This window comes from Ixodes scapularis, unplaced genomic scaffold (assembly GCF_016920785.2).
Source record: "Ixodes scapularis isolate PalLabHiFi unplaced genomic scaffold, ASM1692078v2 PGA_scaffold2__306_contigs__length_199485367, whole genome shotgun sequence".
Taxonomy (NCBI): domain Eukaryota; kingdom Metazoa; phylum Arthropoda; class Arachnida; order Ixodida; family Ixodidae; genus Ixodes; species Ixodes scapularis.
The window spans coordinates 71,451,734-71,523,822 of record NW_024609857.1 but is presented as its reverse complement, the minus strand read 5'-3'; the positions used below and the strand labels follow the sequence as shown (position 1 = coordinate 71,523,822).

The 72,089-nt window shown below is 45.4% G+C and overlaps 2 protein-coding genes and 1 pseudogene across 2 annotated transcripts in view; 1 reads left to right on the top strand and 2 right to left on the bottom strand.

The window, feature by feature from the left end:
• Nucleotides 1-22,131, bottom strand: part of LOC121836519 (2-succinylbenzoate--CoA ligase-like) — a 154,685-nt gene extending 132,554 nt beyond the window's left edge. Inside the window, exons 1-4 of the mRNA XM_042291437.1 lie at nt 21,979-22,131; nt 20,416-20,617; nt 9,255-9,358; nt 8,878-9,080 (exon numbers count right to left, since the gene is read on the bottom strand). Coding sequence (XP_042147371.1) covers nt 8,878-9,080; nt 9,255-9,358; nt 20,416-20,617; nt 21,979-22,131 — 662 coding nt within the window. The remainder of the gene's footprint in view (nt 1-8,877; nt 9,081-9,254; nt 9,359-20,415; nt 20,618-21,978) is intronic.
• Nucleotides 22,132-29,728: 7,597 nt separating this feature from the next.
• LOC8026374 (luciferin 4-monooxygenase) lies at nt 29,729-46,163 on the bottom strand. The gene is made up of 6 exons (XM_042291436.1): nt 46,153-46,163; nt 45,531-45,696; nt 44,633-44,932; nt 33,346-33,490; nt 30,999-31,259; nt 29,729-29,862 (listed from the first exon to the last, which is right to left on the bottom strand). The coding sequence occupies exons 1-6, from the start codon at nt 46,161-46,163 to the stop codon at nt 29,729-29,731; spliced, it is 1,017 nt and encodes a 338-aa protein (XP_042147370.1).
• Nucleotides 46,164-54,606: 8,443 nt separating this feature from the next.
• Nucleotides 54,607-56,394, top strand: LOC115310692 (annotated as a pseudogene).
• The last annotated feature ends 15,695 nt before the right edge of the window (nt 56,395-72,089 follow it).

Here is a 72,089-nt window from a genome sequence, read left to right as displayed (position 1 = left end):
GACCGACTAATACAATGCACTCTTGATGGAAAAGAGTATAGCTGCAATAAATCCTACAAAACAGAAAAAATGCGCAGTTAATCAATGCATGCACCAAAACAGTTGTTCTTATAGCAAGTCGAATAGCTTTGAAGCAGGTGCCTGCAACGATTTATTCTTCCCCATACTCAATAAAACGCCATCCTCGTAGCTGGAAATAAGGGTGCACTTCGCACTCACACACACACAAAAAAAAAAGGAAGAAAAGCGATCGAATGTAGAATTGTTGATTAGCACAAAAGGTTAAAATCGCAGGAGCTTCGTCGCTAAAAGTTGCTATGGTTGTTCGGTGACGGAGGGCTGAAACATCTTCCCTTAGGCCCTAACGCGACGTATACATTTCGCGTAGATTATCAGATATTTCAACGTTCAAACAAAGCTAAGAGAATGCGAAAATTTCATGTTAAAAGCACTCAAAGTTCTATCGATCCTCGGACACATCCCGGAATCCGAGCACCTGTACGGCGATGCAGAGCTGATGCTGTCTCACAGGCGTTAATATCCAGATGATCCAGAGCGATCTTGCGCAAAAACGGTATAAAGTATCATTCCTTCATATTTTCACATTATACCTGCGTCAGCGAGCACGAAGAAGCCCGAAGTCGTCGGAAAGCAGCTGCAGATCACGGCTACCGCGCACCGGACAAACTCGCATCCGCCAGCTTTGGGCGCTGCCATCTTACCTGTGACGTCAAGGCTCTTGGGAGGTCATGTGACGAGTGGTCACATTTGCGTAAAATATGGCGGCAACCGGGGGGGTGCCACTTCCGAACTTCCGGTTTATCACTCTAAGCCCCTCTACCTCGTTGGTAATACCGCAGTTAATCTAGCTACGCGACTTCCGCTATGTGCTACGTAGGTCGGACGTGGTCATACGTCACTTTGTCGTCACGGTCCGAGCTCGAAGAGTGACAGTTACGGCAAACAGTTGCTTTCGTGTTTCGCGAACGTTCCCATGGGAACCGCGTGGAATTATCACGCGGGCTGTGGCCAATAGGAGCGCGCGGTTCGTAGGGGGGAGGAGTTTTTGAGAAACACGAACGTGACCGTTTGTGACCAGAATAGCACCCCAGCTCGGAGCACTTGGAGCGAAAGCTAGCGCTGCAGAACTCACCCCGCCCCTGCCCGTTTCGATCTGGAAGAGCATCGTACCGGCGTGCGGTCGTGTATCACTACTGCGTGGTGCACGTTAAAGACCCCAGGTTTCCGGTTGTACCGCACTGGCTAAATTGCTCATATACAGCTGAGACACCAGACGCCCACTAAGGCAGACTAACTTCCGGCTGTATAAACATACACACAACAATTTCCAATTAGAAGCATAATAACAAAGAACACAGCGTGCCGCCTCTTTTCTTTGGATGCCTTTTTTTTTTTTTTTTTTAAACCAGCGCAAGCTCGTGCGTTCTCTCTTTTGAGACGGTTAGAACGGTCGCACATAAAAGCCGCGTTTCTCCTACCCGCCCGCTTCCTCCTCTCATTATGTGTATTTGGTTATAACTAAATAAGCTATAATAATGGTGTATTATTCATATTTACTTTCAGTGTCAGTCAGGGAAAAGGAGTTTCGCGGGAACTAGAGCCAATAAATGAGCTGCGCTTAGAGTATCGGCACTCTCTTCCCCGACAGTGTTGTGAACGCCGCCATTTTGGTGCTTGTGCAGAGCAGGCGCAACTGCCGATCATCATGATTCAAAAGTGCGACATCCTCAGCATTAGATTTGGTGTTAGAAAGCTCATGTAATGTTGCTTTGCTTTGTCGCAAACTGTTTAAAGTGGAGGACGGAAAAGCGTTTCTTGTGATTTCAGATAAAGCTTCAAATAACTGGCAACCATGATTTAAAGCCGCAATAAGGCCAAGTGTCGCTACTCGGAAGCGTAGCTTATTTAATGACACTATTCATGCTCTTGTTCAAGAGGCTTGTAATACCTGGAGGGGCTATGACGTAAGCCCCGTGGATTCCACAAGCCGCTACCTTTTGACACCTGCCTCTTCTTCATTGTTCCCGCTTATGCCACTAAATTAGCTACGGTTCAGAGTAACGACACTTGGCTATATTGTGGCTTAAAATTATGGTTGCCAGTTATATGAAGCTTTATCTAAAATCACAGGAAACGCTTTTCCGTCCCTCACAAATGTTTAAACAACCCGCGACAGAGCATTGCAATATTGCAGCAGCTTCCTAGCACCGCATCTAATGCTGAGGAAGTCGTACTTTTGGATCATGATGATCGGCAGTTGCGTTTGCTATGAGCAAGACCCAAAAGGGCGGCGTCCAAAACAATCTTGGGGAACGGAGTGCCGATAATTTAAAGCTCATTTAGTGACTCTATGCATAAAGTGAACTCGGGTGTATTACTTTCCTCTTCGTCTTCATTGTTTATTGATTTCAATCATATCGAATAATGAAAACATTATATCACGCTACGCTTGTGTAATTATTTGCCCTAGATTTATTAGCCTGACCCAGTACCTAAACCATTGAGTTATCGATAGTAAATCTTCCAATATATTTTTTTTAAATGTGAGGGTAAAAAAAATACAAAGATTGATGATGATACAGACGCCAACGCCGCCCTCGGAAATTTTTGTGAACATTAGAAATCACCAGTTTGTCTGCCATCCGCCAGATAGCGTAACAAAACACCCAAACAGTTTTTAATAGTTTTTAAAATTAGCTAAACTTTACACCTATTAAGAAACCAAAGCAAGATCATTGTGAAAATTTAATACATCGCTATGTATATCTATTCCAAACAATAAATATTATTAGATGCCAATAAATCTGTTTCATGTCTAAAAAAGATATTTATTTTTATTTATTTATTTTATTTATTTAGGAATACTGCAGGCCAATTGCGGCCCAAGCAGGATTGGGGGTTACAAAAGTGAAGTAAGAAAAAAAAAAAACGCAACACCAGGTAATCCGTAATGCGTCAAAACAGGGATGTTTGAAACGCTCCTGGAGCGTTATGACTTTGAAAATGAAAAAAGCCATCGTCCACCTCTTGGGCAAACATTGTAGCTCTAAATGTTATAAAAGATTTTATCATAGTTTAATTATTTCCTCAGCGGCATTTGAAGTACCATGACTCGAAGCACAAAAATGTGCTATGTTTGATATACAATATCTAAACAAAAAAAGTTTACACAACATTAAATTTTCTTTCTGTATATTACCAATTATAAGCACTACATCTGTAGCTAATTTCATTGCCCTAGCGCGTGTCACTAAAAACATATTTGTGCTGAAAAATGTCCGTTTTAGGGCAATATTTGGAGGGATGAAAAAAACAAAGTAGTGCAAATACCAAGAAAGTGCATCGTTACATTCTGCTCCGAGATCATCTTAACAAAACTGCTATATTGGAACCGTGTTATCTTGAATGAATCGTTCATAAAACATGAACTAGCGGAGCAAGTGAGGGTCCGCGCCATCATATTCGCAACGCTACAAATGCGGATGAACAGTAAAAACCAACACATACATAATATCAAATGAAAGAGGATTGCATTGCCTTTCGAATGACACGTACCAATCCCACAAAACAGTATTTAAAAGGAGATGAGAAATGACCTGCCAAAAAGTAGCTAAACTGCCACATTCTGTGTGACCGTGGCCTTAAACCAAGCCACAGCTGCCTCGTCAAGCGCGCTTTTCTGCAAGGTACAGAGGCTACGAGTACGAGTGCGTAGCCAAATTCGATCACGGAGCCTCCTTCACTCGTCCCGTGGAAACGGCACCTTTTATCAATGCTATCGCGGAATGAAATTCATGACCCTGATGTCCAGTGCATAGCGAGAACTTCGGCGATCGCAGCGTCGACGCACATTCCGAGCGGCGAACATTTTCACTGTGCACTTCTTCAGCTGCACGGCGATCTGCTTCGACCGCGGTAGGTCCCAGAAAGAATCACCGAGCTGAACACTACGCAATTTCACGTAACACAGAACTTCGAAAACACCACGTCGCCCTTGCTGCGCCAGTCGAGGCCACCGCCATCTTGAAACTGGTGCTCTCGTTGGGTCCGAGATCTCTCGAGAGCGTCCCGCAAGGCCCGCTAGCCAGCAATGCAAAATCCCCAGCGTTGCGTGCTTACGCAATACGCTAGCCATTTTATTGCGTTCTGCGCATGCGCACTCACGACCCGCAATTTCCTTGCGTACGCAAGGAAATTGACGACTGAGCTACAATAACTGTCTTTTATCCGCGGCTAGTTTGGTTGTCTGAACCATAGTCTTACTTGGAACGACAAGCTGTGTTTCACCCGGGAGCTGGTTGCGCGTGCTTCTCTCGGATCCTCTTTTTCTTCGCGCCAAGGTGCGCGGGTGCCGGCCGGCGTTGGGTGTTGAGTGCTGTCGTCTGTTGGACATTTGTCCAGGTACCGGGGAATTAGAACAGGGTGGATTAGGAGAATAACGGCCATAGACAGCAAATTTAGTGCAGGCACAGAGCGACATGCGGCCACTGGCGAGAAACAGTGGACAAGGACAACACGAACGGAGATCACTGCGAGGGGAACATGTCTGTGGCAAGAGGCAATGAAGAAGAAGCGGTCGCTCGCCCGATATCGGGAACACAAGAGTGCACCAGCTCCCTACCACCACTATCCGGGAGACAGAGCGAGCGCCCTTCTTTTCCAGGCCCGGACCGGCGCACTGCTCACGCGGAAAAGAAGACAAGAGCTCTTCGGGGATGACGCGACGTGCAGACTATGTGGCCTCGGGGACGAGGACATCAATCACATCTTCGGCCAGTGCCCGCGTCTACAACCAAGCGAAACGGCAGGAAGGGCCATCGACGAAGTCCTGGGCCTGGTGAAACACCCAGAACACGAACAGCGGCAGAACACAGGACCACCACAGCCGCTGCTTCAACAACGCGAGGCAGAGCTGGTGGAAGCGACGAAGCGTCACCTAGCAAGGTGGGAAAAGTGTTGCCGCGCTGCTGAGGAGTCCGAAGCCAGAGCCCTCCGGGCCCCAGCGAGCCAGGACGACACAGAGCCCGCCCACCTCAAAAACTTTCATTGAGGTCTGCGCATCAGTTGTCCGATGTCGTGACTCCACGGAGACCGCGGCGGCTGTTGCGACTTGTGAGAGTCTGTGACCAGTGTTGCCGCTGTGGCGCTGTAGTGTCGCCGTGTAGCGGACGAACGGGTCACATGGGAGCCAAGCCAAGTCAGACCGTCTGGAGTTACGGGCCAAGTGGTGGACACAAATTTTTGGTGGTTTCTCTTTTTCTGTTATTTTTCTTTCTTAACGTCATATCAACAACATTTTTTTCTTTTTAACGCGCCTGCGACGTTCCTTTCGGAGCGACCGCCCTGATGCGAAAGGGTTTTGGTGCAACTGAATACTGAATACTGAATACTGCCACAGGAGCTCCCCCCTAGCCACGGGACAGTTTAGCCGTTGCGTGGAACGACGCTGCGGAGGCGGGTTAGCGTCAAGGTGGACCCTGTTGACAGGTGATTTTCGAGCCGGTGCTGTAGCTGCACTGGTTTTTGGACGTGTTATACTTGAGTTGTCTATCTCAGTTCATGTGACAGTATGCGAACATGTCAAGTTATCTGATTCTGCTTCAGAGGTATTGGCCATGTGAGCAGGTTTCAGTCGATCGAGGGATACGGTACCTTCTTTTCTATTGTTGTCAAGTTTGTAATATTTGGGTGCTCGCGCAATTACCTTGAAGGGTCCTGTGTATGTAGGTTGTAGTGGTCGTCGCACTGCGTCGTTGCGCACAATTACGTGGGTTGCCGTTTCCAGATAGGGGCTCACGAACACTTGCGATGTGGCTTGGTGTGGCTTGCGAAAGGGTACCGGTTGAAGAGATCGTATCACGGTTTTAAGCCGTGCAACGTAGTCAAGGGGATCCGGTAACTCGGTGTCTGGTGATGCCACAAAAAAATCGCCTGGTAGTCGGAGTGAAGATCCGTAAACCAGCTCTGCGACGCTGCAGTTGGTGTCCTCCTTTAGTGTTGTGCGGAGTCCTAGAAGGATCATAGGAAGGGTTTCTGTCCACGCCGTATTATCTGAAGCTTTTAGTGCCGTTTTCAGTTGCCGGTGGAATCTTTCGACGAGGCCATTGGAAGCAGGATGGTATGCTGTCGTCGAGATATGGTTAACGCCGAGCAGTTGTGAAAGTTTCGCGAATAATCGGCACTGGAACTGTCGGCCTCTGTCCGTTGTAATTTTTGTCAGCACACCAAAGCGACTTATCCAGGTGGAGAAGAACGCTTTCGCGACCGTCTCCGCAGTTACGTCTTCGATGGGGCAGACTTCAGGCCAACGTGTAAATCGATCAATGCAGGTTAATAAGTATCGATGTCCTCCTGACGGAGGAAGAGGACCGACGATGGTCGATGTGGAAGTGTCCGAATCTTGCCTCTGGAGGATTAAAAGATGAGATCGAAGTCGTTATGCGCCGATGAATCTTGGCTCGTTGACACTTCAGGCATGTCGAGCCCAGTGGCGAACATCTGTGTTCATCCGGGTGTCACACACCTCTATGTACAAACGCAAATTATCTTTTTTTAGTGTAATACAGTCAGCGAGTGGAATAGAGGAGAGGGAGCGCCGCAAGGGAATGCATTCTTTTCCCTCCTCCTCCAAAAAATCGTCCTTACCCCACCTCTAACTTCTGGTTGGCGACGGAGACCCCCTCTGGTAGAGCACTGCACGGGCCGGAATTTCTAGGCCCGGCCCGACCCGGCCCGGTAGAGACACGGCCCGGGCCCGGCCCGAGCCCGACAGAATATTTTATTTCTAGGCCCGGCCCGACGCGGCCCGGTAGAGACACGGCCCGGGCCCGGCCCGAGCCTGATAACATTTTCAAATATGAGCCCGAGCCCGGCCCGAGCCGGAAAACTGGGACCGAGTTTTTTATACCATAGATATGTCGACTTAGAATATGTATTGTCGAGAGTATGGGTGAAATATGCACATCATTTGCGACAGTCTTTGAACTCATGGCATATCGACAATCCTTGAGACACAAGTGGGGAATTTTTTATTTATGAATTTATTGAAGAGATATTGTACTTTTCGTTGTTCTATTCAATTCGTTTAAGAGAAATTTCCTTCCTACATATTTTTGTGGAGAAACAATAAATTGTTCATGGACTCTTCCTTCAGGCAGGTCCGTCTTGCTTGCACTATGTAGCCCGGCGCGCTAAAGTTCCCTTCGCTGCTAGCACTTGCAGCAGGGATGCACAGGATGTGCTTGAATAGAATGGACAGTTTCGGGAATTCTTTCTCGCGCGCTCTCGAAAAGTCACAATTCTCAGACACTCCTGAGCACGAGTAGTCTTTCTTGCCGTGTAGATACTCCTCTATTATTGTTAACAATTTAAACTTTACGGCACACGACTGACCAGGCACGGCCCGGGCCGGCACAGGCCGACGCGGCCCGAAAATATTTTTTTTCAAGCCCGAGCCCGGCCCGGGCCCTAAAAAATACGTGCTACCCGGCCCGAGCCCGGCCCGCGGGCCGGGCCGGGCCCGGGCTTTCGGGCCGGCCCGAGCCCGTGCAGTGCTCTACCCTCTGGTCTCCGTCGCAAGCATCTCGATGTCTCGGTAAGCTCGAGCGGCGTAATGACGGTGTGTAAACTGTTCTCGTCATAAAACTGTGGCAACGACCTCATTAAGAGCCCGCATTCACATCGACCGCCCTGAAGCCGCTCTAGGTCTGTTCGTCCAAACGTGGATGCCAAAAGTGCTTTGGATTATCGGTCAGTGTCTCGTGAGTGCCTGTCCGCCCCTTCGGCCTCACAGGAATCGCAAGTCGTTTTTAATCACCATATGAAACCGTCAAATCGCAAATATATTCTCCACGATTACTCTCCCACCGAGACGCCAGAGGCGGAAAGGTTAAGAGGGAAAGGGAAAAACGCACATGACGGGTGGGAAAGGGAGAAAACGCACCCTTTGTGAGATTACTGAGTGGCTTCAAGGAGGAAAATGCAACAAAAGCAACTGCTTCTTAGCCTCCCTTTGTCCTTTTTATTGGGTCAACCAAAAGCGAATAGCGCACCCCCCCCTCCCCCCCCCCCCCCCCCCCCCCCCCCCCCCCACCCCCATGCAGGGTGAACCGCCTTCACCTGCTTGGCCGAAGGGCTCCTGTCCGGCGCTCTCCGGGTCTGTCCGGCACTTTCCGGGTCCGGGAAAAGTTCAATATATTAATATTTTCACCCCCCAAAGCGGACCCCCAAAACGTCACCTTCACGCGGCCGTTGACGTACCTCCTCTGCACCCCCCCCTCCCCCTTCCTTCCTTCCTTCCTTCCTTCCTTCCTTCCTTCCTTTCTTCCTTCCTTCCTTCCTTCCTTCCTTCCTTCCTTCCTTCCTTCCTTCCTTCCTCCCTCCCTCCCTCCCTCCCTCCCTCCCCCGGAGTTTCCGGGAGCCGTTTTCGCCGTTTTCCGGGTTGGTTTGGACCGTCCTTAAATCCTCATTCGTATAGAACCGGTGGATTTACGAAAGCGGTAGAAAACGTTTAAAAGCAATTCCTAAAACTAGTAGACAACGCCGGTGTTCGGTGTCGCAAAGACTGACCCTGACGCCACCGCTCCCTCTGCGCGAGGAGCATTCGACGACCTCTCTGGCTTTCATAGGAGGGAGAGAATGGGTAGAGACGAAGGGCGCTAGCCTCTGCGTCTACCCACTATTCTTTTAACGAGAGCTCCGCACCCTGACGTCACCGCACTCTCTCCGCAAGGAGCAGACGAACCCTCACGCCGCACAAGTTAGAAGATTATAAAGTTAAAAAGCTTTACAATCCTTAAAGTCATTATAACAAAAGGCTCACTAGCCAAAATAATTACATATGTGCTCAGTACATACCCGTAAGTGTGGAAGGAAGCAACGTAGTTGAAGTGCGTGATTTCTACGGCCTTTGGGAGCCCTGTGGTGCCCGACGTGTAGGCCAGCGCCATGAGGGTGCGCTCCGGGTCCGGTACAAGGATCTCTTGGAATTCTGACTCCTTCCAGTGGGAAAACTTGGAGGCAGACACGAACCCCTCGGCAACCCCCATCACGAAGAGGCCCTGAAATGCGCAATCAATTCCTAGGAATTCTATTACGTATAAAAGTCCTAATATTGTTCCTTCTTAGAAGTCACGCAGTAGTAATGTGCCTCTCAATAAGATCACGTAAAAGATATTCATACACAATATTAACATTATTTGCTTTTATACAATGGCAGGATTAGCTGTACCCACCTTGAACGGAGCCACCGCATGCACATTGCTAACTTTTTGGACAAACTTTTGGTCGGTCAATATGTGCACAACGTCGGCGTCTTTCACTTGGTAATGGAGTTCTCCTTTGAACAAGCAAACACAATGGTCACAGTTAGATTAGAAGAATGAAGCACTTCATTTTGTATTTAAGCCGTACGAACTCAACACCGCACACCGAAGATGACAAGAGATTTAAAACGGATGTCAGGTACCATAGGACGACCACTAGCCAAATCTGTATGGCTTACCCTAGAAGGGCTTGCTTCCGACAATTTCGCTATAATGAGCTATTTCGCATTAAAAAGCGCTAGTAAAAGACACTACGTCGTTGTTTCGAGTAAAATGGGACAAATATTTTAAATCTAATCTTAAACACAAGCAGAAATCGAAACCGAAACTTCGGCTCCGTCCGGCAAGATTGGCCTCGGGCCGATAAGCACATGGCTATCATGTGGTACGAGATGTCGCGTGATCCTCATCGCAACGACCGGCGGGATTGGGGCGGGCGTGTGCGAGGCGAAAGTGTCGTCTGCACCGCACTCCTCACCACGTTTTGGTGTCTACGACATTCGACGACGTTTGCACGATTGCGGTATAAGTCTGCGTATGTAGTGTCAGTATTGTAAAAAAGACTCCGAGAGACAATGATCATAAACGGTGAGACGACGACGGCGGTTGTGACGCGGGAGATGGCGGTAAAGGCGGGACCACGGCGGGGCGACCGGACGGCTCCCAAGACGCTCGACCGCAGGCGCGTCAAGAGGAAACGTTGCTGACGTCACCCGTTTCGCTTGCCCGGAGAACAGAAAACAAAGCAAAAGAGGGAAACGGTGATGACGTCTAACTCAATAGCGAGTTTTAGTAGACCGTGTTTCCCGCTCCGCTAAGCCCCTCCGCTATTCGGAACTCTACAGCCAAGGCCATCGGCGCGCAGGCGCAGTGGCGGTTTTTTCGTAGCGGAGGGCTAGCGGAGCGGGAAATACGGTCTACTAAAACTCCCTAATGTTGGCTACGCCAACGCCGTAGCCTTGACTGCGCTGTTGGTCGCGTCTTAGACCGTTGCAACTAAACAAACTGCGCCGGCGCGCGCATTTCGGAAGTTGTACCGCCGCCATGCTACTTGTAGTCATAGTCATCCCTTTCTGGCTTCCCCGCTACATAGGGCTGCGCATACATCATCGTAGACTATCGTTCGGGACGCCCCGGTATCAGCTTGGTTCTGCTACATGTCTGTACTTCATACGAGTGTGTTGCTTGTGATGCCTGTTTGTCAGCAAGCGCAGAAAAGCAGAGGCCAGATTCACGAAACGATCTTACGCCAAAAATGTGCGTAAGACAAAACGTAAGAATAAATTCGTATTCACGAAACGAAATTATCGTAAGTTTTGAGCAGGTTACGACAAAATTTTACGGCAGCTTCGAAGCTGTCTTACGCACTTTTTACGATCAAATCCGCTTGGTCGACAGCGTCGCTCAGTTACTTGGTCGCGACGACCAACGGGCGTTTATTTTTCTACGTGCACTTCTCGCGCGTCCAGACTTTAAGCAGCAAGAAAAAAGTAAAAAGTTCTTGAAACGGACCACGACGAACAAGAACGCTGGATCCACGAACAACCGGGAAAAGCGCCAACGGCCACGACTCCACCGACCAAGCGAGCTCGGAAGAATATAGGCTTAGCAGGCACACCAACTCTGCGCAGCGTTGCTCCGACGGTCCTTGGCCAAGACCGTCTGCCCACGACCGGCTGGCGTGCTGAATGGCATATACCCGTGCGACCCTTGTGGACCCTTCCCGTATTATAGTTTGATCGCTGACCTCAATTTTAGATTAGGTGCTCAATCTCCTCCCCTTGTCATCTCCATGTTTTCCGAGGCAGCGGTGACGAACGCTGTCGTCGAAAAGGGACTCTCATCGATTTTATCTCCTTGTTTTGTGTGATATAGAGCTCAAATGAACGCCGTATCAATTGCCTTCGCAACACGGTATGTTCACTTTGTTATTAGTATGCCGTTTTTATTCTGACACTACTGCACGTCACTGTCGAACTATAACAGTTCGTGGGAGCTACGCCATGCCGGTCCAACCTTTCTTTGCCGAGTGTCACGTCAGTATCGAGTTGCAATCGTAAAATATCGGTCCCGAAGCGCTTACCAATTCGCGGTCTAACAGCGCAAATCCAGCACTTCGATCAAACGCGCGCGTCCGCTCCGAGTGTGAGCAGGTATTTACGTGGCTCTTGCTGACACTCTCGTAGTTCAAACGTATATTTTTTTTTTTAACGTCGGATCGCTCCTGCATTTTCGAGGCCGCGAAAAACGCCGCGGCGATTTGTTTCCATCTACGTCACTTTGCAAACGACTGGCACGGGCAGTATTTCCATAACGACGACAGTTCTGTTGACTTCGTAGCGATGGAGTTTGTAGCAGTCAACGGAGGTGGTTACGCATCCCGGCTTCGGCATTCGGGCGCGTTTAAATTGTGTTAGCGTCGACATATCACTGCGCGGACACGAACCCCTGACAAGCGGTGGCCGAAAGGCCGCCTGTGTTAGTTAAAAGTCCACGTGCTCCGAACTGCTTCGAACCATGCTGAGCTCTCCGATTGGTTGTTCGTGCTGCCGAAGACGCCGTCACCATACCAACAGCACCGGTAAGTTCTAGTTTTTTCGTACGAGAACGTCGCTTTCCTCCTTTCACTTAAAGGGACACTGACACCCCCCAAAATTTTTTTTTTATTTTTTGCCAGGCGCTTTATTATGGTGTCGGAGGACTACCCACTTAATATTTTGCAACAGAGTATATTTTTTTAATAAAGCCAAAAGACGCAACTGCTCGAAACCGAAACCGAAACCCGACAGGAGGTCGGAGAAGTGGAGAGAAGAGAGCGAGTGGCGGAAGTCACGTGGCTACACCCGACCGTGCGTTTTTTTTTTTTTTTCTCCTCTCCGGTAGCAGACGACACGACATGCGGCAACACCTCCTAGAAGATGTTGCATGCGGCGTACGGGAACTGTTCGCCGTGCGATTCTTTTGCAGTTATGTTTGTTCCGCTCGTTGTTCTGTACTCCAAGATGAGTTGTTTTGTACATTGAGGAGTTGGAGATGAGTAGTGAGTGCCCGTGGTGATTTCCATGATCGGCTCCGAAAAGAATACACCCAAGATGTTGCGTGAAGAGCTGGCTCACATGTCCTGCGTCCTAAAAAAAAGGGGCATTGTGCGACAGAGTTTCCGAAAGATCAACGGGATCGGGACCAATGGCTGGCTGCAATTCCTATTGAACATATACGGGCACCTCGGAAAGCGGACGCTACCTGATTTATATGCTCCTTGCATTTTGTGGAAAGCGATTGAGTTCGCAGGTTTCAAAAAGGAAATCCCATACCATTTAATTCAGCGAAGTGTCGTCCATAACATTTGTTTGTTATTTTTTTTGTTTGTTTCTTCAGTGATAATTGTAAAAAAAAAAGATACGTAAACATCGGAAAATTATTGAAAAAAAAAAAAAGGTTACACGGGAGATCGAACCCGGTCCTACCGCGCGTGAAGCGGACGTCTTTCCTACTGAGCTACTAAGGCAACTCCTTACTAGTGGACCTCTTTCCTTAGTAATAATTCAGCCAGTAAACTGCAAGTTGGAAAGTTTGATGCCGATTTTCCTCTAGCAAAAGCACTCCCGGGTCGAAGTCGGGAAGCACCACGCATTGGCGACATTCGCACCAAGTAAAGAAATCGTACGCGTGCACATTCAACTCGAAGTGGACACGTCGTGCTTGACGTTTGCGCGAGCGATGTCTTCAGCCACGAGAAGAGAGCGACGGCTCGGCGACGTCTTCGTGCAAATCGGCTTGGTGGTCGGGCGAGTCGCACGGGATGAATACCAATTCTTTTGATCAGTCCCAAATTTCTCTTTTAAAGGTAGACAGAATTCGCCGGTACCGCGAACGACAGTTCTAAAATAGAGGTCCCACGCCGTCCCCACGCGTCCCACGATACGCGAAACGACGAACGCACAGAATGCTTCCGGTTGTCAGTGGAACTTTTTTTTTTCAATCAACGTATTTGCAGCTTATTAGAAGCCACAAAAAATGGGTTTCATATTTTTTTTTCTACTTTTAATATTGAATGTGTGCCTTCAGTGACCCACGATTAAATTATTAAAACTTCGATTAAATTTGGTGGTCGCATCGATACCTTAGAAAACGGCCCGTGACCGCGGAAAAGAGAGTGAGCGAGACTCGAACCGGCCAGTTCTTGATCGGCGGTTTTCGGGCGGAAAGAAACCGAATTTCGAGCCGCAAATTCTGTTATGGGTAGTTGACCTCTCATATGTCACGTACAACTAAAAACCTCGGCGAGCATAAATACCCTGTCAGTGTCCCTTTAAGAACGCGTTCGTGAATACCGATTTCTCCTCTTCTTACGATGTTCATAACTTACGAACTTCTCAGCTAAGTTGTGGTAAACTAAGAAGCTCTTCGTGAATCTGGCCTCTGTTCCAGTCGTCTTATTGCCACGAATGACAAGTGAACAAAGAAAATAACTGAAAGAACTGAAACGTTTAATGGTGCGAACTTGTGCCCGAAAATAGAAAGGAAACAGAAGATAACGGCAGAGCGCCGAGGGCGTCGAAGTCGGCGTAACAGCAGATTCGAACGCTTGGGCAAAACTGACTCCGGCTGGCCACGCGGAGCCCCCTTGTATACGCGTGGGCTTCTGGAACAATCGGCGTAGAAGGTTCGGCGTGCAGAACATTCTAACCTCGAATCAGCCCCAACACGGTTCTCTAATTTACCAGAACATTACATTAGAGTCAATAAAAATCCGTACCCGCGGCCAGGAATCGATCCCTGGCTTTCTGCGTGGAAGGCACGCGCGATAACCGTTAGGCCACGAGCGTGCTGCCTACTTAGTCAGCTGCACTTGCGGCATTATTCCCCGCTTTAAGAAAGTGTATCGTCCCGATGCAGCACAAAACGAAGACAAAAATACACAACAAAAGGATAGCAGAGTCGCGAGCCCCAGGCCACAGTTCACTCCTTGACGAGAGTCCAAAGTTCTATCGTTCGTAATACGGCTTAAGCCGGACGCCGTGCACCAACTCGGGCCGTGGCTGGCGTCGTGCACATGGGCGCGTTCCGTCGGCTAGAGCTTCGTAGTTCAGATCGCCGAGGCGTCGGATGACTTTGTAGGGTCCAAAATAGCGTTTGAGAAGCTTCCCGCTGAGACCGCGGCGTTGTATCGGTGTCCACGCCCATACCCGGTCTCCGTGGACGTCCCGGCGACGAAGGTTATAGCGGCGTGCGTCGACTCGCTGTTGGTCATGAATCTTGATTCTTGCCAGTTGGCGAGCTTCTTCGGCGCGTTGGGAAATCAGTTGAGTGTCGTCGTTGCCATCGTCGGCCGGCACGTGAGGGAGCATGGCGTCGAGCATTGTGGTAACCGTCCGGCCGTGTAGCAGTTGGAACGGTGTCATTCCCGTAGTTTCTTAAACAGCTCTGTTGTACGCAAACGTGACGTACGGCAGCACTTCGTCCCACGTCTTGTGTTCTACGTCGACGTACATAGAGATCATGTCGGCGATCGTCTTGTTGAGCCGCTCCGTTAGCCCGTTGGTCTGCGGATGATAAGCGGTGGTTCCTCGATGGCTGGTGTGACTGAGCCGAGAACCTCTTGAGTCAGCTGTGCCATGAAGGATGATCCTCGATCTGTGATCAGCACTTCAGGTGCGCCGTGATGAAGGGGGATTGACTCGACAAAAAACTTAGCGACTTCCACCGCTGTTCCCGATGGCAGGGCTTTTATCTCGACGTACCGTGTAAGATAATCGGTCGCGACGATAATCCACCGATTTTTTTTCTTTATTTGTTTTTCCTTCAGTCGATGTTGGGTATGGCCCAAGTAAATCCATTCCGACCTGCTGGAAGGGCGTAGTCGGGGCAGGTATCGGCTGCAGGAGTCCTGCTGGCTTCGTCGGAGGCCTCTTACGTCGTTGGCACTCATGGCTAGACCATGTGTACAGATGGACTGTTTTCGGGAATCTCGGCCAGATGTACTTGTCACGAATCCGGGCGAGTGTCCTGCTGTCGCCAAGGTGTCCAGCCGTCGGATCATCATGGCATGCTTGAAAGATTTCTTCTCGCACGCTGGCCGGAACAACCAGCAGCCAGGCAGGGTTGCGCGTTCCGAAGTTCTTTTTGAAGAACACGCCTCGCCGCAGAACAAAGCTTGACAAGTCTCGGGCCAAGACTCGCGGAACTGAACTTCCTTGACCTTCAAGATGGTCGACCACGACGCGAAGTTCCGGGTCGTTTCGTTGAAGTGCTCCCATGTCGGTATCTGTAACTGCGCCGAGAAAACGGGCGTCATCGTCGTCGTCAGTGCTTTCGGGAGGAGATTCGACTAGGGCCCTAGACAAACAGTCGGCGTCGTTGTGCTTGCGGCCAGACTTATGGACAATGGTTACGTCGAATTCTCGCAGTCGAAGTCTCCAGCGCGCGAGGCGTCCTGATGGGTCCTTGAGGTTGGCGAGCCAACAGAAAGCGTGGTGGTTCGTGACAACGCGGAACGGGATCCCATACGGGTACGGGCGGAACTTGGTTAATGTCCAGACGACAGCGAGACATTCCTTGTCGGTCGTTCAGTAATTTTTCTCTGCCTTGGACAGTGCCCGGCTTGCGTAAGCGATCACCCTCTCTGCTCCGTCTTGTCTTTGGACGAGTACCGCGCCGAGCCCGGCGTTGCTGGCGTCCGTGTGCACTTCCGTTTCCGCTGATGGATCAAAGCGTGGGAGGATAGGGTGCGACTGGAGTCTTTCTTTCAGTTCGTTGAACGCTTGTTCTTGCTCCTCCCCCCCACTGGAAGCTCACGTCGTCCTTCGTCAGATTCGTGAGCGGTGGAGAAATCTTGGCGAAATCGCGAACGAAACGTCTGTAGCAGACGCAAAGTCCAAAAAATCTTCTTACGGCTTTCTTGTCTGATGACTTCGGAAATGCGGCAACAGCAGATGTCTTTGCAGGATCAGGGCTTACACCTTGAGCACTCACGACATGGCCCAGGAATTTGAGCTCGCCGTAAGCAAACTGACTTTTTGACGGCATTAGTGTCAGTCCAGCATTCTGGATAGCCTGTAGCACGGCTCGCAAACGTCTCAGGTGCTCGTCGAATTCGCTCGCGAATACCACGACGTCGTCGAGATAGACGAGGCAGCTTTGCCATTTCAAGCCGGAAAGAACGGTGTCCATTACGCGCTGGAACGTCGCCCGTGCTGTGCACAGTCCGAACGGCATCACTTTAAATTCGTACAGTCCGTCCGGCGTGACGAAGGCAGTCTTCTCACGATCCCATTCGTCGGCCTCGATCTGGCAGAACCCACTCTTCAGGTCCAAAGACGAAAAGTGTCGGGCATGGCGCAGCCGGTCCAGAGTGTCATATATGCGTGGCAGCGGGTAGACGTCCTTTTTCGTTACGGCGTTTAGGCGACGATAGTCCACGCAGAATCCGGCAATGAACCAAAAACGACTGTTCTTCCCTGTCAGCAATGTTCACTTACCTTCCGTCTTGGCTAAGTAACAGCACTTCTGCTGAGGTATCCTTTGGCTAGGGCCCAGCAGTTACTAAAAGTAGGCTAACTCATTGCGTTTTTGAAAGAAAAAAGAAAACGCAAATCGTACCAAAAGTAGGGATGGGTTATCTTTCGGGGGTGGAGCATCGCTCGGAATGCTTTCGGGACTGGCGTAACTGCGGAGCATATAGAGTTACTCTGGCTCACACGGACAGGCAACGTCACCCTGATGGTGCCCCCGCCTTAAAGGGGTACTGCGACGAAAGCATAGCGTCAATTTTACAGTCTAAATGTCAACCACGTTCTGGCCACAACACGGGCATCAATGTTTTTCTCTAAAAGAGACTTGCATATTAATTAAAACGAATAAACCGAATGTCGTTCCGTCATACTATACACTTAGAAGCAGCGCCGCTCCGCGCAAGTAGGGCGGCAAGCTACGTCGCGCGAGCACTGTCCTAACTTGTCCCGAAACGGGTTTTCCTTCGTTCTAGCGCCTTTTCAACTCCTGCGGGGCGCGGGAATCGTGAACGGCCAGGTTGTAACGGTTTGGCACTACCAAGTGGCGAAGCTCACAACCGCGCCAGCATCCCTGTAGCTTCGCCCGTCAAGGAAAACCTTACGTCACGAATGCGCTGGCCGGCGCCGGATCTCCCGAGACGCATCGCGCTCTCCGACTCATTAAAAAAAGTGAAACGAATTCGAATTTAAAGTGTAAAGGATTCACTAAATACACCGCGTAGAGTCTCAATTCAAGCTCAATAGGTTGTTTCTTTTGGGTTCCTATTCAACCGTCACAAGATATTGGCCACCGAGTTTTAATTAAATTGTTAGCAATTGCATTTCAATTGATTTTGTGGCAACAATGCTTAATATAAGTTTTTATGTTGAGTTTCAAACGTTTTGCGATTGAGTTTCAATAACATTTTTGCAGCTCTTTTTCAAGAAACATTTCCGCAACTGCGATAAAAACACCTGCAACGTGTGGGGAATTTTTAGCTTATAATTATTTAAAGTACGGAACATGAAAGAAACGGAGAACTGGAATGGAAAGAACGAACGAAAACAACACACGCATCACAATTCCTTTGACTAGTCCGCCGCCTTATATACCCTACATCTGAAAGGTATAAATTTAGCCGGTGACCACCTCAGCATTTCTTAAGGTTCCCAGTATGATATCCCCTCCTCGGGAGTCTGATGAATGATTATAAAATAATAATAATAATAAAAAAAACATTGGTACAAACAATAATCGTTAGGTCAGTCGCTAAATCCACAAAAACGATTACTAGCCGGACTGTTATCGTTTCTCTGCATCGCACCACTTAGGACATGACAATGCACGGTAGTTGCTCTGCTTTAAATATTTTTTTTTCCTTTACGAAGTAAGTAAAATAGGCTGAATGATGTCACTATTGGTGGCCAGATGTTTTGTTAGCGCCCTCCTATGGTTACCCTTCGTGACGTCATTGCCTTGTGAACAACGAGTTTGAAGCTGTTTGTAAAGAGCAGGGTGGAAGCTTAAAATCATAGCACCCTCAAACCAACACTGCAAACCCCGTCAAAATTGAAGTTCTTCCATTCCTCTTATTTCCGCTGATGGGAAATCCTTTGCTGACGTCATAGTTAACATTCGGCCTATCGTGGAAGATCGATTACAGCGACGCTTTCGATCGCTCACGTCACCAATAGTCGCCGACAGAGTGAAAACGGCATAGCGTCCCCTTCAAGCACCCGGTCTTCAGCACGCGCTCCATGCCTTCCACCGTGTTTTCACAGCGCGCACGCGCTTGACGTGCACGAGACGTGGCAGCATTTTCGAGGGGGAGATTCAAGCTTGAGGGGAGGCAAGTGAAGCTCCTCCCTGTTGTTCTCACCTTGTCATGGACGTTAGAGTTATTATAATGCAAGCTATATGCTTTCGAAGGTGTCAAAATATTTCTATTTTCTTTGTTGTAGAAATAAATTTAAGCACATATGTTTATTCTGAGAGATATTAGTCTACTCCTGGTTGCACTTGCTGGGTTCATTAACAGCAAAGGGCGCAAACCAGCTGATGCCAGCAACTCAATCACTAAAAGTCGTTTGAATCTATAATGAGGAGGCAAAGAAATGCCTGTCAAGTAATAAAACCCAAGTGCATGCCCAGTGACTAAGCTAAAAGGAATGAGTGACAAAACTCAATTAATATTTCTGATGAGTGAACTTATAATAACCAATATTGAGCTCTTAATAATGAAAGTCATTTGCAAATGTAATATATAAATTCAAAATAATCGATATTGAGTTCTTGATGATAAAACTCGTTTGCATATGTAATCAGTGAATTAAAAAAAATAGAATTTAATTTGCTCATAATGAGCAAACTAAATCTTAGTCTTAATAAGTAAATTAAAATAATGAATCTTGAGTTATAAATGAGCAAAATCAATTGTATTCTTAATTAGTAAATTCAATCCTATATATTGAGTTCATAATGAGCAACCTTGATTGCATACCTAATTATTAAACTCAAAATGATATATATTGCCTTAATAAAAAAAAACTCAATTTCATTCTTAATGCGTGAATTCAAAAGAAAAGGTATTCAGTTCTCAACGACCAAACTCATTTGCACTCCTAATAAGTAAATTAAATATACTCGGTCTTGAGTTTTTTATGGCCAAACTCAATTCCATTCCTAATGAGTAAATTTAATAGAATCGATATTGAGTTTCTTGTGGTGATGCTCATTAGATTGAGTTTATATTGAGTTTCAATCGACTCTATAGAAATATATTAGAAACTCAATTGAAACAACTCAATCATTTTGTAAGGGATCGCTGCACTTCAAGCGCTCTCTGGAATCTGCAGTTTGAAACGGAAAATATAGACATCCTTTTAAGATACCAGCGTGCGATTGTCACTTGCAGACTTCGTTGATCATGTTTAACTTATTTCTGAAGGTGGAAGTATATTTAAATTTTCATTTCAGTGTTCTTTTAATTTAAACGACCAGAAGCGCACCTATGAGATAGGTACCTTTACGGTCGGAAAAACGTTTAGTGAACTGTTTTCTTATTTCTTGTAATATTATATTCAACTGAGGACAGATTAAACCTTGTTTATATTCTTAAAATAATTTTTATGATATTGTGTAAAAGGTGTGCATGTTTGCTGCTATGTAGATATATGTATTTTGTTTACTTTCTTCACGTATATATGGCAACTAATGCAAGTTGTCCTGTTATGAACTGTGGGGAGTAGAGGCCCAGTCAGGCAGAAATGCCTCTCTTGTCTCTATCCCCCTACCGAGCCCCGTGATAAACAAAAAAAAAAAAAAACTGCAAACTTCAAATGGCGGTACTTAAAAAATGTATAACATAACAAATGAAAGCTCTGCTCCAACAATGAGAAATCAGTCGTCATGCTGAGCGTCTCAGGGCTTATGCTATATTTAGCGTGAAACGCCATCAAACCTTGGGCGTCTGCGAAAACTCCTGACGGTGTTCGGCTTTCCGCATGTACCGCAGATGAGTCAGGAGTTGGGAACGTCTGATGTTCAAAACTAAGAGATGTCGTTTTATAAATCTTACTTTCCGTCAGAGTGGCCTTTGCCAAGACGACCACTGCTCCGGCGAAAATACATCCGTACATGGCGACGTAGTTATCGATGCTATTGTCCAAGTGTAAACAAACGTGATCGCCGGGTTGGATGCCGTGAGCTTGGAACCCCGCGGCGTAGCGCTGCATCTGAATCAGGCATTCGGCGCGTGTCAAAGCTCGTGAATCGTCCACCTGCAGGGGAAGGAATAAAAAACACTTTTATTCTATGGTATGTTCATATTTCTGTAGTAATTATGTGTGTAATACCTTGGCCTAGCTTGACACCCAGTAAATATCTTTAAAAGTAGACTCCGCGTTTTGTAGGCCCTCAAAATGTTAAGTTGTAAATTACAAAACGTCCAACGCTTCCTTCGTTTCCGTGCTACTTGACCGTAACCAACCCTTCCTTCCACTGGTTCACAAGAATGGTACTTGTAAACGAACGAAATCCGTGCCCGGCGGACAGACACTATATGAGCTAGCCGTGAGGAAACAGACCATGTGCCTACCGAGAAAAATGCCACCACCACCATCAAGAGATTGAGACATTCTTAGCAGCAGTGGGCTTGCTGCTGCAAGCTTCTAAGCCCTACATGTTTTCGTTTTTGACTGGCATGTTCATTGTTTGCCGTGACATCAACCCAGTGTTGTTTAACCTGGTTCCCCATGCAGTAAGGTGACACTACTGCGGCATATGTTGTTCAATCGACGATCAAGGCTGAGAACCAACATATAAAGGACAAGTAGAAGACTGGAGAGGACAAGCACTTCTAGATGTCCTACCTTCTATAAAATTGAAGTGTACGAATGTTTATACAGCCTAAAGCTTAGTTTGTCTCAACGGGCAATTTGTCTCCCAGTTGTAGATGAGACATTTAGCCAGTGCAGTACAACCGCTCACCTGGGGTCTTTAACGTGTATGACATAGTAGTGATATACGACCGCACGCCGGTACGATGCTAATCCAGATCAAAACGGGCAGGTGTGCAGATTAAACCCAGAATCCCTGGGCATGCCCTGGGTTCTGCAGCGCAAGCTTTCGCTGCACGTGTTCCGAGCTGGTGTGTGCTAGCACACTCGGCCAACGAGCCCCCCTTCCCTCTTCTACTTGTCCTTGTCCTTCGCACTAACTGTTTTTGAGATGTAGAACCAACTAGGCCATCAACTTATATTGATAAAAAAATAAAAAATAAGTGTCCAGCACGTTTCAACTCTACTGATATTTCTCATTTAGTTCGTCAAAGTTGCTAAAAAAAAAAGCATCATGTCTCGATTGGTCTATTTCAAAGTACAAGAGTGGCCAGATTTTTTTAGAGAGTTTGTTTCTGCTGATCATTAAAAGTTTCATGGCGTAACAGCAACGATGATTATACGGCACTAAGCTAGGTCTCGAGTGAGACAAATTCCTATATTCTGGCTTAAGAGGGAAGCAAGGAAGAGAGAGCAGAGAGACTCGGAGAGAGAGGGAAGACAGGGGCGTCGCTTACGGTGATATGAACATTTGTTATTGCTCACTGTTCAATAAAGAAGTTACGAACTGCGTTGTTACTTACCAACATAATTTTTTCTGGAGAAGTCTTCAGTTGGTCACTTGCGATTGCGTAGAAAGAACACTTCGGGATATCACAAGACGGGAAAGGTGAATACACAACGCCATCCTCAATTCGCGTCTTTATCGGTGAGCCTGCATTCGAAACAATTTCCATGTTCACGAAAACATAATGTCTACTTGTTCTAATAACTTACGGCATATCTGAGAAGCAATAAACAATGACTGAATATAACCCAAAAGTTTTAAAAGTATCAGAGGGACATGATTTATAGCGGTTGTTTAAAAAAAATGACAGCGAATAAAAGCAGGTGCGTACCGTTGACCGAAATTTGGTAAGGAAAAAAAAAAAGGCTACTCTGCACATTAACGTTTAAATACGTTTCTCCTGCCTGAGTGGGCATATACTGTGAACGGAGTTTCCCAGAGTGTCTATCAACATGTCGCTTTAGCGGTTTTACAGATTGAGACGTCAAACTACGCGAATGCGTCGGTGTGCTTTTCCCGACGAAATCATCTCCGCCATTATTTATTTTTTAATGTCGTGCTGCTGAAAGCACGGAGGCAGCGGGCTGACCACATGGATGGTTCCGATCTTTCAACCCTTTGCGTTGAAATAAAACGAGAAAGCGACAGCAAAGAGTGACCGGGACAGCCGTTCGCCTATTAACGCCGAGATGTTTTGGTGGCGCCCTCTTACGGTTTCTGTTCTTGACGTGACGACTAGATTTTTTCTCGCCGTGACGTCATAAGTTTTAATCGTCGACTGTTCATCATCAGTTCCAAACTATAAGTTTGATGGTGTTCATAAAAATAACAATGGAAGTTTGAGGTCATCGCATTCTTAAATCAACATCATCGTAGTTGGCACAAACACTGCGCCGATTTCCGTCGGCGAAAAAAAAATTAATCCAGATAAATACGTCAACGGGAGCGTTTGACCAGTCGTGAATTGCGACCAGAGCGACGCTTTCGATCGCGAACGTCGCTGATAGCACATGTCGGCGAGCGCAAGGAATATATGTCCAAAGAAATTACGAATCAAATTGTCTGCTTCATTATTCTTTTCCGTTCGTGATTGGTCGGTCACAAATGACGTGCCGACGCGTCTTTTTCTTTGTTTTGGTTACTACGCAGAATTAACACCTCTTAGATAAGAAAGCCTAAGTGCCGAATTCTCCAGCGTCACTAAAGCCCACCTTAGGCCACACATTGGACACAACTACCGTATCAGCATTTGGCTTGGAGCCGTGCTCTCACTGATTGGACACGACTCCTAGCCGAGCGCTAACCGCGTAGTCATGTCCAATCTTTGGCCTACGGAGGCCCTCTTTAATGACGTAGAAAAATTCAGCACTTCGGATTTCTTATCTAGGAGTTGTTGGTTAGAATACGAGGCAAGGTTGCTGCGGTAACTCTGTCTGTCAGTTGCTGAAAATTCAGATGAATCGTAGCTAAGAACAAAATGGTAAACCGAAATCGCTAGAAAGCACCTGATCAAAACACCTACAAAAATAATGAAAAAACAACTTGGTTTCGTATTAATTGATTTAGAACTTTGGTTTCAAAATAAAATAATGCTCCTTATCCCAGAGTTGATTAGGCGCCAGGTGCAACTCAGAGTTATAAACAAAAATATTGTTTATACAAAAAAACAACAACAAGAAGTGAAGGTATTTGGAATGCGCTGTGAACAATTTAAGAAGTGGAGAAGCATGTGGGCATGATGCGCCTACACTCGCGCAGCTTATTGGTGAACAATGTTGTAATATATTGAGTTGTACACTCATAACAAGACTGTGACCTTAGTAACTGTTAAGAAAGTTACAAAGAAGCAGATAAGTTGCGGGATTAGAACGTATAAATAAGAAATAAGAACTCGAAAACAACCCTCCTACATCGATATCTCAAACGGATCGCCGTACTTTTGGAAAAGAAGGCCACGATCAAGCGAGGGCCTATGACGTCATACTCCTCCTGAAAAATTTGAGAATGAAGGGAACCAGCCTCGCTTCTCCCCTCCTCGCCTCGAATCACCAGACCGATGGGACGAAGCGAGGAGGAGAGGGAATGAGAATCGTGACGTGATTTGTCTCGTCGGTCTCGTCGGCCGTGTTCATTCGCGCACGTTTTTCCGAAATTATGGCGATCCGTTAAATATATCGCTCTATGAGTGATGTTTTTCGGTATTGCAGCGTCCCGCCTATCAGTCCAGCCTTGTTTTGTGAGCTTGCCATTTCGGTTCACTATCCCTTTAAACAATGTGCGCCGTAATACGAGGACAAAAGAAGGACACAACAAGCGCTGTTGTGTCCTTTCTTCCTGTATTTTAGGCGATGATTGTTTACAGAATCATGTACTAACTATTCCATCTTTCTATTTTAATAAATATAAGACACGCACTCTGTTTATAGGGAGGCATATATTCGTGAACGGCACTCAATGGCAGAAACGCTTGCACAAAGAGCTGTTTTTATCAACATCTTTTTTGTGCGTTTTGGAGTATTAAAGTTCCTGCTAGGATCCGAACAAACTGTGAGGTACTGTATCAATATAATATAGCACTGCGAATAGTGACTGAACCCGTGGTCTTGCACAAATCTAGATGCCGCGACTAATATCGAAAAGGGCCAGACGCGAGAATCAGGTATCCACAATTTTATCCCATATTAGCCTAATTTCTCAAAACCATTGCCACCGAATTATAGCATTTATAGTCAGTTACAGGTTAAAAAAAAAGTTTTCAAGGGAATGGAGGAGAGGGGAGGAGGAAGCAGACGGAATGTTGGAGGAAAGAGGAGGAAACCTCTTCCTCTCTCCAGCATTTCGTTTGCTTCCTTCTCCCCAGCCAGAAAACTTTTCTTAACCTGTCACTGACTGTAGAGTTTATAAGCCCGCGTCTCATACACATCTCTTTGGGTATGCTAATCTTCACATACCTGGTTGTTGCATGTCCCCGATCAGCCGCACAGTTTTTGAGCCAACACAGCCAGGATGCGAACGTTCCCTATACAGCCTATTCCTCAGCCTTTGGAAGCGATGTTATTTCCTCTTCCTCCCCCGTTGAATTTGGTGTACGAGTTCCATACTCTGGTACGCCACAGGTGGAAATCGGGTTTGCGTTTTTTTCGTTTAGAAACGTAATTTTTTGCTAAAAAATAGGTCTCGGTTTGCAGCTGTGAGGTAATGTTATTCGGCGTGGCCCGAAACGACGTAATATATCGCTGTTTATTTATTATATTATTTTTATGGTGCGCAGAAGGACACGTGCGAAGCAGAACGCACTTCAGCGTTCGAGTGTGTCTGAAACACCACTTGCGAATTTAAGCATGATCCGGTTTTTGTTGTATTCCTTCTTTCAGCAAACGTCCTAACAAAAAAAAAAAAAAAAAAAAAGGCTCGCATTTCACAGGCGTCACACACAACCGTAGTCAGTGACAGGTTAGGAGTTCGGGGGAAACTCACCCCCCCCCCCCCCCCCCTCTTTCCGCTTGTGCAGAGCGAAAGCTGGAGAGGAGGTCGCCTCCTTTCCGGCGCTGTATCTTCTAAAGTGGGAAGAGGGAGGAGTTTCCCCTGAACTCTTATCATGTCACCGACTATAGTTAATGCTTATCTGTGAATTTTATTATAAAAAAAGAAAAAAAAGTCATATATTTGTCTGCTAATGGGGGGCAACCAAGTCCCGTTTAAGTTTTGTGTGGTTAGTCCACACTCCTCGTCGATCTCCGCATGCAGGCGATTTGCTAACCACCGACAATTTACCCCTGCTTCCCAGTTGGCAACGAAGTGCGCACAGGTGTTTTCTTGCGTTCACGATGAAAACAATTGGGCAGCAATACAAATTCAACAGCACTAGCTTAGCTTGTGCAGAAAACTAAGGAGCATTACACTTTTGTGGCGAAAAGGATACAGTCGTCAAACATTTGAAAAATTGGCAACCACCTTTACTTTCAAACTCCTGTAATTAATTAAATGTATTAAAAATAATTGTGAGCGAATTCGTAAGAGAATTGGAGTCAGATGACATCGAATTCTCCCACTAAGTTTAGCGGGAAAACTGAATTGATATCTAGGTCACAAGACATGAATCTATTCAGTTACCCACTAAATGTAGCGGGTAACTGAATTGGTGTATGGGCCACGAAACGACAAGTTCCCACTATAGATACAAAACGCAATCCTTTTTTTTTTAACATACTGCGGCCCTGTTGGGGTTATTGCAGGGTTGGAGACTATGAGACAATTGCGAGCATAGAGTTTAAAAGAGTAACACTACATCAAACAACATAAACATTAACACCTACCACTGTTATCGAAAAACATGAAATTTAGAAGGCGATAGTGATCAAATATTTCCAGGTAATGAGTTCTAAATTTAAATTCGAGCTGAGTTTCCCCGCTCAATTCAGCGGGGAATAGGAATTGACGTATAGATCCCGTGCCGTCAATTTCTCCAAGGTGTATAGGTCAGGTGACGTCGCGTGATGCCACTTTCCCAGCTAAATTTAGCGGAAAATGCACGGACGGACGGACAGACACAATTTTGGGACTGGGAGAGGCGTTAAAAAGCATTTTATGCTTTAATATCAAGCGTCATAGTACAGGCACCAATTATGAATGCGCGCTCTGCCTGCCATAGCATCAAACCAATCAGAACTTTAGTCAAGAATCACGGCGGAAAAGTAAACTATAAATTCTCACTTTGCCTACCATAGCAATTTAGTCAATCTCCATAGTACAAACATCAGATGCGGATATTTCCTCTGCCTGCGGTAGCAATTAAATCATGCGTCACATTGTGAGCATCAAAGATCAATGATCACTCTGCCTGACAGTAATCGAATCAAGCACCGTAGGTTCGGCATCAGGTATGAGCCCTCCTTTGCATGCAATATCGATTCAACGACGCGCCGCAGTACGATAATCACATGTGAGTTTTCACTCCGCTTACTACGGCGCTTCAATCATGCATCACCAGTGCGAACATCATATTCAAATCATGGATCTGCCTGCTGTACTCCAGATGAATCATCAGAGTGTGAGCATCAGATATGAACGGCAACCCTGCCTATACCAGACCAATTCTTTAATTCATAGACACAGAGCGTCGAACAAAAGGCACCGCAGGTGGCTGCCGGACTGATCAGCGTGGTTAGTGGCAAAATAAGGTAAAAAATCAGTCCCTGCCACCTGACGATTGGGCGCGTGGATTTCAGCATAGTTTGGCAGGACACGCAGATGATCGGTTTCAATAGATATGAATCTGGAACTTTTCAACGTTGCATGAAGTCACCACTTATTCAGACAAACTTCATTCTACAGCTGCTACAGTTTGTTGTAAGTGTTGAATTTTTATACTTGGGAAACTGTTATGCGTATGCAGTAGAGGGAGAATGAAAGGATCGTATGAAATTGCTCATACTATAGTACGTGTCCGCTCTTTTAGTTACTTTTGTTACAGGGTCACATAGAACTAAACACATCTGAATGTCAAAATTTAAGTTAGCTTGTGCATTCGTTCAGCCGAATATCAAATAACTCTTTTGCCGGCATACAAAAACCCCTTCCGCACTGCGCAATCATCTATGATTGTCGGTCTACCAAAGGCGGAAAAAAACAGAGCGCCCTCGTACACCCTGAATTTCGGGATGAGTGAAATAATTAAACAGTCATATTAAATTACAAATACAAAGCACTTAGACGAAAATGTATTTAGTTATAAGGCAATTGCACTTTTTGGAAAAGTTATGAAATACAAGATACAAATACCAAGGCAGGTGGGTCTTTCATAATCTAGAAATAGTTTTAGAAATATACCTTGCTTTCATAATTTGACAGTTTAGACATTAATTTCTCTCTGCATAAAAATACCGTGCCGAATTAAATATGGGAGTCAGTTTGTCCGAAGGAGAAAAAGCTTAAAATAAAAGTTGCAGCTTTAAAAATAAAAGACATTTCGCATATGAAACGGAAGTGCAACGTGAAAAACAATGTTTTCAGAGCGAGTTTACTTTCAAAGGTTTAATAAAAGCAACAAAGCATTTTTCAAACAGTCGTTAATGCGAATTCTTTCAAAAATAAACGCACCCAAGGGAAGAGTTCATAATTCTACCCACTCCAATAATTCATTGTTCTCCTCTTCTTTCCTTTGTTTCAACGTTTATTGCGTGCAAAGCGCAGCAATTTTTATGAGATTTATCGACACTCCCATAGCACAAAATCGCGTCTAATTGCGAGGAGCAACGGGTATTTGAAATAGAATTTATTGAAATATTGAATACTTTAGCTTCATATACAATCCACAAACATGTGTAATCGCTAATATGTAATTAAATACGAAATTCCAAATACTGAAATATAGTAATTAAGGAAATACTCCAACCAAGGCACTTTTTGAAAGCTCTGATTGGAGTATTTCGTTTTTATTACTCTAGTTCTACCCAGCCACACATATTCGTCTAAGATGTTAACGTTAAAAAAAGGAAAACAAGAAGCTAAAAGCTTTTTAGAGACGTATTCTAAATACTACTATTTGATATACTCCCCATTACTGTAACCAACAAAACCCGCTTCACACCGCATTGCACAAAGTGAATCATGAACGTGGCGGTAACGATTACAATGTATTGCGGCAGACACACAAGTGAAAAGCCTCGCAGGCAGCTTTTACTACACTCGAAACGCAGGGTCAAAACTCCAAAGTGACCCAGAGCCGCTGCGAGTTAACCACATTCTCGTCCCGTGCTTCAATGTTCAGACTCTTTAGTATTTCCACTGGCAAAGAGTGAACTGGTCAATGCACTCTCATGCTCACTAATTTTCCGAATATGATGGTATACTACTGTTGCAAACTCATCCTTTAATGTGAACCACACATTTTTGTTTATTCGGGAAAGTCCGAATAATGCGTCAAGCTAGCTGAAGCTCATAAGCTACGCAAAAACACCAAAAACGGATGTTTTTGATGTTTTTGTATTTGTGTATTTGTACGCGGGCCGTTTCCGGAGAAAATTGCTGGTTTAATTTCTGGCGTGTGTTGCAAACCTTTCATTTTTTCTTTTCGCTGAATTGCTTGATCGAGGTCTTTGTAGTGACACCAAGGGACACGAAGCGCACTCGTACGACCACCGCTAAGCTACTTTTCGACTTAATAAAATGAGTGCTCTGACGAAATATTTTGCACAGTTTTTCACTTGTCTCTGACCTTGAGAATGTCAGGTTGATACTGCTTCTTCCGATAACACAATGTAGCTCTTAAGAGCCCTTTTTTGCGTTTAGGAGTTAGATGAATGAAATGACAAAGTTCAGCCCTTCCTGGACTTTGAACGGGCCCAGTGTCTCCATTCCTAAGATCTGAAAGGAGTGGAATTGTCAGAAACTCCAAATTTTAGGAATGAAGCTGAAATAGAATGGGCGTACTCATTCCGCAACACTGAAGCCAAGCCTCTAATTAGCTTCTAATCAGCCTTCGAAAACTAATAGGAATGCTCCTGGGTTAATTTAAGTATAACATGAAAGTTGTTAAGCACAAAATGTATTTGAAAACGTATATGAAGATGCGGAAATACATTTTGTAGGCATTTGATTCAATACATTTCGGAAATCATTCTGCCCATACCTGTCTAACATTTATTGAGAAAAGTCATAGACGGATCCCACAATACCAGGTCAAGATACACTGAAGCGACCAATTCCAAAGCTCTCATATAGGCTGGCTGAAGAAAATTGGCTGCAGGGAGTTGTTCACTTGCTCGTTATAGAGGCAGCCGGGTACACTTAGCCCAAGTATCGAAAAGTGCTTTCCTCTGAACCTTTCCGTTCTCCGTTTTCGGAAGAGCTTCCAGGAAGAAGACGCCTCCGTAGAGATGCTTGTGCTCAGCACAGGTTCCTTCGGAGGGAGTAGAGAGCGCTCTTTAGAGAAAAAAAATGCGGACTGAAAAGGTACAAACACTCTTAAAAGTGGCCGTGAACTATTTTCCAGAGTAAGCGGCGAGCATACCTAATTGGAAACCCCTAAAGTGCAATTTTTACTGAAAATCTTAATATGGGGGAGGGGGGGGGGGGGGGGGGACGCTTCAGATTTTATATCACACCCGGAAAATTTTCATCTGTATACGTAGCTTGCATGTGACATTAGCCCGCTCTTCTTTCTGGTCCCCAGAAGCGCCTCGTTAACGCAGCGAAAGTTACGCTCTCATGCGCCTTTTCCCCCGATATGTTATTTGATCAAGATCAAGTGACGGCAGTGCAAGCTATGTATTCTCATCAAAATTTTTCTTCTCGTCAACTACCTCTACGGAAAGGATCAGGATCGCTCTGTTTGTGTTCTACTTCTACCAGCTTGCCCGCGTTTTACCATTGTACAAAGGTCTTGCGACATTAAGCGAGCTGTGCATTCATGTTCGGTAGAGATTAAATTAGAATCATAGCTAGCGTTACCAATACAAACAATTGTTCGGAGTTTTCTTTCCTTCCGGTAGGCAGTTCGATATTTGAAGGTACTGATCTTCAATATGCGAAGTCACAAAAGGGTTGCTGATAGACATAGAAAAGCTGAGGACGTAGGATGCGTGTCATGTTAAGATGTGATTATAATGTCCACCAAGGCTTTTAAACCCCCTAGTCGAAGAACTCTTTTCCTCTGAAATAAGTGATTGGTGCATCGTGAGAGAGAAAAGGGTACGCTTTCACTGTTCTTTGAGAATCAATTTGCGATATTAAAACGAAGATCCCAGAGACATCCATTTGGGTCAGTGCATCGAAAGGAATATGTGGCAGTTGTCTTAGTTGAACAATTATAAAAGACACAAACTCTCATTTATATTATAAGGAGTTAGTCAAAATACAAACCTCGCTCGCATCTGACAGATAAATACATGTGCTTTCACTAGTCATTTCGCGAGGGGGACCTTAAAATCACGAAAAAAATCGGGATGATATGCATTCAAAGAGCATCTTTCATTGAGAAAATGCCCTGTAATTTAAAGTAGAACACCGCTGAACTGGGTAATGAATTTGAGATACCTGCAATGATATCCTTGATTTCTCTTTCCATTGCTCCACCAACGTTCTCGATCTCCTTCTTGGGCACGACGATGGCGGCCGGTGCTTCTCCGTAGACCGGGTGTGGCACACCCAGCACAGCCACCTCGGCGATACCGCCGTGTTTGGCGAGCAGCACTTCGAGTTCTGTAGGCACTACTTGTTGGTCCATGCACTTGATCATTTCTTTGATTCGTTCCACGAAGTGAACTCGGCCATCTGTATTGTAGTAGGCAAAATCGCCTGGAAGAATGCAGAGATCAGCTCTAGTCACCGACATAATGAGAAAGGCAGGGAGGAGTTCCGCTTGTCCCGGTTTCAGCGCAAGCTTGCTACCAGAGCCTCTCAATGCGCTACGCTTAGAGTATCGGAACTCTGTGTATTGATATTTTTGAGGGCGCCGCCACTTTGGTGCGTAGTACAAAGCAGATTCATCTGCAAAACACTTCAAAAGTGCGACATTCTCGGCATTAGATTCGGTGTTTGCAAGCTCATGTAATATTATTAAAAACACCAACCAAGTCCTTCTATCGGGACCCTACGTTTCGAAGCCAATTCGGCCTCTTCGTCAGGGGCGACTACGGCTACGGCCGTTAGGGAGCACTGTCGTTTTCTTTTTCTTCTACAATGGGTGTCTGGTCTTTTTCTACGGCTGTACCTTTTCAATAAAGTGACAAAGCCCGTTCAGATATGCGGATGGTAAAGCTCCGAGAGACCGATTGATGTTCTGTGTTGTTATCTGAATATGCCAGGATTTGAGTAACAATCTCTTTCGGGATTCGTCTCAACGTCAATGATGCATGTGTTGTTGTGACGATAAAGTTAATACGATGGTCCTTGACGTCGCAGGGCTCAGCGACCGCGCCACGTGCATGATCAAACTTGCATACGTCGTTTTTGTGCCGACAGATTCTTTCTATAAAGTTCTATGTTTCGCCGATGTATGAGGCCGTGCAAACCCCGCAATAATTTCATATATAACGCCTTAGGCTCTGTCTTTAGCTCTGCGGTCTTTTGGGCGTGGCATGAGTCGTCCAAGGGTAGACACAGACTTTTCCGCCATTTGAATACCTTCTTTAGCCAGGACACGTCCGAGTGCCTCGCTTGTTTCGTTTATGATGGGAAACGCGGATGCGCGAGTTTGGGCGGGAATTTGCACTTGACTGTTGCTGCACATGTCATTACGATGGATGAAGCTGCTCGTGTAACCGTTTTTTTTTTTTTTTTTTTAAGGTACGCAATGACGGTTTGTTCCTCTTTTTTTCTGCCCCCTTCCAATGAGCAGATGATCTTTGCCCTGGTTAAGAGTGTACTGATTACCGACGCCTTCAGATTGGCTTTTCTTTTTACTTTTAAAACACGTAATATTGCTTCGCCATGTCGCGAACTGTTTAAACATTTGGGAAAAACGGAAAAGCGTTCCCTGTGGTTTCAAATAAAGCTTGAGATAACCGGCCACCATGATTTTAACCACTAAGAAAAGTAAGTGTCGTTACTCTGAATCGTAGCTTCTTTAGTAGCTCTACATTCCTACCTTTTCTTTAAGTTTCAAGGCAAAAGACCAGATGGGCTGACGAGGACTCGATGCCGCAGTAATACAAGAATAGTTACCGTTAACAACTAAACAAAATATCAAAAACGCTCTTACAACATAACAAGTCGCAGATGAACAATCCATACCAAACAGTCACTTCAGTTTCAATTTGATTTCCTCTTTATGGTTCTATTGCTATCAAGGTTTTTTTTTCAGTATGCACTTAAATTTGCTTATTGAAGTACTAGATGTGATAAGTTTTTGAATGTCACTACACGTATTTAAATAGTTCAGAATTTGATACGCCAGTGTATGTGTGTGTATGGTTGTCCTAATTTTAGGAAGTATGTATATATCATGCCGTGTCATAGTGATGGCCTGGTCGCATGGAAAATCAAAGATACGTTGGTTCCGAAAATCTCGAGTCCAGAAAAATATAGATTGCGAGTTTATATGGGGGCTGTGCAGTTGATAAACATTGAATATCTTATGGCGTTTGAAAAAGGGGGACGTATGTACATCATAGTCAGAATTTAGAATTATACGTACAGCCTTGTACCTACAACACTGTCTCGCGAGCCTCGAGCGTGGACACTCAGCCAAAGGACGACGCAATGCAACGAAAGCGTGCTGGAGGCCGGGTATTCGAAAGAGCTGCCTTGCCGTCCTCAACTTCTCAACGACTTCTACGAAAAAGTGACGGTGTGAGCAGTACGTAGTAATAATCGACGTAAGACACAATTCCAGTGGAAGTGGTGCGAAACCGACCTGGAGTTGATATCGGGAAATACTTACCAGACCGACACCATCCCTCGCTGTCTCTGAACTGGGTAGTTTCCCGATGACACTTGTAATAGCCCCTAGATGCCGTGGGCGAGCGGTAGCAGAGCTCGCCAGGCTCATTCGGTCCCAGTGATTTACCATTGGTCACGTTTACAACCTAAAGAAAGAATTGCCACTTTAAAAAAAAATATGTATTTGAAGCGAATGAGGTGCCAACAAAGAGGATATTCAGGTATCATTCGAATGTCTGCATGCTCCAAACGGACGTGCCGCGAGCCAAGCTTACGGCCTAATTCTTAAAATTCTGTACTGTTCTTTTCTTTTTTCTTTTCTGGGGGGGGGGGGGGGGGGGGGGGGAGGGGAGGGGGCGAAGGGAGGAATTTGCGGTATCCTACTTCGGGACGTGTCCACAGTGCCCAAGAATGATGCCACACAAAAACAAAATAGGGAGCATCCACATGCCATCAGGATTGTGATTTTATATCAAAGCATTAGATTCGTAGGTAAAGCGATTGGCTTGCGGAAGACTTGTATACGTTACTAAAAAAAGTAAGGAGTTACATTTACAATTATCTATGGCTAAATGTAACTAATTACAGTTACAATTACACTTCCATAAAAGTAAGTGACCCTTACTTCAAAAAGTAATCCGTTACATTCGCGGTTTTATTTTAACATTGCTGTCCTAGGGTAAAAAACGAGACACAACTGTTAGGAAAGCGCTCATTGTGGCGGCAACTCACACTTTGTGACGTTGAGCAACTCAAAAAGTTTCATCGGGCATCTTGCCTCGTTTCTATGTGAAGATGTCGCCCGCTGCACTAGACACATTTTCAATCCACGTTTTTCCAAATAGACGGTGCCATCTGGACGCGCGGCTTAGTGGCTAAAAACAACGCGTTCGCAAAGTCTTCCCTACCCACTGGAACCCCAACACGTCAGCTAGATCCTGTTGCAAAACAAACACCTTCGACTTATAAAACATTGTCAACAATGACATAACAACAAGGAAAAAGCAAGCGTTTGGTTGCTGATAGCTAGTCGGGTTGTTTTTAGGCTGCACTGATGATGTCTCCCGCACGGGAGATGAAATGTCCGCTCGTAAATTGTTGACATTGTTATATAAGTCAGAGGTATTTGCTTTGTAATCCTGAAGTTCGGCTTTCGGAACATTTTTGCATAGATATCCTGTTGACACACTGAGACGCTGTGTTCTAACTACGGCTTTACCAAACATATCGCTTTTCTCCCCAGTGTTGACACAGAGAAGTCATATACTCTTTCTCTCTTTCTGGGCCGGCAGGAAGCAAGAAGGAAGTGAAGAGACGAAAACAAAAGGGCGCGCACAGATCCGCTACACTAGCTCGCGTGCACTTTGACTTTTTTTTTTTTTTTGTCTTTTTGAAAGGCAGCTTTTTGAACTTGAGAGTTTAACTAATATTGCTTGCATGGTAAGTCCGGTTCTTTGAATAAGTGTGCTTCCCACTTCATTGCGGGCGAGATGCGGATGTAACACCACTTTGCAAACAACCGAAAAAAAAAAAGATTTGCGTCGAGGTTGACGTAAAAAAAGGCTTTGAGCATCTAAAGATTCCCAGGCCTTACGTTCTGTGAATGCAAGTGGAGATTGATGGTAACAACGTATACACAAACTTCCAATATTCCTTAACCATCTACCCCTGTCTAGGAAGTGTTGAAAGCCTAACCGCCGAATTCAGAAACCTCACTCAAACTACACTCAAACTGATGGGCCCCTCCACTTCCTCGAGGAAGGCGCGACGGCCGGCGCTGGCCAATCGCGACGGCGGATCCGTCCTCGCGATTGGCCAGCGCCGGCCCTCGCGCCTTCCTCGAGGAAGTGGAGGGGCCCTTCAGTTTGAGTGTAGTTTGAGTGAGGTTTCTGAATTCGGCGGTAAGCCACCCGGAAAAAGGGCGGGGGGAGGGGGGGGGGGGGAGGACGGGCTAAAAGGATGGCTGGTAACTTCAGAGTTTCGTTAGAAATGTCTGGTCATCAAACATATAGTACGAACAGTAAGACAGATAGCCTTGCAGAGAATAGAACTCTATGAGTTGTGAAACTTGGTTTGTATATGATGTTTGAAGAATTCATGCTAAGAAGTGTGTAAGTTTTGTGTCATGATAAATTTAAGGCTTCTTATATATAAACTATTTTGTCGTAATGTTCGTAAGAGAAAGACAACAAAATAACGTACATAAGTTATGTGTATTTAATAATATATAAAACAAAAGCATGCACGTTTAAACGAGCGCGCGCTATACAAGATTGTAAGTGTTTAAATATAGCCGCAACTCAAGCGAAAGAGAGTCCACACTAAAGCTATTTTACTTCGACATGAAAATTCGCAAATCAATACCAGTTTGTGTGCGGAGTTAAATATATCGTTACTTTTATTTGAGAAGGCGTATTTTTATCCATATTTTTACAAAAGAATGCCTCATATCTGGTCGCACCTTCGCGTTAACTTAAAGCATCCTAACGTACGACCTGTGGCGTGTTCGAATCCCGACCGAGGTGCCCGCGATCTGACGGAGGCTTATTGCGGAGGAGGCGCCGTTTAACCGAGCTTTCGGTTGCACGTCAAAAGATCCGCAGGTGGTCGAAATTAATCCTCAGTCCTCCGCTGGGGCGTGCCAGATGCCCGTCGTTGGTCTGGCACGTAAACCCCCAAATTTGACTAACGTACGACGGGGGCGATGTTTAATAGTGCTTCAGGTGGAGCTTGGGATTTAGTGGCACTGACACGAAAAAAGACTACGCCGTCGTCACCGAAGCGCGTGCGTGCGGCCCACGACACGTTGGTCTTCTAACGCGTAAGCGTTGAGGCGCCCGCGTCGCAGAAAGGCCGGCGTCCGTGGCGCTGTGGCGGAAAACTACTGATTGGTCGATAGGGTAATAACGTCACAGCCACATAATCTCGTGAGAGAATTTCAAACAACCCACAACGCTCACGTGAGACATGATGTAGCACGTCAAATGAAAGTTATTAAAGAACATGCGAATTAAAGGTCGCCGCACGTTTCAAATAATTCCGCGTTATAAAGTACTTCATTTCCCTTGAAGAGAATGGGAAGAATTGTACGCGGTATTCGAACCCACCACCCTTCGCTTGCCAGCCGGACACGCTACTGACAAGGCCATGTCCGCCGCACTTCCTGCTCATTGGCAGGAAGAGCATGAGTAGCCAACGAGGAGGCGATGCGAACGGACCCCGTTAACGCTATTGCGTTCCACACTTTTAGGTAACTATATTTTTCTTTTTTTGTGAGGAAAATTGAAGGCTTACTGACACACGCGTTGCAGTAAAAAAAAAAAGAGAAAAACGTTTCTATTTCTTCTTTTTTTTTTTGTGCTGAGGGAGTCGTAAAAAATACCGCTAGCGTTTGAAAAAGCCTATATAGGGCAGACAGGAGGATGTTTAGACTACGAGAGCACAAAAACATCTGCAAGCTGTCGCAAGTCCCGAGAAATCTGGCAGCGCAATGTGCAAGATACAGTTGTGCGGCGCAATCCCCCCCAAAAAAAAACAAAAAAACAATCATATTGACTAGCTGAAAGCACAGGCGAAGTGGTGAATGCGTTTTTCAGGACGTCAGGAACGCACGGGCCTTGCGCACGTACCTCAGTGACAACGGCGTAAGTTTGAGCGTTTTTGATGGCGGAAATCGCTAAACAGCAGTTAGATATTTATATGGTTTTTTTTCAGTTCTCTCTCTCTCTCTTTTGTCTTCTTTCTTTTTTTTTTCGCTTTTTGTTCCACTCTCCTGTGGAAAAAAAAGACCAGTTATTGATTCGCGCCGATGTTTCTATGTCGCGTTGTCTGTCTCGTCTTAGTGCTGATTACTCGTAACCCTTCGCAGCGCCGTGTAGTCAAAGTTTTTTTATCTTCATTTCAATTGAACTTCATCCCAATCAACGTGGTAAAATTGTGTATTTAATATGTAGATGTCGCAAAATGCAACCTTGAACCATCTCCAGTCTCAAGGAACTGTGCACCTGGCACAGCCGTTAGCTCCGCTTAGTTGAGCACATACTGAAAAACAAATTCCATCGCTCGTTTTAAAACTTAGGTATAATAATAGGTTATAATAGGAGTTTATTTTCCAACAAAGTACAGGTTGGAGGGCGGCTTGGAAAAAAAGCTGTTAGCACAGCTTGACTGGTCCCAAGCCCCCACCACATCAGCAGCGGCAGAACAGCGAAAAAAAAAAAGATGGGAAAAAAAAATCAACATTATTTTTACACGGAAGAATCATTTGCACGTATATTAGGAACAAAGTCGAGCTCTATAAGAGGACACTGCCGCAGTGTTTTCGAACGCAAACACATGAAATACACCAACAAGAAAAATATACATTGCACAAAACCACTCTCCTATAAGAAATACAACAAAAACATTCAAAAACAACAAAACCTTCAAAAGCATCTTTCAGTCATGGTCGTTCCGGCTAGAGAGCATCATTTCCCGCAGACCGCCCACTGATAGGTTATCAAGTTCTATGTGATTTGTAGAAAGCTGATTCAGAATTGTTGGAAGTGTGTGAGCTATGGTTTGACGACCGTAATCTGTTCGAGAGAAAGGCACTTGCCAGGGTAACATTATACGTGTTTGATAACTGTATTCTCTTCTTTTTAGATTTGATAACTCTTCAAGATGTCGTATGTGCTTATTTTGTTCAATTTTATATCTTAAGCAATTTTTTTATTACACCAAGTTCATTGAAAAGCAAATCTGCCGGGTATTCCAGTGAAACATTGCAAATACTTCTTAATATCTATATTTTTTTTTGCAGTACGAATACCTTTTGAAAATTGGTAAGTGTGGTTGTACCCCATATTAAATGACCATAGTTTATGTGGGAATAAAATAAAGGATTATATAGTAACAGTTTTATTCTACGTGGCAAGATATGCTTATTGCGGTATATTAAGCCAGCAACGCTGGATAATTTGGATATAATGAAATTAATATGATCATCCCATGACATAGTCTCCGAGAAAGATATACCTAGGGTTTTAAATGCTGAAACTAATTCTATTTTAGTGGAGTTCCAAAAAATTGCATTGGTTATATCTACTTGTTTATTTCTTGGGCGGAATAAAATTGCCTTAGTTTTATTTACGTTCACTTTCATAGCGTTACTTTTGCTCCATCTCTCTAGTTGCCTCAGTGCATCATTCGCGTTATCTATGAATTCGGTGGCCGTATCACCAGGAAACAATAAAGTGGTGTCGTCAGCATAAATTATAAACTTCCCTGTTTGGGATATATTTATGACGTCATTTACATAAAGGTTGAATAAAAACGGTCCAAGGATGCTTCCCTGAGGAACGCCTGATGTAATTGATTTTACTACTGATGAATGACCGTTCATATGCACATATTGTTTAGAATAAGACAAATATAAATTGATAAGCGCTGCTGATTGACCACGAAATCCATACATGTCTAACTTCTTAATAAGCAAGTCATGATCAAGACATAGTCAAAAGCCTTTGTAAAGTCAATGAACAAGCCAAGGGTTTGTTTCTTATTTTCGAAATTTTTAAGAATATATTCCTTTTGTTGAAGAAGAGCAAGTTCAGTTGACCTTTGTTTGCGGAAGCCAAATTGAGATGTGCTGATCAAGCTATGATTATCTGCAAACGCTGTCACTTGAGTTAACAAAAGTTTCTCGAGGCCCCTTGAGAATACTGACAAAATTGAAACGGGTCGGTAGTTTCCTAATTCATTTTTATTACCTTTCTTAGATAAAACTATAACTTTCGCCAATGGCATCCACTTGGGAAACACGCCGTTTAAAAGGCAAAGGTTAAATATATGCGTCAAGCAAGGGCATATAATGTCAATTATGTATTTAACAGGCTTTATTTGCAAACCATCACAGTCACAACTTTTACTATTTTTTAATGCATTAAATACGTTTTCTACATCTGTGTCTGTAACAAGGCTAAGAAAAATGGACGCGCAGTTTCGAGAACTTATAAGCTTGGAAACATCTAACTCAGGACTTTCTTTGCTTAGACTAACAAAGTACTCATTGAATAGATTTGCCAACGCTTGGCCTGTCACATCCTTACCAATGTAGCTTATCTTTTCTATATGGTTTGGAGTATATGTACGATTTATAACTGAGTTTAGTTTTTTTCTTAGGATATCACTTCTATTATAACATGTTCCCTGCCATTCTGGTGGACGTGCGCACTGGTTTCTGCGAACGAATTAGATTTAGTTTATTGCAAAAATATAGTTTATAAAAGAGTTACGGTTCATTTCTTAAGACTAAAAAAAATATTTTGGTGTCGCACCATAGATATTTTTAATGCGTTAGTATTAGTGGTTTGGTACAGTGGCCCAATTTTTAAATAATATCAAGGGAGCGTGGACCGTCGGGACGGCCAGCGCTGTGCCGCGGAAAAATGCGGCGTCACGGGAGAGATTAAGCGCGTGCGCACAAAACTTTTTCTGTTGCGGGCGTCGTCAGCTAGCGTATTCCGCGGACCGCACACAGCCTCTGTTGATTATCTGCTGGTATAGCTAACCGCCTTTAAGCAAAGGTCTGAACAGCGCTTCCTTGCGTGATACTGCTCAAGCGTGGCATAAACTGCGCGTCGTCTCGAGTTTAATTTACTTTTTTTGTTAATTTCATGCTTGCCTTTATTTTTTGGGAACACCAATAAAAATGAAAAATACGGTGACGCGACAAACTGAATGCAACGATGCTTTAAACTACATACCGCAGAATATGCTACGAGGCATCAAAACTAATCCAGTGCTTTCTCCCTGCCACGTGACATCGTGCTATACCCCGTGCAGTTGTACCCAACGGGAAGGCCACGTGACACGATAACTCTAGCGTCGGCTGCGGTACAACACAAAGTAAAACGGAGTATGAACAGGGTTTTCGCTTGGTGTTATGTATTATCAGCTGCGTTGTTGCTGTCGTCATCTAACCTGTGTAGCCGGGTGGTCACAGTTTTCTTTGACCAGCGGGCGCGCGAACATTTTTATGCCTCCTCGGGGGCCCATAAATACACGGGAACGTATTGTGAGAATGTCGATGGGCGGCATGACGCAGAGGGATATAGAAACAACGGTCGGGGTTACACAGCTAGACTAACGTCAATAGGATACTGTGTCCTATTGACTGACGTCAATAGGACACAGACTGACGTCAATAGCGTACACGCCACGTCGCGGCGCCCCGCCCATAGAGTAATATAGTAAACGTAAAGAGAGGACACAGAAGTCGATTCGCGTTCCAGATAGTGCGTTTAATGCCCTCCGCTACGTGGCGCTTTTCCGTGATTTGGTTAAAATTAGTTAGAACTTTTTCCGTGAGAAGTATTCATTTTTGAAATTGTTATGCTTTAGAATTATTTAAAGTACTTAGAACGACTAAATAGTTTTAACTTAATACGTCACAAAAGTCACGTGAGGAATGGCGCCTGCCACGGCCTGCCGTGTGCCTGCTCTCATGCACGCCGTCGCCTCAGCCTCTGCTCGTCTGTGCGTCGTTCGTCCGTGTCGTGCGTGCCGTCCGTTTGTGCTTTCTGCTGCGGCGTGTTCGGTCGGCTTTGCATCAAACAAGGTGACGCATGACTGCCTGCCTGCTCGCATGCTCGGCTTGAGTTCGTGGAGCCGGCTTGAGCTTCTCGCGCTGTTGTTTCCGTCGGGTTGTTGGGCTGCAATCGTGTGTGTACCTTGATTTTCGATGAAATTTCTTTGAAAAGGGAATTGAATTATGACTCTGCGAACGACATTTTCCATGGATTTACAGATGACGGTGTTGAACGGTGTTTCAGATAGATCCTTGGTTGTTGTGTTGTGCTCTCTGGAATTTCCAGGAAGTGAGTTCAGCCACTTGCATACACTGTTGTGCACACTTCAACACTGTTTTCTGTTATCCCCAGTCTTCTAATTTCTCTCATTGCAAGAACTTAAGACTGGCTTCACAGTAAAGGCTTTGGTCTGTGATCAAGAGGCTTCAAACGTAAGCTTGGCCAACCAACTTGGTGTGTCTGTGGGTAAGCCGTGTTTCCTGAAGTTGGTAACTAATATGTTTACTTCACCTTTGATGTTTCGCACCTCATCAAAACAACCAGGAACTATTTCCAAGCACACAAATTTTGCATTGGAAATGAGGTCATTGACTGGTCCCGTATTGTTAAACTTTATCGTTCTACCCATGAGATGAGGTTGCGATTGGCTCCGAAACTTACAGAGAGACACATTTTTCAAAACCTTTTCAATAACATGAAAGTAAAACGTGCCGCACAGGTAATGAGTGCCTCAGTCTGTCTTGCAATCCTTTTCATTGTTTATGCCAAGGAGCTTCCTGAGGCAGCCATGGTTACAGCCTGTTTCTGCGATAGAATGGACAGCTTTCTAAATAGCTCACAATTCAAGAAGACCGGGCAGAAGTTGCGTCATGAAATTCTGAAAAGAGAATCTGAGGTATTTGATCTCCTTCACCTGCAACTCGGATCGATTTCAACATGGAAGTTCGAAAGTAGGATGCAGTCAAAAACATCATGGGGTGTCACGTTACTATAAAGAGTGTCCTCGTGCTCTGGGAGGAGCTTTCAAATAGCCATGACGTTAAGTTCTTACTTAAACGACGCCTGCAGCAAGACCGACTTCAGAACATTTTTGGAGCTATATGACAAATGCAAGGCTGCAATAAAAACTCATAGGTGTGTCAGTTCACCTCAGGACTGAGACAGATAGGAATAAAGGAACTGTTCAAACTGTCGAACAATGGAAACGTAGAGGATGACAACGCTGACCTTTTCAAGAAGTTGCCAATATTTTTGCATTATGAAAGTTCACTTTCAGACAATGTGGGATGTCGTCCAATTGATAACTTCCCGCCACTCGAGGATATTTCTAAGCTGACATCAGACATCCAGTTTAACATATTTGATGACTCGTCCACTTGTTACGTTAGGGGCTACTTGATCAAGCATTTCCTTGGAGTGGCAACCCACAGGTGTGGCTGTAATGAACTGCTGAGGGTAGAATCTGACAGCTTGGCCAAGCTTCACCAGTACTCACTCGTGCTTAAAGCATATCACGTGCCTGGAAAGGTCTTCGGGAATCTAATATACCATCCCAGGCTGCCTTTAATTTCATTCAGCAACTAGAAAATCGCTTTCTTGCCGCAATAGAGAGCGTGGCGCATGTTTGAGGAGAGTGTGCTATCTTTTATCGCACAATTTCAGGTCTGGGTAGTTTTGGCATTGCTCAGAGTGCCACAAATGTTTTTTTTTTTATGTTTCGCAGAATACGCTTGTGTTGGCATGTTCGATTTTTTAACCTGAACTTGGACAAAGTTTGGTTGCACTCTTCAGTTGCTGTAAAGCAACTAGACAAGTTTCACTGTTAATAGTGTATTAACGAAGGAGGTTGCAAATCAGAAACAGAAAGTGCGTATTAATTGAGCGGTGCAGTTTGCTTTCAAAAAATTTGTTTCCCTTATTTCTAGCAAATGCGTATCACGGCCCTTTTGCAAAAGTATTTATCCACTTTGTACAGAATTGCTATGGAAAATAGTGTATAGTTGCTATAGATATTAGAAAGAAAATGTATCCACTTTTGTATCCACTGTCTATAGTTTTTTAACCGCTTTTTTTTAGCCATACTTTCTTTTTGATCAAATGTACTTCGAGGAATGTCTAGGAACGTTGAATATTGTCAGATTCCGAATAGAATTCTCAGTGTTTGGTATTGGCCCGCCCGCAGTGTGTTTCAGGCTATGCCGATTCGTATGTTTTATAATAGCCGGATGGAAATTCGTACTCTTCGCTCTGTGCTTTGCTCTCTTATTATACTCTTTTGAGTGGTAATGATAGCGATGTCTTATTTATTTATGGACTTTGCTTTCTGATCCCAAGTCGGCGTGAAAGCGAATGGACCATTCAGCATTTTCCCTGAGGAAAATGTTTGTTAACTTGATTCCGCTAAAAATCTATTACGAAGTGTACGATATGCCGAACTCCTTCATATTCATTTATTTTTGTGAGTTTTACTATCTGTTTCTTATAAAACATACAGAGCGTCTGAAGTGAGTCATGTATATACGAATGTGGTCCAATAAAATATTTTCGAACCACTTACTGTTGTTGACCCCAAAATGCTCCACCAGTCAGCGAGTCAATGTGGAGGTTGTGTAACTTCAATGTTTTACAGTAGAAAAAATAAAGAAAAAGATATACGCATCTGTATTGTGAAGTAACAATTTTGTTTTAAGCATTTTGCACGGATTATATCGTAAAAATTAAAATAAAACTGCGTCAACATTAAAAGAAAAAAAGAAAGAAAAAAACAGTGGCTCGGGGAGTTGAAGAGCTCCCGAGAGCGTAGCGAGGAGCGACGCAAGAAGGAAAGATGGGGAGAAAGGGAAGGGAAAGGGTACCGGAGAACCGGAGCAAAAACGACCAAACCGAAACCGAAACTAGCTTGACCGGAACCGGAACTAGATTGAGTGACAGCTAGCGCCCGCAAGGAGCGCTAGCTGTCACTCGTCTATCTGGGCCACTGGAGCCTACGGCAGTGTCCGCTCTTTACCTGGTGTCAGAGCCGTAAATGTAGATATGCCCCGCCGGCGGCCCAAGTGCGCCATAGCCCCGGTGTCCCCCACTGCACTTCGGTGCTAAGGTATTACGTCACACGGCCGGCGTGCGTGAGGGCGCTTTGGACGCCTTCGGAAACTCCTGCAGCCGGGCTGCACGTTGCGTTCTTCGGCCTGCTACGCCGTTCTTGACACGCAGTAGCCTTACCATGTCACCGGGCCGTAAGCGCACGGTGTCGTCGCCCCTGAATGCAGATGTATGCACAAGAACGAAATGGCCAGGTCAATTTCCGCGCACCGCGCGGACGTCCTTTATGCACACGCTAAATGACCCAACTGATCTGCTTGCACCAGGGAGAAGAAAGGTTTCGGGAATGTTCTCCCCGCGGAATGTGCTGAGAGGCTGCATTCACCAAGTTTTGTTATATAAAACCGCGGCGCGAAATGTTTACGCATTTCTTCGAGAATCAGCGTGAAGGCAGCAGCGATTTCAGCCCATTTTGTTTTTCATTTGGCGGAAAACTTGCTTTGAAGCTTATTTGTATTTTGATTCGACAAAGCCTTATATATCTGGCCTCAAGACACGACACGAAACGTTCTATCTGCGTTTATTATAGTCATAATTCAATGCATCGTAAGCATGAGAATTGCAGGCTCAGATAAAAGGAAAAATAAACCTGAAAAAAAATATCTAAAATTTCGTTACCTTGATTTCGTTCATGATAGCAGGATACCCGATGTCAGTGTAAGAGATGACATCCTTCGGCGGGGCACAGACGCAGCCGTTTGATTCTGTCATTCCGTAGAAAAGCCTTAAACTTCGAAGGTTCTCAAAAACGTTCCTGGTTAGATCCGCAAGCTGTTTCGAGAGCGCGCTACCTCCGACGTCGACGTGCCGCAGAGTGTTCAGTCTCCTACCCGTGGACTGAACGTAATGAACCAGTTTCTCAAGGTGCCCCGGAAAGCAAAAAGAGAAGTTACCTGGAAGAGAGGAGACGCGGTAAGCCTCATTACACGGCACCCCAATGTGCAACCGCGAACAATACGAATATGAACAACCTGCCATGCTTACTTGGCGCATCTCCAAGTACTTGCAGATGCGGAAAGGCTTGACCTTAAAGTTTAGATACAAGTCTTTAAATTATTAAACCAACCGTAAGGAACGTAATCGGAATTGTGGGGGCTATACTCATCACAAACAGAAATGCAATAGTATGTGTTGGCGTATTCCCCCCAGTTTGTATGACTGGAGGGAATACGCCCTCCAGTCATACAGACTGGAGGGCGTATTCAAAATTAACCTCCCAGTTGGGAGGTTAATTTTGAAAAAAGGCATTTGCTAAATATAAATAAATAAGCAATACATTTACGAGGACAAGTATGCGTGGCGATTCCGACAATGCACTGTCCACCAGCTCATTTTCCTATTAAAAAAAAAAAGGCAAGACGGTTTGAGTCTGGTGTTTCTTGCGTTGAAGTAGCTGAATATTAAATTCAGCTACTTTTAATTTTTCCGTATAAATGTACCGTGTTCCTTTTTTTTAAACTTAAGTTGCACATAGCAGTAGTCAATAAATAGAAACAAAGTTGGCATGCCCCCTCACCTTGAATTTGTCGATCATATCGGCGTACTGGTCCATCCCTAAGGTATGAGGGGCAACTACACAGATAGCTCCAGCCAGAGCCGTGAGGATACTACATAGCCCTGAAAAGTGAGCCAATTGGTTCCATGCCAGCGTGACATCTCTGTCGGTTTCAGTGCCGAATTTTCTGCAAAGATTTGTTAAGAAGCACGTCCCAATGAATTAAGGGGAGGGAGAAGAGACAATGTTTAGAAATATTTCAGTTTTGAGACCCTTGAATAGCTTTCTTCAAATGAGTGAACGATGCCTGTGTCCACTTCCTCACGAACCATGGAGTGTGCACTGATTGTGATCTACAGAGGGTGCTAAGGGACAGTAGTCCAGCAGTTCATAATATTTATGGGTGTCTACAGCGAATTTTACTACTGCAAAACTAGCCAGAAAATCGCAATAGCTAAATCGGTCCTTTGCCAAAAGGTCCATTGTTGACCATTTACAAAAAGTGCGACGACAGGAATTAATGCAGGTTATTGAAGCAAATGGTTATGACTGTAATTAAAATGGAGCGAAGAGAGTTACTGGCTCTACTTTCACCTTCATTGAGTTTGTTAGAAATTACAATTTATTAACTATAACAACTTACCCAATTAGCATTTACATTGGCGATCATTTAATAATATTTATGTTCATTAACAGCATATACAAAAAACAAACAAAAACCCTCAAAGTATGACTTGATAAGGAAAACATTATCAGATGCAATGGGAAGTAGATTACGCATATGAACCTTTCTAACAAGCATTTAAAGCTATATGTAGTGAGACCTGTCGATACAGAGCTCTCATAGTGCTCATAGAAGACACGTATTCCTAGGGTGACGAATAACGTATCGGATAGAGGCTCACAAAATAAAAAAAGGAGGGTACAACCTGCGCGAGTCAGGCTGCTTTGGCATTGATGGACAGTAAAGTAGAAATTTTAAATCGGGGAATATCGCCCATGAAATGGTATAACCAATAGCACCCAACTTTGTGATGCGCAGGCGTCATTCTATCACAATTACAGAGTCGTGTGTTTCTTAATGTTTTTTTCGCGGTTTATTCATAATAAACTCTCAGTTGTTGGTCAGCGCTTGTATCATCCAATTTTTGTTCTTCAGTTCGTGTAACATTCGCGCTCTTTGAACATGAACCCACGCCAACTAGACAAGTTATCCTGTCTCATGAAATACACATAAAAACAGCATGAGGCAACACTTCAAAACAAGCGAGTCAGAAGACTCGGAAACTTTAATGCAGAATCGTAGCCAAATAATTTGTTTGCAAAGTTGTGTAAACTCTGCATACTGCACAAATATAATGTCCCAGAGATAACCGCAAATATTTGGGCACACTTTTGGGAAGGATTAAAAGTGCTTCGTACATCGTGAAAGTCAAATACTGTAAAAGACAAAAATTTTGCGCGAACCTAATTTTCCCGAATTTTGCTACTCGCCTACAAATCGAAAAAAAAAAAAAAAAGTTTCGCAAAGATTTTTTGAGGAAAATGGTGACATCTTGGAAGCTACATTGAAATGCTACGCTTCCCTGAGCAACGACCTAACAGCGGGAAAGCACCCCTGCAAAGGTTCTCACGTTGTTGCATGTTCTATTCATAACTAAGTATTTCAAATATTTGAAAGGAAATAATGCAATGAGCTGAAAATAATGATCACCTCAATTTTAGAACCCGCGAGTAATTGAAACATTTCTTTGGAGCCATTCGCGGAAATTATAGGGCGCCAAAATTAAGTCGTTTACAGTATTAGATGCAATAATCTGAAAAGGCGATCAGTTGTCCGGTTGTGCTTTGGTGAATGATTTTAAGAATTACCTAGTCGGCCAGTCAAGTGATGCAGACGTGCCAGAGCGTGGACCTGGCGCTTGCAGCTATATAGGTGTGTAGATGTCAGGTTTCGGCTCGTTCGAGCAAATTCGAATATTTTTCGGTCGCGTTTCGGTTGTGCGTCCTTAGAGAGTTTAAGAATACAGCACGCTAAAGCTTTGCGTACGCAAAGAATAGCGTCGTCACCACTGCGCATGTGCCGAACGTCATTTTAGCGTACGCTATTTCACGGAAGTTGCGAAAAAATCACTCATACATCTATATCTCAAACGGATGGCCGTACTTTTGGTAAAGAAGGCCGCGATCAAGCGAGGGTTATGACGTCATTATCCTCCTAAAAAAATTTGAGAATGAAGGGAAGCAACCTCGCTTCTCTCGTCGTCACCTCGAATCACCAGACCGACGGGACGAAGCGAGGAGGAGAGGGAATGAGAATCGTGACGTGATTTGTCTCGTTGGTCTCGTCGGCCGTTTTCGATCGCGCAATTCTTTTCCAAAAATACGGATATCCGTTAGAGATATCGCTGTATGAGAGATGTTTTTCGGTTTTGCAGTGTCCCGCCCATCAGTCCAGCATTGTTTTGTGAGCTCGACCTTTCGGTTGACTTTCGCTTTAAACTTCGTGCGCCGTTAAACGAGGACAAAAGGAGAGGGACACTACAAGCGCTGTTGTGTCTTTTCTTCATGTTTTTCGGCGTACATTGTTTACAGAATCATGTGGTAACTATCCCATCTCTCCATTTTAATAAACATAAAACACACACTCCGTTTATACAGAGGCATGTATTCGTGAACGGCAATCAATAGCAAAAACGCTTGCACAAAAAGCTGTTTTTATCAAAATCTTTTTGTGTGTTTTGGACAAGTTCCTGCTAGAATCCGATCACACTCTGAGCTACTCTATCAATACAATATAGAACTCCAAATACTGACTTAACTCGTGGTGTTGCACAAAGATAGATGTCGTGACTAATATCCAAAAGGGCCAGACGCGAGAACCAGGACTTGGAATACATTTTAGCGCTCAAAAACAAAGACAAAACTACGAGAATCAGACAGAAAAGTGCGCTACTAACACCTGATTTTATTACATGAAACCACACTTATATACCATCCGAGTTTCTGATATCGCCCTATCACTAGCCAACCCGATGCCAGGCCGCGTCATTGAGAACCAGGAATCCACTTGCACAGTCCTGTCACTTGCACAGTTTCATGCCATATTAGCCTAATTTCTGAAAACCAGTGCCACCGAATTACAGAAGCGTTACAGGTTAAGAAAAGTTTTCGAGGGAATGGAGGGCAAGTGAGGAACAAGCAGACGGAATGCTGAAAAAGAAAGCAGAAAACCTCTTCCTCTCTTCAGCATTCCGTTTGCTTCCTCCTCCCCAGCCAGAAAACCTTTCTTAACCTGTCACTGACTGCAGAGTTCATCAGCCTGGGTCTCATACACGTCGCTTTGAGTATATATGCTAATCTTCACATACCTTGTTGTTGCATGTCCCCGTTCAGCCGCACAGTTTTTAAGCCAACTCAGCCAGAATGCGAACGTTCCGTTTACAGCCTATTCCTCAGCCTTTGGAAGCGATGTTATTTCCTCTTCCTCCCCCTTTGAACTTGGTGTACGAGTTCCATACTCTATTACACCAGAGGCGGAAATAGGGTTTTGTGATTTTGGCGTTTGGAATTATATTTTTTGGTAATAAATATAGGTCTCGGTTTGCAGCTGTGGGATACTGTTATTCTGCGTGGCCTGAAAATACGTCATATATCACTGTTTGTTTATTATATTATTCTTATGGTGCGCAGACGGACACGTGCGAAGCAGACCGCATTTCAGCGTTCGAGTAAGTTTCAAACACCATTTGCGAATTTAAGCATGATCCGGTTGTTGTTGTATTTCTTCTTTCAGCGAGCGTCCTAGACAAAAAAGGGCTCGTGTTTCGCTGGGAGTGATGGAAAAACAGTGATATATTTGTATCTGCACCATTTAGAGGTTTATTGATGCGCCACCACGCGAACAATGGGACATTTCTCTCTCACGTGGGTTTATTATGTATTACAGCTAACACCATAGCATGCAAGCAGCCTTCGGGCGTTTTTGTCATGTGAAATACGCTTGACAGTAACCCATGACTTTTGGCCGCCTCTTTGCTCTGATTAATACGTTGGCTCTCTAAGAAATTGGGCTTGAGTTTATTTATAGTGGTTTACATACTGTGAACCATACAGTCTTTGTAGGCAATAAAAACGACACATATCGCGAATTCTAAGCCAAGTCCTTACAACGGGTTAAGCGAAGCGCAAGCAAGCTCTGCCATCAAAGTTACACTCAACATTTTACTGTCAAAATGTCGCCTCTTCCCACAAAGAACGAAGACAACATGAAACACAACAACAAAAGCAAAAAGAAAAAATTACAGCGGAATCGGGATGAAATCAAAACGCCTGTATTATGAGCGAACGTGAATATGCATTTTATGTGTGTATTGTTAAATGTGACTCCCTTTTATAAAAACATTGGGTGAAGGCTGAAACCACGTCAGGTTTCATGGCATTTTATCTTACAAAATGACAGAAACTATTCCTAAAATCTTTGTTCACTGCCTACGAACACTATACTGGAGTCATGTTTCGCGTGGTGTTTCGTTTTTTTTAATGCTCTATAGATTGTTTTACAAAAACTTTAAGCTACACTAATGCGGTCTAATTAGTTATACGGCCCGAGGGATATAATTTACGCAGATAATGGTCATAACAAGCCCATTAATTAACTACGATGTGTTATCTTTTTAATAATTAGTAATAAAGATATCGTTCCAATCAAAATCTTGCTTAACGTGATTGAAAACAACTAAATAACTTATTTTAGGAAGATATAGAGCGCGTGGGAAGAGCGGTGGCGGATTAAAGTTACCAGTCGTGCAACAGACGCAAGCCTTAGGGGTGCAAAAAAAAGCGCCCGCGCGGTTTTCCCGTCTCTTATCCTCTGCGTTTTTGCGCCACCAGCATTGCGCCCGTTGCACCAGTGGTAACGTTATCCATAGCCTCCTATATACTGTAAAAGCCTGGCAGATCGCCACGAGAAGCGGCCGCCGAAATGGAAAAGGTGGAGCGGCAGACAACGGATGAAAGGAAACCCTAAGGCGAGCCACGTAACTGGCGCCCCGCTGCGGCCGAGACGCCGAAAAACACTTCTCCCGAGCGAACGAGTGTGTTTCGAGTCCTCGCCGCTGCAAAAGCTGTGCGCTGACGTCCAGGTTCCCCTAGAAATGGCTCATTGATGCTCTGTGCTACCAGATCCTCGCGCTCCAAATCTGAGACCGGGCACTCTATAGACCAGTGTCCGATATCCTAGACCCCAGCGATAAAAATGGGAAATAATAATCTCAAACGCAGGCTCTTGTAAAGAGGGGGGCTGCGCATAAAACAATATTTTTGCTTTTTACAACACTCTTGGCGTCGGAGCGGTTCTTGGAGCTTTGTGACTGTGCATTTCTTACGTTCTTGCACTATACTTAGTTTCACCTTATGTCCGAGCGCGGACGATGTTATGAGCCGAAGGGCCAATCAAACAGCGCAAAAAGCACAACGTCATGGCGTGCTCTCTGCGCTTGATAGGACTAGCCGGCAAAGGAGCACGCACAGAGGGACGGCGAATACCGGCTATTCCTATCAACTGCAGAGAGCACACCATGACGTTGTGCCTTTTTCGCTGTTTGATTGGCCCTTCGGCTCATAATATCGGCCGCGCTCGGACCTAGGCTGAAACGAAATATACGATATGGGCAAAAGTTTATAAAAGAAACTGAGCCTTTCGAAAAACGCAGCCCCCTTCTGTGTCATGACGTCAGCATAAACGAACATGGCGGCGCCCATGGAACAGAGCAGACACTGGTCTATAGCGCCGAAGCACTCAAGTTTCGCCGCCAACTACAGCGCCATTCTAGCCCCTGGTGGGACGCTATCATCCGAGTGGTTCGCGTTTTTCTTGCCTCGACGCCATCGCCACTGGACTACGCTAATCGAGGAAGTTGCGATAAAAAAAAAAAAAAAAAAAAGAACACGCGCATGGCACTCAGTAATAACCTTCGTGACTGTAGTAGTCGCAGAACTAGTGGCCAACCGTTGAAGTTCTATCGGTTTCCTGGAAGGCCGTGCGAGTGTGCACGACGCCAAGCCTGGATCGCGGCAGTGCGCCGGCAAAAGTCAGCTTCTCTTTTGTTGATGCATGAATTTCGCTCAATATACCGAAAGAGAAACGAGGTGGAATCCGTTTCAGAACATAAACAGTGTGAATACCAAACGCGGCAAAGCAATTTGGCCATGCGTGTATGTCTGGATATCCCATTTATGTTGCGTATCCCTTCGATTAAGTGTGGTGATTGACGGGACCCAGATCGCCACGTCGCACTTTCTTTGCAATATTATATTAAATTTAGTCATTGACAAGGTGCGAACGGCGTCGCTCTCGTTGCCTTTCGCCTGGAGCGCTCTCCAGCGCTTCACTTTTGCCGTGCTTTGGCTGCGCGTGCACGCTCCCGAGACGCTTTTGCCGTGCTTCGGCTGCACGTGCACGCCCCGAGACGCGGTACTGTTATCGAATAAGGCGGGACGACAAACTCCTCCCTGTCGTTCTCATTTTATTTCGTCTCAGTTTTTCGTATATCGCTACAAAAGTCTTGCATTATTCCTTTTTTCAGCGAGGACGGTTCCAACTGGATGCCCTCAGCGTCGACCAGGATATGCAGCGCCCATTTCGTCGGCGATTGCCGGAACGACGCGGAAGCCCACCCATCTTACATCCCGACCATCTTTCCTCCAGTGTACAAAAAAAAAAAAAAAAAAGGCACCCAACGCGGAGAGGGACTAGTAACCTGATTTATGTCTAGAGCTCTGCATTTCCGGATTTGATTTTCGATGAAAGTAGGAGGGCATTTTCGAATAAGATGTACTTTAAAAAAAAGCCAAGCGAGCTGGTTGATATTTATCGATACAAAAACAACAACCCGAGACCAATATTCTGCATTTACCGGAACTGAATTTCGTGATATGCGCAATTCTTTTGAATTTGACTTGAAGTAGAATATTCTCACAGTTATAAAAAGACGCACGAAGCTATTTCGCTTGTAATTAAAAGAATGTAGCACCACTCAAGCAGACTCCAGGGCCCGTTTTCTCGAATGCGAACCGTGGTTTAAAGTTAACTATTGTCCCTAAAAGGGGGAATTCCAGGTCACGTGACTAGGAGAGCAGGGGTGGCAGGGGCGCCGAGGGAGAAGCAGTACCTAGAAGCAAAATGGCCGCGGCGTCGCGTAATGAGGGCTAATAGTTCTGCTTGGTTCTGCTGAACATCCATTTCGATCTGGCTGTTATATTATTGACTCACCATCAACCTATTAGCACGTCAAGCAAAGCGATAGTTCAGAGGGACTACTAAACTAACCGACGGCAGCATTCCGCGAACGCATCACTCTTCAGCAGTCCGGGATCCAAGACATGACGGTATATAAGCCTTGCAAGTGTTTTTATGGTGAGTAAAAAAAATGTTTTGCGAATGAGTGTTGGTACATATTTATACTAAGACGTTTAATTTGTTACACTATGCACGCCAACTCGTGAGCAGCGATTACTTTGCAGAGAAAGGGGGTTATCCTCAATAAAGCCTTCGTTCCGGGTGAACAGCTGAGACATTGTACTGTTTTTTGTTCACAGTGCGCCGACAGTATGCCGACAGCATTGAGGTTTCTACATATCCCCGGTGGCGAGCAATTCAACGGTGACGAGAAGCTTAGCTTCTCGTCACCGGTGAATCGGTTGGGCAAACGGGAGAGAGGGCAAACAGTTGAGATCAGCAGGAATCACAGAAATGTGCGTCGCAAGGAACGAAAACGAGACTACAGCACCGGTGTTTCCAGACTGGAAGAAACACGGGAAAGTTACGCGTTGTTTATGGCGAAACATATTGAAGGAAATGTTTCTTACATTTTCGAATATTCGTCGACAAACTCTAGCATAGTAGCTAAAATTTTTTCGTACCATCGGAAGCAAATAAATTGGTCTTCAAGTACAACATTACTATATTTTGACTTAAAATACCATACTAGATCGATGACAACCAGCGGAAAAAGAGGATAAACAAAATGACTGGTTTGTTTCACCGATAGATGGCGCGTCTTATTGCCCAATCAAAAATAATTATTGTTGTTCTATACACCTTTGCAAGTGGGATCCCGGCTTGACCTCGAACCGCGCGCCAAGGTGAGGCGGACCTACTCTCCAGCCAGGACGTTCGCTGGTTGTCGTACAATGTTGCCAAGCGTCTCTCGCCGAAGCGTACACCACTGAGCGCAGAAAGAAATTAAAAAAAAAAAAATAATAATTATAAAACGTACACGTGTCGTCTTCGACAGCGAGATAGCAAGGACAATTAAATAAAATGCCTAAAGCGGTAACAAATCGAAAATTTTCAAAAAGACCGAAAGTCTCAAGGCGCTCTCTTCAGAATGCGCCAAAAGTCGCATGGCCTTTGCATCAATGATGGCTGCGCTTGCGGCAGCTCTGGCTTCCACAACATGCAGGAACAGAGGCAGCGATCGTTATAAAGTCAGCTTTAACCCTGAAAGATGCCCCGTCCTACAATATGTGACGATTCTGTGTGGATACCTCCTCCTGCGTTCTGAGACAGTAAGTGTGCCGCTAACGTAAGCCATCGGCGATGCAGCAAACGGCACCATCTTGTCATCGCGCACCCCAATGACGTGCCCCTGGCGCACCCCAGATGGCGGAGACGGTACGGGGCGCCAGCATCGCTCAAAATGGCAGCGCACAGGAGCCTTTCTTGCAAACGTGTATATCCAGCCGTTTATTACAGTACCTAGGTACTTTTTCCTTCCTAGGCACCGTGGTTTACAAAAATGGGTTTACCATCGGTTCGAGAAAACCGGCCCAGGAGGTCTCTGTTGCTGTACAAAATGACCTGTTTTACTGACAATTGTTTCAAAATTTTTCTAAAGCCTTATTGTTCACCGCAAAACCCTCTCTGGGACATATGGTAAAAATACTAATTGGTTCCCTTTATAGGCTGCTCAACAGGTCAGGACGACTTCAGCCTCAGCCGCCACAGCTGGAGACGCCTACTGTTCCCAGTGCGCCGCCAAGGTCGGAGGACACCGCCGAGGACGAGATTGATACTGACTGGGACCCCCTCCAGATGCTGGTGGACGTGGCAGCCGAGGCGGTGCCAGAGAAGCACACGTCTACAGTGGTGAGCAATCCTGTGTGGCTATGTGATTGTTAAACATATTATTCAGAAACCCCCATTACAAGCGCAGGTACAAATTCTGTCTTTACATATGAATGCCCCCTATTTCTTACCTCAATATTTACCATTGTCAGTGCAGATATATTCTTTATTTCTTTGTGGCATCAAATTTATGAGCATTATTATAGAGCCTATTTTACCTTTTATTGCCCCTTAGGGAACACAGTGTGATCCCACGCCACAGACCGGAGGACCACTGAGGCTCTTGTTATCCGCAACGGATCGCCAGGACGGATCGATCCAGGTCACTCACGCAGAACAAGTGAATGCGGTAATTTAAATGTCCTAGTTTCAAGATTACACGCAACTTCCCGTACTTTAGTTTCTACTTTGCATAGCTCAATTGAAAGCACTTATATTGTCACGAATGACAGATGATGAGGCGACGAATGAACAGAAACAAAGCATTTGATTTGGCAAACTTTAGCTGAAAACACAAATACAAAGAGGTAGTGTCGAAAGTCGACAGAGTAGCGCAATCAAGCACAAGAGCGAGACTGACTTGTATGGCGCGGCGCGGCTTCCATGGGAGCCTAGAATATTCTACCTCGATCCTTCTTGCACTATACATTCTGCCCATGAATAGGCCTAGATGGTTCTCCAATTTTCCCAAACTTCTACTTTCATAAAGATAGATAAAACTACATGCAGTGCCAGGAATCGAACCCGAACCACCTGCGTGTGAGCCGGACGAGCTGCCGACTTGGCTACGTAAGCGCGTGGCAATATGTATAGAAGTGATTTATATTTTGCAATTTCTCTCTTCAGGTTTCAAGCACGGAGGGAGACTGGCGACGGCAGTGTGGGTTCCTTGGCTTCGAGTCGCTCAAGTCATCCGAGCACACTCTCCAGGACCTATGTGGGGTCACCATGACTGTTTTTAGTTTGTTGTTAAGCCTCAGACCAGCAACCAGGTACAGAAAGAGCGACATTTCAGCTGAGGACAAATTCACCCTCTTCCCTATGAAGCTTAAACTGGGGATCAGCTTCACTGCACTAGTCGCCCTCTTCTCGGTCCACAAGACGACAGCGTCTCGAACATTCAAAGCACTACTGGACATTCTAAGTGTGAGGCCTGAGCGCTGCGTGTTTGTGCCAGCTCGAGACATCATCAAGGAGTCGCTGCCACCAGCCTTCAAAACACACTATCCAGGCTGTACATTCATCATAGATTGCACAGAGATTCGTACTGAAACTCCCTCCGACCCTGAGCAGCAGCACTACATGCACTCGAGTTACAAGAGCGGCCACACCATCAAATTACTAATTGGCATAATTTCTAATGGCATGGTTTCATTCGTATCTAAAATCTATGGGGGGCGACACAGTGACAGTCACATCACAGTAAATTCAGGGTTTCTATATTTGGTTCAACCCGGCGATGTCGTTTTAAGCGACAAGGGCTTTCCCAGCATCCGGACTACCATGGCTGAGAAGGGTGCTGTGCTTGTCATTCCGCCTTTCTCAGTTGGAGGTCAGCAGCTTTTCCAAGAGGACATGGACAACACCTTCCATATTGCGCAGGTCCGCATCCATGTGTAGAGAGTAATTCAACGGCTGAAAAATTTCCACATTTTGAAACACAGAATCCCGCTCACTCTAATCCCACAAATGGACCAGGTCGTCCAAATATGCTCCGCTCTTGTGAACATGCAGGCACCAATTATAAAGAAATAAGAAGACAATAAACAATGTCTCGAACTGAGCCAAGTACAAGACATTGTTTATCTGTCTTCTCGTACCTGTTCCTTCCGTTTGTGCAGAAAATGCTGCAAATATGGTAATGCACACTTTGGAGACTTCGCTCAACTGTTGGCTTCTGAAAATATTGTAATGTACAGTAACTGTAATTTCATAGTCATGTAATGGTTACAATATTTTTCTGTGTAGAAACTGTGGTTTTTGTTTTCCACAACCTCACTCGGCGCATGTTATAGTGGTGCGACCTATGTACGTTTTTCTCTATATGTATGGACTTCAGTTATGCAGCCTTGCCACAGGATGACCGTGCAAATATATAAGTACTACTTATACAAAGGTGCGACTTATGTACCAACTTTTTCGTAAAAACAACTGTTTATAGGAGGTTTGGCTTATACAATGGTGCGACTTATGGACCGTAAAATATGGTACCGTGTAATGCACGTTAGAAACTCCAGGTTAGCAGTTCTACTACATCGAAGAAATTGGCCCTCACAGCTGAGACACCAGGTGCCATTTCGAGGCAGACCAGCTTCCCACTGTAAACATTTATGCAACAGGCTTGATTCAGATTTTGAAGATGAAATTAGTACACCTGAGCTAATAATTTTTTAAGCGTTTAGTCAGGTGCTTGTCTTCTCCTGTTAGTGCAACCTAAAGTGAAGCCTAACATTAATCTTTTTTATGCGTCCCAATCTTACCTTTTCTCTTGACTAAATTAATGAAGCAACGATAACCTGAACCTAAAACAATATTGCTGTCTGGAAGGTCTGTGTAGCGACTCCTTGCAGGCTGCTGGTCGCACTGCCCTCGCAAAATTTCTCATTTACACCACGCATCAGAGGCCTCTCAAGGCAGACTAACTCCCCGCTCATCCATAGAAGTTACTAGGGCCGTGTTCCAAAATGTACTCGATCTTACTGCAGGGTAAGGGTTTTGTATTTCAGCGTTGAAAAACCTACCAGCATCCAGCGTTACTCCACCTGCGTCGTCACACGACATGATCTGCCCTAGAACATGGGATCCATTTGAGTAAGATTTGGAACACATCCTGGGCAACGAGGGCATTTGATGGAGGCTAGTTGCAGTGAAGCTATAGTGTATCGGTTGCATGTGAAAGATACCCAAGTGGACTAAATAAATTTAACCCAGGGATCCTGGATTCAATCCCCACCCCTGCCCGTTTCGATCTGGATGAGCATCGTGCGGTCGTGTACCACTACTGCGTGGTGCACGTTAAAGACCCCGGGCTAGCGGTTGTACTGCACTTGCTAAATTGCTCATCTACCGCTGGGAGATTTGTTGCCCATTGAGAGAGACCAAGTTCTAGGCTGTATAAAGATGCACACAACCCAATTTTTTTTAACATTTACTCAGCTAGTGGGAACATTCTCATTTTGGTATTGGAAGCAGGTATTTTGTACCCTCATGCTGGTGTCGCTCTTCTGTATTTGAGTTAGCGTGTACTCCATTTCGGCATAACTTGGCAAAAGTTGCAAACGAGGAGAGGTAGCGCCTGGTTTATTTCTTCATAAATTGGGAGACATTTTTGGTGTGATTTTTACTTCGTCGATTAATCTCCCACCATTCACGTTCTTGTATTCACTGCAGCTGTGTTTATAGTGTTTTTTTTTGTTCATGTATCCTCATATAATGCATTTATGTTGAACCTATCCATTGCAGTTATTTCGTTTTGTGAAAGTCTCAGCCGCAATGTTTTATATGAATGACCCCATTGTTACGCATGGTGCAGAAAAAAAGCACCCTTTATGTTCCATGGCAAATTATTTCTAGATTCATGCTTATTGCACTTGCCGAATTGAAGTGCACACCCCAAGTAAAACTGAATAGAGCCGCGCACACTGATAACCGTCAAAAATATATTTTTTTAGAATGTTGCACATGACTGTAAACATGTGAAGATGTATAGGTGACATTTTCTTTTTTATTTATAATTATGACAGATTCAGAGATTGTATAACACGAACTTTATTCAAAAACATCAATTCTACACTGGCAAGTTTGGAAGACCTTTTCCTAAAAAATAAAAATTATTCTTTCATTGATAGCATGTTTTCTTTAATTAAGTGTTCCCTACTGATATGGGGTATAATAATTGCACATAGCCCCAAAGAATGGCATTTTACAGCAATTTCATGGTGAAATAAATAGTGCAGTCCAGAAATAAAAGAAAATTGAAAGCAGATATAATTAAATTGAAATGTAAAAAAGTCACTTGAAAAGCTTTGGGAAAAAGTGGGTGAAGTAAAAATATTCCAATTTTGGTACTGATTCCAAGATAGATGGCCTATTTGAGGTTCAGCACATACAGTTGTACCTGCACTTGTGTATAGTGTGGTTGTGGTGGCTCGAGTGAAAGCTCACCGTCTGTGTTGGTGAGGTAGGCAACATCGGAGATTCCTGCTTCACGGTCAAAAATGGGGCGGGTCCTGCACGATCCTGGGCACTTGATTTCAATGAGGACGGTTTCCCCGCTTACTTGGATGAGGCCGTCCGGACTGCAGGAGAGCCAGGGCTGCTCGGGCATGACGACAAGTCCCGTCTGAAACAGTAAACTATAAATATCTTTCTGCACTAAGACTGCAAGATCAGTGTGGGCATGAAAATCCGTTGCCTCAAAAACCGGTGTGCCCCCAGTTTACCCTGCAGCTCCTTCCTTGCTGTTTGCTCCGTCTCAATGCTTGCATGTATGCGTACAAGGTACGACAAAATGCAAGACAGTGTATGAACAGATTATCTACAAAGCTTTGCCTCCACACATTCACTGTGATGTCATCACGCAGTGCATTGCCAAAGTCCAAACTGAGTATGTGCTAATTACCATACTGGACAGCTTTGTTTGTGAAGCGCTTCGGTCTGCACATGCCTAAGGCTAGAGCCTCAAAGTTGCCTCCTCTTGGGCGAATCGCAATCGCGGTCGTGCTTGAGATGCGCATGCGGCGCTCTTCATGCCACCTGGACGCATTAGCCAGACAAAAAGGAAAGCAGGCAAAAGCTCTTCCCACCACCCAAGCAAAGCAAGCAACCATTTTGCACCATTTACATGCTGTGATAGTACATTCAAGGGATTACAAGGTGTAGTAATGTTCTAAAACTAGTTTTGTAACGTGGTAATTCATGTGTAGTTTTGTAGCATGGTAATTCACGCACAGGTGTCAAAAGCATGGATATTCATGTGTCGTTGTACCTAAGGTCGTCATTCTAGGAGCACTTGAAACTGCGCTGCATGTCTTTTTGCAACCATCTGCAAGAGCACGTGGGTTATTTAAGCATCGACCGCAATGAGAGCGGAGAGAGCATCAATTTTGCGTCGGGCTCAGCAAATCTTGAACAGCAACCTTTGAAATTATGCAGCCTACTTGTCAAAAAAGCAGTAAATCGTGCGAGGTGTGAGGGGCTCGCACTTAAAGAATGGCAGAACGCCGCTGGGAGACGAAAAGAGGTCGGTAATGGTCGCTCTAGCTCTCTTCATCTTCCAGTAATGTTCTACCATCCTCGAAGTGCGAGAGCCACTCGAGGCACATCGCACGACTGATTTTGTTTCAAGCCTGCGGAATTATTTTAAAGGTTGCTGCATCAGATGTGCCCAGTTCAACGCAGAATAAGTTCTCGCTCTATGCTCTCCTTGAACTACATGCCAAAAGTGCAGATGTGTAGCATAGCTCTAAATGTTCCCAAAACAATGCCCCTTTAACACATGCATGTCCCTGCCTTCAACAGCTGCGCACGCATCACTCTGTAATACTTTAACTACTCCAGATCAAACGTTTGGTCTTCATGAGCCACTTCCCTACAGAAAAATTTGCTATACATTTTTTTTTATGTTTCTTTTGTTATAATTATTGAAAATTGGGTCATTATAATACGTTAGTTGATCTGAAAAGAGTGTGCTTCACAGTGGCAACTATAAGCACTTGATAGATACTCACTCCCAGTCATGCAACAGGACAGGTAGAAGGTGAAATGCTTCAAACAGGCTCACGCCACATGCAGAAGCTACATGCCAGCGAGAAGTACAAAGGCTGAAGAGCAATGGAGTTAAGACTCGCATACAGGCAATGCAAACAAGCCACTTTGGAAAGGTGTTAAGGAATGAAGGACCAGCTATGTTAAACGTTGCTACATCTGGCCGCAGTCTGTGCGATGCAAGATATAGTGCAAGCAGAAACATGCCGGAGGTTTGTTGACTGGCCAATCGTAGCCACTGCCAAGTCCTCGACATCGCAGAGGAGCATGACGTTGGCGACATACTGCTCCTGCAATGTATCGCCAAGCGCCGACAGAAAGTTCAAAGCTTTAAAAGACATCCTCAGGCCCGTGGAGCAGGCGGTCATGTGGTGGTAGACCTCGCGAGGCCCCTTCATGGCAGCGAGGAGCCCCACAAGCCTTGACTTGTCCACGGACAAGGACACCTTGGCGACCATGTCATCTACGACTTTCCTGCATATCAACTCATCGGTACTCCTGCGGGAAAGTTTTAGAATCTCCATTAAAGGGCCCTGGATTTCAGGGTAGCATTCCAGTATAACTGACGGCGACGCGGGTCGAATGTCAGGGTACGAGGTTGATGGACCTGAAAGAAAAATAAAGGTCTTATACCAGCTCTCTATCGAGCTGAAAATTGTCGTTAATATTATAGTCAAGAGATGCACAGTCATTTACACAAAAATAAACCAAGGCTGAACTCTTGATTTTGCGATCTTTCTTCACAATTTCCGAGGAACAATTTAGCAGCACATTATTTTTCGGCCTCGGAATATAATGTTATTTATCTGCATGGGCAGATAAAAAAACAAATTTTTGGGAAAAAATAACCTGTAAACAAATCCTTGAGGTTTTTGTTGGGGTCGTAGGCAGGCTTCCCAGTCAGTTTGCCCCACTGCTGAGGCCGACTGGTGCACGACGAATCCTCGGCGTTATTAATAAAAAAACAAACTGCGGCACAATGCTTGCAGCGGCCTGCGACACCTACCCGGCAAGAACAGGTACCGGTCACGACCGTGCGCGGGGACCTTGATAGCTAAAAGAAAAAGATCGTTAGTCTTTATGAACCGACTTGTTTCCGAAATGATCATGGGCGAAAACAATATATATTCAAGTAACTATCGTACTATGCCAGCGTCGTCCGCGAAACGTAAATATATCTTCAGCGTGAAAGAACTCTCCGCAGCACCGCTTCTGCTGGAGGTTCACGGACGGAAAAAGACTCTGGTCGCATTCTCGACGTCTACGAGAACGCACGCCAACAGTGGTTCATTGCTGTCACGAATCTTCTTAGGATGAGCAGCTACAACGTTATTCCAATGTGAAACGTAAACAAGCACCATTCACCTGCAGAGATATGTCGTACACGACGTTCGGTCGCACCTGCGACACGCACATCGCCCCCACCTCGTTCGTCGAGCAGTCGATGATCTCCTCCACGGAAAACACATGCTTCTGCAGCTTCTCGCCTTTCTTTAAATTTGCCCCGCGAAAGAATTCGCCGACGCATTCGATTTTTTGGAGGCCGCACCGTAAAAAAAAGCATATTCATGCCGGAGTAAACAATACAGTTATGGCGGCGAGACGCTATCGACGCGACCAGGAGTTGAGGTGGAGGCCCACTGTCGCGAAATCAAAGGGCCCCCTGGTTGGCTGCTTCGATTCTATGGCTTTGTCGTAGAACTGCCAAAATTCGGGAGTATAGAAGAAGCTATGCTTTAGCGTGCTACCGCGCTTCCCACGCGCCATAAATCATTATAAATGGTTGCTTATACTCCGTCCTGGCGTCGACGAGCGCACGCTCTCGATAGCGTTGGCCGATGCTGGCTGCGAAAGCGGGTTTATACTCTGTCGTCATGCGCTACGCGACGTAGCGCAGCGTAGACCAACGCGCATCGCCGCAGCTCACCAGAGAATAGAGCGTGCTCTATTCCCGTCGTCGACCGCCGCAGAACGACGACGGTGGCTATCCCAGAAGCCCTCACATGTGCTGCCCCATTCCGGAATTGGGAAGACATTGGGGCAAGTCGGAGTGTGTATATTAAGGTGAGACAGGACACCTTAGTGGGCTTAGCGCGATGACCCCCCCCCCCCCCCCCCCCCCCGCTTTAATAACTCAGATATGTACAAAGATGTCCTGTTCGAGAAGGCTCGACGTAGAACTGTCCCGTGTCTCACGCTGACACGCGTAGGTGCGTTGACCCATGTTCGCGCGCGCCGCGCGTCTCACGCTACACTTCAGTACACAACCCCACCCCCTAAACGTAATCCTGCAAGTACCGAGGGCGACGCTGTTCACGCTGTGGGCGTCCTAACGAAGAAACGCCTGGAGCTGGATTTTGAGACTGCGGATGCGGTGTTGATAGGTTATCCTGGAGGGACTCTTCCGTACTTGACGTGACGTCCGGCCCGACGTAAGGGCCGGTAGTTCCGAAGTCTGGCATGTCGCAGCTGCCCCTCGGAGTAGAGTTCAGATATCGCATTTTTCTACTTCGGATATGATCGATGTGCCGCCGCCACACACGTCCGTCTTCAAGCTGTACCTCGTAAGAGACAGGTACCAACTGGCATAAAATCTCCCCTCACTCGCAGAAAAAAGGGTGTAAAAGGGTGTATTGTTACACCCTTTGTTCCATATAATACACCCCAAAATTTCAATTCGACGTACAGCGCCCTATAGTCGAACAGACGGCTCTAAATTTTACGAAGGGCTTGATAGCCGCGTGGTACAACTTATTACAATAGTTAATGCACGTGTTACTGACTAGGAAAAAAAATAATCGGGGTTTTCTTGGCCCTACTGTAAAACTCGGTGTTTTCTTTATGTGGTCTTTGATACGTACTTTAGCTATTTAAAAAGTTATATCGCACCGTTTTCAAGCCCCGTGTAAACTTTGGGGCCGTCTGTTCGACTGCAGTGCTCTTTACGTCAAAATGAAGTTTTGGGGTGTATTATATGGGACAAAGGGTGGAACGATACACTCTTTTACACCCTTTTTTCTTGAGAGTGCCTGCAGCCAGCGGTTCCCGCTTGCGCTGAAATTCATTGCAAACACGGGGCTTCCCTGCGCGAAAAGTCGATCAGCCTTTCCCCCGTCGATCTCGAAAGATGCCTCCTGGCGCTGGGTTATAGCTGACTGTTGATGAGGGTGTAGCTGATCCAAAGCTAATCGGAGTTGTCGGCCGAACAGAATTGCTCCACGGGGTTCTTTCCTGTTGAGGTGCTTGGAAGAATGTGTTGCTCGAACAAGAACCTGATCAGATGAACGGATCAGTCCCCCCGGAATTATTTTATTTAGTGACATCTTCATCTCCTGCACCATTCTTTCAGCTTGGCCAGTTGAAGATGGGGGATACGGTGCCACCAGGACTTGTCGGATACCGTTTCGACGGAGGAAATTCTTAAAATCGCCTGAAGTGGAGGCAGTACTGTTTTCCAAGACAACCACGTCCGGCAGTTCGTGCGTAGCGAATAAGGTACGAAGTACGGTTATCTCTGCCGAGGCGGACGTAGATTTGGCTCTCAGGACTTCCAGCCATTTGGAGTGGGAATCCACTAAAATAAAAAAAAAGACTCGCCCTGGAAGGGACCGCAAAGTCGACGTGCAGTCTCGACCATGGTCTTGTCGTAAATTCCCACGGGTGGACGGTGCCGCAAGCTGGCACGTTTCGGAATCACTGTCACGGAAAACAGCACCACACTCGGCGTTTTATATCTTGGTCAAGGCCCGGCCACCAGACATAACAGACTGCAAAACCCTTCATCCTCACCACCCCCGGATGACCGGTGTGCAATAGGTCCAACACGGTTTGTCGAAGAGGTGGGGGTGTGAAACACGGCTGCCCCAGAGAATATTACCATTATAGGCAGACAGCTCGTCCCTGCGGCAGCAATAAGACCTGAAAACCTTTGGAGGTTTCTGAGACGGCCAGTCGTTCAGGATGCAACGCAGCACCCGGGAAAGAACTTGATCCTTCTTCGTCAGAAAAGCCAGTTGTTTTGCGTCGCTGTGTACCTCCGGCGTTGCCCTCTGTTTCCCACATCTGTAAATGAGCTTATAATTGTAGTGGGCTAACATCAGGCACCAGCGCAGAAAACGCGGTAATTGAACCTGAGGTATTGACATATTGTGGTGCAGTAACGCCAGAAGAGGCTTGTTGTCAGTAAAAATCTTGAAATGTCGTTCATACAAGAACAGACGAAACTTTTTCACACCAGCTACGACAACCAACGCCTCACGATACGTCTGCGAGTGGTTTCTTTCAGCTTTTGTCATTGTTCTTGATCCAAAGGCCACGAGGACTACTTCACTCGACGGTGGCACATGGCTTATGACGAAACCTAGGCCATACGAAGAGGCGTCGCAGGCCAATATTACGGGACGCTCGACGTCGTAATATGCCAACACGGTCGAAGACTGTAAAAGATCTTTGGCTCGTCAGAAAGCTACCGCTTCCTGTTCTTCTTACTTCCACAATGCACCTTGGTCCAGCAACTATTGTAGGGGTTCCACGACGTGAGCAGCACCCTTCAAGAAGCGGCCGTAAAAGTTCAGAATTCGCAGGAAGGATAGCAACTGTTGTTTATCTTCTGGTTCTGGAGCGGACTGATAAGCCTGAACCTTGTCTTCAGTGGGGTGGATGCCTTCCTTGTCAATTCTGTATCCCAGGAAAGACACTTGAGGTGCTCTGAAACTGCACTTGTCCTTGTTTAGGCGGGGCCCGTCGTCTTTGATTCTTTTCACCACGGCCCGAAGACGAGACTGATGTTCTTAATCGTTCTGACCGCCGATCATGATATCGTCGAGAAACTCTAGGACACCTTCTAGTCCAGGAAGAAGCTGTTCCATATAGCGGTTGAAGATTGCTACAGCTGTAGAGACGCCGAAATACAGACGGGTGACCTTGAAGAGACCCCGATGAGTGTTGACTGTTCCAGATCCAACTGTGAAAGCTTCTCAGAGTCAGCCAGTTTGGCGAACAACTGATCGGCAGTTGGCAAAAAGGCGTGTGTCCCATCGAATGACTCGGTTCACTGTGCACTTGTAATCACCGCACAAGCGAATGTTCCCGTCCTTTTTGAGAATAGGCACGACTGCATTTGCCCATGAGAAATGCCGCACTGCTTCAAAAAAGTTCGACCAGTTTGTCGATGGCATCGTCGACCTTGGGCAGTAGCAGAATTGGAATTTGACGGGCCTTGCGAAATTCAGGAGTCGCGGCAGGGTCAACATTTACACGAAGAGGAGGTCCCCCGCTTCTTCCAATTCCTGTCTGAAAAAGTTCCGGTAACTCGTCAACCACGTTGTGAGCCCTAGCTGCTTCCGCCTGAAGCGGGAATGTGTCTACATGAAGGACCCCCTTCATGGAGATGCTCTAGGACCGAAACCAGTTGCGCCCTAGCAGGCTCAAACCAAACCCCTTGACACCCACCAGTTCGAATTTCATTTTCTTTTCCTTGATGGACACGTCGGCTGTTACACTTCCGAGAAGTTCGAGAGTCTGCTGCGTATAAGAGCGCAGTCGGAAGGCGCATGGTTTGAAGCAGCTCTTGGAGATGTGGAGCTGGCGCATAACACGCCAGTTGGTGACCGTGAAGGCCGATCCAGAGTCTCTTTCCATCCGCAGCCCACGGCTATTGATCAAAACATCGCAGAACACAGGCGGCTCAATGGGAAAGACCTCATAATTTTTCGGTAATGGTCCAATCGTCTCCAACTTCTTAATCCGAACAGCTGACCGTCGATGTCCGGCTCTCGCCTTTTGGCGGCATGCTGCGACATTATGCCTCTTGTTATTGGAAAAGCGGCTCACAGCCCCAGCAAAGCGGCGTGTTTTGGGGTCATGTGCAGCATTGCAACGCCAGCATTCATTCTGAGGAATTGTGCCCTTGAACGGTGGTCCTCCTTGTTGCTTGTTGCAGGTATTGGCGTCTGCGGTGAGATGGTTCGATGAGGCGACTTTGACGCTATGTCGCCATCTACCCGATACGGTTCTGGATTCGCTGCAGCCCCCGATGTCGACACAGAGGCGCGAATTTCAGCAGTTTGCGAATTGGCCGCCTCGGCCGCTCTTGCCATGTCCAGGGTTTTACTCAGCGTTATTGTGGGCTCGACTAGCAGACGTCGTTGTAACGCGTCGTCTTGAAGGCCGCAAATGAAGCGGTCTCTGAGCATGTCGTCGAGCGTTCCTCTGAACTCCCAGTGCTCAGACAAGTTTCGGAGGTCCGCCACGAAGGTCGCCACAGGCTCCACTGGACCAGAGCCGTTTATTGAAAGAGTCTGGCCATACATTGTTTAGAATAGGCGAGCATCTCGGGGCCAACCACAGGCCGCGAAACAGCCCCTAGGGATGGTCGTGTGCTCTAAATATGCGACAAGACTAATTTGAGCCGTTTTAGCGTCGCTGTGAGTGAAAACGTTTAGCTCTCGGTGACTGAAAACTTTGTGCGTGTGCTGAAAAGATTAGGCACACCAAGGTAGCTAAACTCGTGAAGCAAAACATTCTTCGCTTTTTGACGTGACGGGGGAAGTGACCGAAAGAACGCCGCAAAGTTTCCTCCTCCCTGCGCGCGCTCAACTTCGCAACTTTTGACGAAAAATCCCCCGCGATCCCTAGGCGGTTCACGAGAGCACGAGACAGCGCGGGGAGGCGAGCGTTCACGCCGCTCGCTGTACGTTTTCTTTGAGCTCTCTAGTGTCGACAATCCCGTCATGCCTCGCCCAGGCAAGGAGCGAGAGCAGACGACGAGAGTTCGTCTGCTATGATGCGGCATTCGCACAGCGGAACTTAAAGAAAAAGTTGGTTTTCTGCTCGAAATCGCGTCCCGCGGGCCACAAACTCAAACGCGAGCTTGAATTGTAAGCGTCTGATATTTCACGAAGGGAGGAATCGACGGCCCGTGTTTTATTTGCGAAATTTGAGTCGTTTTGTAGCCGTACAGATGTTGAAACCTACCAGTGTGTAATGAAAGGCCCAGGACAACCACAGAGGCCGCGAGATCTAGCATCATTTGTGTATGGGTGAGAGTGTAACATTTTTCGACAAAGCTCCCACAGCAGAAACCTATGGCGCATTCACTCAGCGTCCGGGAACGCTAAACATGGAGACGTTGCCCGAGACTCAAGCAGTCACATTTGAACGGCAGCTATCTTGCCCCGTCATATTTTGTTTTGAGAAAGCTCTCGTTCTCAATGCCCTCACCAGGGAAATAAAAAGTCTTACGAAGCGTATTGCTAGATGTTCCAAAGAACTAGATTTAAGCCGTATCCTTTCAGTGGTTCACTCATAATGCTATGCTTAAAACGAAGCAAGCTCTTGCGCGTAGAGTGCCATCAATTTTCTCAAATGTATGCTGCTTTATAGTCAGCTGGTTTCGGAAACTTACGCCGTCTGTAGATATCTTTGACAGCCGAGTGTCTTAATTGGAAGTCATCGCAAATGTAAGTTCCACGTTGCAGCAACCAACGTTTATAGACAAACGATGGCAGCGACCGGGCACTCTCGCATTCCAACCCATCACGTCGAACAAAAAGGCGCCAGTTTCGGTTTGAGGTCGGTACTTTTCTACAACATCTATGGCGACAGCATCAGTCTGCACTCGGTGCATTCGGCAAGTTCGTTCGGGGCCTGTTCTCCGTGCGGCACTCCGCGGGTGTAATGCATTAGAACTCTCACAGTGCAAGTCTGGATCGCGAATCGGGAGCCCGTCACTGGCCTCACCGGCGGCCATTGCTTGACGACAGGCAATACGCCGCGTCCTGTCTATAGACCTTTCCAGCGGCAGTCTCGAACGAAGCGATTTACAGCGCGCGTCCCTGGTTTCGAGAGTGTACGGCAGTGTTGCCCGACTGCGCTGAGCTGTGGAGTTTCTCGTCAGTAGGCTGTGGCAGCCTGCGTAGGCGCAATTCCGGACGCTGGTAGCGGCTGAATTGCCGCGTTTTCTTTTCTTATTTTGTGTTCTGTGGCGAGCATAATTTATAGAGGTATTTAAAAAAGCGGTGCTCTATTTTTGGGAACAAAAACAAAGAAATTAAAGCTATTTTGGTGAGTCCGTGCGCGACAGAACAAATGCAACTGGAATGTTTGTTTCATTTTATGTTCATCATTTTACGGCACCGTACACTCAGCCGTGTCAATCTATGTAGGTCAAAATATTTGACCACACACGATATCCGAACTGCATGGATATTCCCCGCCCACAACATGAAGTTCAATGAGTCTCATCAATCGAACAATATATATTGTACGTACCCCACGGTGCCGCGTTTCCGAACAGGATTTGAGAATGGTCTCAAATAACACAGCATATCCAATATACAGTGTCGACGATAGTCACTTCACGACAATCGGACGGAATCCGGCGTGTTTTGGGGAACATGTAAAAGAGAGCAGCTTTTTTGCACAGCTTCAAAGTAAATGAACGAACGTGTCTATTCTGTCCCCACACCCCGGACCCGACCCTATCAGCTATTTTTCGCGAAAACCCGGAACAAAGCCGGGAAGGCTTTTTGAAGATTATCTCAACGGAAATAATCCTCCAAGAACGTCGAATTGCCTGCGTCGCGTGCTGCTTGACGTTCGCTCTCTTCGTTCGTTTCCTGCGAAGGCCGAGCAGGCTACGAGCCCTGGTATTCTCTGGTTCTATCTGGTTCTCACAGTGGAAGATAACATACAAAGGGTAAGCTTCCTGAACAGGCGAATAAAGTAAAAACTTCCAAGAAAAGCCGGCGAACTCCGAATGCAAAATGCAGGTGGGGAGTCACGCTGACCGGGTTGCCACAGCTCAGGCGGGTGCTAGAAATTTCTGGCTGATAGGGGTCGCTCGATTCGCAAAATGGCGGCGGCCAGAGCGCTCTTTTTGCAAAGGTCTATACTCGGCGACAACTTTTCTTGGCAATGCAGTGGAAGGTACGTCCCGCGTCTCCTCTCCCATTTTGAGTGTACGCATGCTCTCCTCCTCCTCCATTTCCGGGGAGAGGGGGAGAGCCTTCGTACACTCTAAATGGGAGAGGGGACGCGGGCCTGTACCTTCCACTGCATTGCCAAGAAAAGTTGTCGCGGAGTATAGTTCTCCCTTGGTTCTCGTCCTTGTTGTTTTGGTCCAGGGATGGGTAGTATTCCAAATACAAGTATTTGAAATACGTATCTCAAATACTTTGTGTATTTTGCATTTGTATTAAAGTACAAATTGGGTAATGTATTTGACGTGTGTATTTAAATACTAAAACACGGGTATTTCAAATACAATTGTAATTAAATACAATTTTGTGGGCGAAAATACATCCCTCAAATTTTTTGTCACTGTCCAGAGCAGTAAGAGAACTACGCTCTGCACCGAATGCCGTGTCTCTCAATCAATCACAAGCGTTTAGTGACTTTGTGATTACGGTGCTAGTCCAGGGCAAGAATAGTGACGAAATCGACGCTCACTGGCAGACTGGCTAAATAAGTGCCTGTGAAAACTTGGGATGCTTTCCAGCCTGATTTCCATCGATATTTTTGCCTGGAACATCCTAAATGCGCGGGTCGTCCAGATTTTCGTAACTGATGCGAGGTGCAACAATAAAAAATTCTCTAGCTAGTGCTGCGCGTCTTGGTCGTCTCGGTTCTTTGTTGGTCTATACCAAAATGTAATCGCCAAAAAAAAGCTGCTTCAAGCTCTTTACTTTTTTCACCTATTACGTCCAAGCTGATTAATTTTTTTGTGATTATATTTTTATTACGTTACTAGAGCCTCGCACACTAACTCCCTAGTGTGCTATACAAAATTAAAATAAGATACCCAGAAACCCGTTGCAGGTGCCCCGAAGTCGCTGACGCAAATTTTGAGGAATGTATTTGGAAAAGTATTTGGAGGAGACCAAATACATTTGGTTGTATTTGTATCTTGTATTTAAATGCTTTTTTGGAAATGTAATGAGATTTGTAATTAAATACATTTTTGACGAAGTATTTTGTATTTGTATTTCGATATATATTTGCATGTATTTTGCCCATCCCTGTTTTGGCCTATTACACCATGAGGCAATACAGGCAATTCTAAGGGAGAAACACGCAAAAATTGGAAGCTTGTACGCGGTGCTGGAGGGCGAGCATTTTATGACGTGCTGCGATGATTATGACGGGTTCTTGGAGCTCAAATAGGCATTTGTTAAGCGTTTGAACATCGATAAAAGAATCGGCCGGAGCGCCATTAACTTTACCGACGTCGCTTGCTTCGGTTGCTAAATAAATGGCACGTTCAGCGACTGAACGGCACGCTCCGAGTTTCAGTTTGCCACGGAAGCCCCCACAGCAGTTCAAAGAAAAAGCTTTCACCATGAAGTACTATGTACAAGCGGTTAAAACGATGCGAATGTCCCCAGTAAAGGCCTTCTAACTTATCGTTTGCTGAGCTTTGATGACTCCGAAATCACGGATGACTCCACAATAACTCTCGGCAGCCCTTGTCTCATTAAACACATAACAGTTAACACCCAACAAAGTCGCCCTCGACCCTCAACCACACAACATTTAGTTAAACAAGATTGGTATTCAAACGCGTTTAATATTCTTGCCCACAATATTAACTGTTATTTGCGGAAACACGATATAAGTTTCATGGTAGAGAACAACCTACTAACGTAATAAAATTGAGTTTTTCCGTTTCTCCTATAGCATGCATAAAATCGCGTCAAGCGATGACTGTCGGTGGTGCCGCTCGACCCCAGCAATACAGGCCTCTATCCGCGGTCTGTCCTCCTAAGAAATCAATGGTGCCAGTGCTATTAGACATAAATCGTTTATTTCCATTGGTACACCCATACCTGCCGGATGTCGGGACGAGGCGCAAAAGCGTACATCCGGCCAATATTGAAGCCGGTTTTCGGCCGAAATTGCCTCGACACTCGCCAAGAAGCAACGTGCTGTTTCGGCGACTCGTTTGTGTAATTTATTTGTTTATTTATTAATTTTTTTATTAGTATCCTGAAGGTCCTAAACAGGGCATTATACAAGGGATGGGCACCTCATATTTGTAGGAAAATAAAAAAAACGCATATAAAGCCTATACACTCATGAACAACAAAACAAAAAGAATCAACAAAATATTCAAACAAAACATGCCAAAAAGTTTACATACACTTATGTTTAAAAAGTGCTAGTTCATTGTGGATTCTAAAAAAAAAAAAAAATTGTGAGCTGTGACTATGTTGTTAGGCAAAGCGTTCCATTCATTAATTGTAAAAGGTATGAAAGAGTTAGCGTAAGAAGTCGTGGATGCATATATGGGTTGTATTTTACAGCTGTTATCGAATCTCGGAAAAAAAGAAGTGGGAGGAGAAAATAGTTCATTTCTAATTGTTGGGTTATGGTGGTAAATCTTATAAAACAGTGTCAAACGAAATATTTTCCGCCTTAAAGTGAGTTCAGGGAAGTTTGCTCGTTTACGTAGTTCACACACACTTGTGTCAAAAGAATAATCAGAATAAATAAATCGTAATGCTCTTCTTTTGGACACGTTCTAGTTTGTCTTTCAGATAAGTTTGCCTCGGAGACCATATGGATGCAACATATTCTAGTTTTGGGCGCACTAATGTGAGATGTGCAATTTTTTTTACTTTAGGGGGTGCGAGTCTTATGTTCCGTCGGAGAAAACCGAGTGTGCTGTTTGCCTTAGCAGCAAT

Coding starts and splice junctions, on each gene's coding strand:
- LOC8026374 (XM_042291436.1), bottom strand. Junction 44,933..45,530: donor ATATGATCGACAAATTCAAG/GTGAGGGGGCAT, acceptor CCGTGTAATGAG/GCTTACCGCGTCTCCTCTCT. Junction 29,863..30,998: donor AATCAAGGATATCATTGCAG/GTATCTCAAATT, acceptor CTCCCTCCGAAG/GAACCTGTGCTGAGCACAAG.